Source organism: Delphinapterus leucas, chromosome 15 (genome assembly GCF_059928025.1).
Source record: "Delphinapterus leucas isolate spDelLeu-1000000601 "Yukka" chromosome 15, BTC_Dleu_Yukka2, whole genome shotgun sequence".
Taxonomy (NCBI): Eukaryota; Metazoa; Chordata; class Mammalia; order Artiodactyla; family Monodontidae; genus Delphinapterus; species Delphinapterus leucas.
The window spans coordinates 69,004,515-69,076,603 of NC_143143.1; positions in this window are offsets into that span (position 1 = coordinate 69,004,515).

Sequence of the window (72,089 nt, forward strand, 5' to 3'; positions counted from 1 at the left end):
CATTAGCTCATTCAATCCCAACAAGAAATCTGTGAGTCAGATATCCATATCTATAAATTACAGTTGACAAAAATTGACCAGAAGAGTTTTCTACTTGCTCCAAGTTACACAACTGGTAAAGTACAAATATGGGGTTTGAACTCCAAACACTAGGTTCTTTATTATATATTCTTAATACAAAGTATTGAATTATCCCTTAATCAATCTACGCCAAGAATCATCCCACACACAAACACACAAACTGAATTGCTAAACCCACAAACTAAGAGCAAGTAATGAAATGTTTATATAAGTCAAAAGAAATATTGAGCCAAGTAATCACTTATTTCATCAGAGAATGCATTAAAACATAAAATGATTGATGATGATGTAAAAGAAAGTGATCAGTGGACCTCGGGATCTTGACATTGTGTGATACATGAGCCAAACTTGTTATGGAAAGTCCTGAAATTGTTTAACCTGTGTGAGTGAGGGGTGGGAGGTCATGCTTTTCAGGTTGCTGACAAATTTTTCTATTTAAGAGAAAAAAACACTTCTATATATGTTGTACTCCCCTCTCCAACATAAGCTCAAGATTCACGAGGAGAGAAATACTTTCATAGCGTTCATTTAACCTCAATGAGAACGCATTCTGATCATAAGGTTTCTATATATGTTGTACTCCCCTCTCCAACATAAGCTCAAGATTCACGAGGAGAGAAATACTTTCATAGCGTTCATTTAACCTCAATGAGAACGCATTCTGATCATAAGGTTTCTGAACTTGAAATAGGCTTTATACAGAATGGCTCACATTTTAAACACCAGGAACAATGACTGCATCATGAGAAGCTGATCTCACAATTCGAGACACAATAGGTAAGAGAAGAAGTTTGAACAGAGATATCACTCAGTAGATGATAGTACTTAAAAAGAAATATTAAAAATACTCAGCCTTGATAGCCTTCAATGAGGAAACTAAACTAACAAAAGTGAAATTATTAATATACAGTGCAGATAAGGTGAAGCTTATATGCACCTATTTTATGTGAAAGAATATAAATCATATTCTTTATAAATATTGATATTAGGATGGAAACCTAGACTTCCTAGTCCCACACCACCTCCATCACAACATAATGCCTTTCTGAGACATTGAAAAACCTTCTTTTGTACCTGGACATAGCCAATAGTTTACCCTGTATTAATTTTAAAGAGTTTAACAAACTTGGGCTTGGTTCAGGCTGGTATGAACCAAGAGAGAACATCAAATATATGGAAGAGGAAAAATAACAAGTATCTAGGTAAATGCATATAATTGAAGTTAGCTGGGAAACAGCTCAGTAGACCTAGAGATGGATCCATGACACCAGGATCTCATTCTATGGCTTCACGCATAAACAAACCTGTGCAGATTCTCTAAGAAGGAGGTTGTAAAGAACCAGGGAGAGTGAGTCAGGGGATGATTAAGTGGGCCTTGCTTCTAGAAACTCAGAAGTGAAATGGAATGCTAACCAGCGAACACATGCAGAAGTCCAACTGCAGTGTTTGGGAGGTACGGGTGGGGAATGGAGTGTTGTAGAAAAGGGCTCAGATAAACCCATATATTGACTCCAAGACAGTTGCAGAAGGGCTCACTCTAAACCTCTATGTAGGGCACAGATAAGCACCCTGCTGATCTGAGGTTTTAGTAGGGGGGTCTCAGTTGTTCCAAATGAGAAACATGTTGTTGGACTAGTCTCAATTAAATTACCCTGGACATAGTCCCTTAACTTTATGTACCTTCTAGAATTTCAACCCTCTGCTTTTTTGTCCTCGGCTGATCTCTAGCGTGTTGGAGGAAGACCATACAATGCAAAAGCAGAATGGGCGATTGCCTATGCTATATATTTTGAGAGAGGAAAGGGAGACTCCTTTTGCCCTCAAATTCCTACCACTTGTATGCTAGTATGTGGAATTTCATTATCTCTTTGGGTTATTGCTACTTCTCAAAGATCTTCTTATCTATCTTTTATCTATCTACTATTCTGCCTATCTTTCTTCTTATCAGATCTATCTTAACTTGCCATAATGTCTGAGAAGGACGACTCCTTTAGCCAACATATATGATTTTCAGCTTCCACAGAAATAATGTACCTTATGCGAAAAAATTGGACATGTACATTTTTAAAATAGAAAAGGAGAGAATTTGAAAGCATGAAAATCTAGAATGAGAAGGAGGAGAGAGAGAGTGAGAGAGAGAGATGGCTATGTTATTTGGGTTATATGGAGGAGTTGTAGGAGTGTTAAAAAATAGTGCAGCCTCTGTCCTTTTTGGCATAGCTATTATGTGCCAGGCACTCTGCCAACTGCTTTATATGTAGCATTTCATGAACAACTCTTTCAAGTAGTTGTGCTTTTCTCCATTTTAAACATGAGGGACTTGAGGATCTGAGAGCCAAAAACTAGTTACTCAGTAAATGAAAAACAGTAAGGTTCTGAGTTCTGTTTTCACTGCTCCAAAACCCTTTCTCTTCCCTTTATGTTCCAAAGACATACCCTGCCTCATGGAATCACAAATGGCAGTTCTGAAAAGAATGTATGATCTCTACAGCCCAACCCTCTCCTTTTACAGATGGGAGGCCAAGGAAGTAGTATGAGTTGCACACTGAGCAAGGGCATAAGCTGGGCAAGAAACCAAGTCTACTCTCTTTACTTCCACTCAAGAGTCTTCATACTGGGTCTCAAGGGAGGAGTCAACACCATAACTGAGGGAGACCTGTAACTCATAACTGAGCTTTTCATATCATCCTCTTATTATGATATGCACAGATTAGACTGTTGACTTTAGAAACATTGCATCCAAACATTGTCTAAGTCATTTCTTTTTGCTATCTTCTTTAATACCTCACTTATTTGTAGAAAAATATAATTTTCTATTTTTTTTTACTTTTGTCATTATAAAATATTGGATAAATATTGAATTTACACAAAGCAAACAAATGAGTAATAACAATATCCAAAGAAATCATTTGGCTTACTTCTGCTGCTGTTGTCTCCCTCTTTTGAGTTTATGTTCTCTCCAACCTACCAGTATTTTTAACTAAAAAAAAATCGTTGTTTTTTTTTTCAACTTTAAAAGTTTGCTCATAAGTGCTCTGAATATGTTTACTAGGAAAAAAATTTAAATAAAAATCATTGTTCAGATGTCACTCATATCAATCATTTCTTTGCAACAGCTGTAGAGTAGAAATAATTGCAATCATGTGCCCTATACTTGAAGGAGGAGAAAAAAAATAGATTACTTTAACAAGAGTCTGGAAGTGTCTAGGATTTTCAGAGACCATCTTCTGTCCATCCATTTGTACAAAAATCCCAATGACTATTCCTCCAGCAATGTTTCCAATTATACAACACCCACATCCCTAGTAATTATCCCCTCCCATTGTCCCCATAAGCATACCCACTCATAGCTCATGCCTGATACCCATCCTGGCACAAGGATCAGGCTGAATCAACAGGGGCTGAAGCAGTGGCAAAATCAATCCAGTGCCAGATCTGAACTACAACAAGACCAATGGGTAATAGGGGGCTAACTTACCAGAACCACATGGAGTTTGAAAGTTTGTGCCTGGTAACTTCTCTCGACACAGACTTTCCTCGTACAAACTATAAGGTCCACAAGAAGCAATTAACAAATAGTAAAAAGAAAATAGCTAATAGGCAGATGGGTTTTATGGGACTCCAATCATAAATCTTTGCTCCAGGTTGAGAAAGCTGACATCTAGCCAACTCTAGCTGAATAAGCTCAAAACTTGTGTTAACTTTGGGACCCTATCACCTACTTGTGCTAACTTTGGGACCCTATCACCTACTATAGCACTCAGAGCTGTGAAAATGATCTTCACTGACTACAAAATCATTATCTTGGTAAGCATTTTGCCCACCTACGAAAGAAAAGCCCTCATCCTTCCTCTCTCTTCGTCATCGCCTCCATGTACCCAGGTACTTTAAGAGCACCAAGAAGCTCAAAACACTTACCCTTGTTTAGCTATACTTTTTCCCTGCAAGGAGAGAAGTGCTTTGTGGTATTTGAGTAGGAATTTGGGAAGGTTAATGTTAGACTTTGCATTGAGGCCCATATTTACATTTTATGACACTGGCTGCAAGGTGATTTCAATAATTTGAACCTATTGCTTCTCTAACAGGACCAAGTACCAAGCATAAAGTTTTCAAGTACAATTATAAAAACAATTTATACAATGCTCCATTTTCTGAATGAAGAAAGTGTCTCCAAGGCATACTAAGGCTTAAATAATTTATTTAATCATCTACATCTTTGATGCTTACTATGAACATGAAGGTGCTCCACCCAGACCCCTCTTTAAGGGAAGACTTGCTGTCTAGCTGCGGGAATGCAGTCAGCAGAGAACTTTCAGTTGTAGTCTTCTTCAGGGTCTGCCTCCACTGCAGGATGCTGCCTTGCCCTAGCTCCATCCCCTCTTCCCAGGAAAGCCTGAATCCTGTGACTGGACAAGGCTGGAAAATAAAGACTTGACTATTTCGGTCCAAAGTGTTACACGCTGATGGAAATACTCACTCCAGAGCTCTCTGTTGGGTTGGCCAAGTCTACATGGTAGTTTGACTTTTCCCTCTGCTCCATCCTGTGTCTTTCTTTTCTTTCACAGGTGTTACTCCCTAATAAATATCTTGCATCCCAATCTCTATCTTGATGTCTGCTTCTGAACGACCCAGTTGCTGACCCCTACACAACTATCTAACCTCCCTCTCTTTACCCAGATCCAGCCTAGACTCTATAACTCACCTTGACCTTGACAAGGAACATTCAAAGAGTACATAGGTGAATGATTATCACATCTAGCTGCAGGTGGTAGTACTCAAACTCCAGTGTCCCAGATTCCTGGGCACAGGCTTCTAACCCAGAAAGTGAATGCCAGGTCTCCAATGACTCTGCTCTACTGAATTCTCAGCTTCTAAACTCAGGCTTCCTCAGAACTGATTCCCCAATATCTAATCTAAGATGGTGTTTATGATGCCAGTTATCTTTTACCAGGGGTCTATTGAGCATTGTCCCATAAAATTATTAATTGAATCTGGTCAATGACATGACAATGATACTAAAGGTCTCGTTTTGCAATTATGCATAATATCTTCCTATTAGTGTTTCCTGACAAAACACTGTATGAGTGAAAACAAACACATCCCATGGACCATTGGGTTGCCTCTTGCTTTGATGTTTGCCAAATGGCTACTAATAAATAGCCTGAACCCTTAACTGAGTGGATATTCACACCTTTCCTAAAACCTCCTAGGTGAACTGGACTTCTGATGGCAGATGTTCTTTGAATATGCCTTACGTGCCTACTCATGGAATACCTAGCCCAGGACTCGCTCTCCTGTTCTGTGACAGGAAGACATCAAACCTGTAAGGGAAAGTTTTCTAGTGATTAAGAAGGAACCACCCAAGAGATGAAAACTGGTGAAAACTGGTTCAGATTATAACTCTGAATATAATATTTATACTTGCTGCATATTTGCTGATAACCCAAACTCAGGTCCCCTTTTCTTCTCAGCAATACTCTAATACTTCAGCAATAAACACATCCCATGTTGAGTCCTGTGCTGCTCTCTATAGCTCACTTTTATTTTTTTATTTTATTTTATTTTATTTATTTATTTTTTTTGTGGTACGCGGGCCTCTCACTGTTGTGGCCTCTCCCGTTGCGGAGCACAGGCTCCGGACGCGCAGGCTCAGCAGCCATGGCTCACGGACCTAGCCGCTCCGCGGCATTTGGGATCTTCCTGGACTGGGGCACGAACCCGTGTCCCCTGCATCGGCAGGCGGACCCTCAACCACTGCGCCACCAGGGAAGCCCTATAGCTCATTTTTTTTTCACAGATAGAAAAAAGCTGATAACCATTCACTGAGCAACAGTCTCTGTTTCAAAATCTTCCAATAACTATTGCTCAGTGATTCATTACTTCACCTACTTAACAAATATTAATTCATAATCAACTTATGTTCTCTAGTCGACTTCTCTTAACTAAGCTCTGTACTGCATGATTCCCATGCCACCTCTTCCCATGAAAATTTCACATAAGACATAATAAAGTTTGAACTTTCAAGTGTTCTTCCCCATGTCTTTTCCAATTCAGTTAGAAAGATCACATTCACTTAGTTGCTCAAGCCAGACACTCATGTCCTCATCCTTGATTTCTCCCTCTCTTTCATTATCCATGCCTGTCCATCCATTTATCCATCCCAAGATCTTTCAGTTATAACACTTAGATCTCTGTTAAGTGATGTTCTTTTCTCCAGCTCTGAAGTTATCACCTTAGACCAAGCCATCATCCCTCTCACTGTTGCAGTAAAATCTCTTCTGAAAGCCTTCCTCTCTTGTCCTCCTCAAATCCATTCTCCACTGAGTAAGTAGACAGGGTGATCAACTTAAAATCTAAATCGACTTCTATAACTTTGCTGTTTAATTCAGTTTAACAGCACCTAGTAGCACTGAGAGCAAAATCCAAAATTTGTGCCATGGTCTACACCGTCTAGAGTGATCTAATCCTTGCCTACCTCTCCCATCATTACCAGCCCCCTTCATTCAATCCTCTGAAGGCGCAGGGGCTTTCTTCTTGTTTCTCAAACCAGCCAAGCACTTTCCAGCTTCAGCGCCTTCATATTTGCTGTTCTCTCTACCGGGAATGTCCTCTCCCTGAATATTTCACATTCTTCAGATATTAACTTAAATGTCACCTCCTCAGAGATCTTTCTCCAACCACCTTATCTAAAATAGGCCACTTACTTCCACAACCTATTATCCTTTATTATAGTACCTGTTGTTTTCTTTCATGGAATTTCTTCCAATTTATGATTAATAAATGTGTTTGCTTATTCAATCTCTGTCTACTCCAGTAGACTGTGAGTTCCAGAGGGCAAGAAGCATTTTTCTTATTCAAAACATATCCCTAAGGCCTAGCACATTGTCTTGCCCATAACTTTTCGAATGAATGAAACTTCTTTCTCCTCGGCCCCCTTCTCCAGGCCCCCTATCAAGTTTCATGGTGTCACCATAATGTTTAATCTTCTCCCCAGTCAATACAACTCCAACAACTTAACACTGTTGCTTTCAGTCCCTTCTCTCCATACCCTATGCTACTACCATAATTTAGACACTTGTCATTCCACACCCAGACAACTACAATAGTCTGCAAGCAGGTCTCCCTAGGTCTGCTTTCTCCGTCTCTGTCCTCTGTACCCTGTCAGAGTGACCTTTCCAATATGCAAATCACTTTCAGGCTTAAACCCTTTAAATGGCTCCCTGTTGCCTACAGGATAAAGTTCAAACTTCTTAGCATAGCATGCAAGGTACTCGGAGATCTCACCCTGCCTTCCCCTCTGGCTTCATCTCTCAGTCTTCTCTGACTACCCCATCTCCACAAACTCTGAACATTCCGTCCCTGCCTCCCACCATGCTGTGCATTCTACCTTCTAAATACCCACTAATGCATTCATTTCTCTGTATCTCCACACTTACTAAGCTCACTGGCCTGGATGACCACACCTTTCTCCCTAATTATACAGTGCCCATACCAATCCATTTCTAAACAGCAGTGAGTGAGCTTTTACATAACCATTGTAACCATGGAAATATCTACCAACTCTCGTCCTTGCTTAAAATTCATCCATGAACAGAGGTTAACAGGTCCTGTGAGAATTAGCCTATGAGGACTCTTCTAACCCTTCCCTCATTCTCTGTATTCAGACTTACTGTCATGCTCCTTCCTGCCCCAGGACCCTTGTTCCTCCTTTCTTCATCTGCCTAAAATACTCAAGGACACTTTCTCCCTGTGGCTTGCTACCCTTTCATCCTATAGCTCAATATTTTCTCTAGGCTAGACCAAGATTCTCTGAGTATCCTCTCATAGCTCACTGCATTTTTTAAAAGTTCTTATCCACCCACAGAGCTTTGGGATATGGGAGAAAGAGCAGGTTCTCAGAAACAGAACAATGAATTTCAGACCATAAATTTGGGGGAAGAGTAGGAGGACTTGGGTCACTGGATGCAATTCTTTGTAGGCTGTTCTTTTGGCTGTGAGTGCTTTCTGTTCCCCAGGAAGTGCTACAGAGGTTTAAAAATCATTGTTATATATTTTTCCCCATAATTGTAGGGGTTTGATATAACAGAAGGAGGCTGCAGCATGCACTCAATTCAAAGTCTGGAAAGAATTAGAATCATGGGATTTTGTTTGTTTAGGTTTTGTTTTTTAACATTTTTAGTATATCTTACTTCACCTTCTTCTTTGGCCTATTAATCAAATTGATTTCCCATCAACTCCCCTAACCTATTCATTCAGTATTTATTCATTCATTCACTCAGCAAACACTCACTGGATGTTGTATCCTTTCCAGAGGAGACAATGGTCTTAGAATCCTTTGAATGTGGAGCATGGAGGAGAATAAACTACATTTGCAACCTAGAGACCAGCAAGCAAAAGAAGGTCAAATTTTTCAAGTCCAGGGCAATGATAACAAATAAGAGTCCCATCTGAGGGGGATAGTAAGGCAGGTACAGAAGAGGCAAAGCCAAGAGTCCTAGGGTCAGAACCATTCAGCTGGAGAGAGCCTCCTGCAGCTATTTCAGCCAAGTCAGTGGTTGGAAAAGCATCTCTTTGAGGGCTTGGCAGGTTCCTATAAACAAATGCATGAGATCACTAGGCAGTGTCATTTGGCTCCAGATGAATATTATATTCCCAGCAGAATTCAAGACAGTATCCAAGAATATTGGCCACTGTTATTATCCCAGGAATATTGGGACAATTGTTGAGAGAGAATATGGGCAAGGGCTGGTAAGGAGTTAGCATCCCTATGAAATTCTAACTATGATAAAAGCCTAGAGTACCAGACAGGGACACTGGGCAGGTCCCCAAGCCTAATGACTTAACCCTCAGGGCACTGTGTACCAGTAATGTCTAAGACTTATCTAAAACCTGGATCTATTATTGTCTATCAATTCTAAGTGCTAGATATAAGTCATCTGAGACTATGTATTACACACTCAGCTCTAAGCAACTCTAGCTCCAGCTGAGGCAAGGTGAGGCTACAGATGGAAGGGCAGGGGAACCGGGATTGACTCTGAACATCCCACTGCCCCCTCCCTCTCCTGTCTTCCTGCTGAACCCTGGGGTAGGTAGCGGTGGGGAGGGAGGGAATCATCTCTGTGAATCAGGGCCTACTGCTTCCATTTGTTAAGACCTTCCTTCTGTCCTTTTCAAATATCACTGTTAATACCCCTCGTGGCATTGTCTTGGTCCTTTACCCTTTCATCCAGATATTATTAAAAACTAGTGTCAAAAATGGAATTCTCCAAAGACCTTGTAAAAGTCAGCTGTGAGGCCAGGCTCTACAAGAGCCACTTCCTAAGTTGTGATTCTGCAGCTAACACTTTTACTCTTCAACCCCATGATGGAAATCCTAGAGCTGGCTTTCCTCACATTGCAACCTTCCTGGGCTTGAAACCATTCTTGGAATCCCACTATTTTTTTCCAACCCTCTATACATTTCAGACTCACTCCTATCTTTTTATACTTAATGTCCTCCCACTCTCACCCCACCCTCACCCTTACCCCACCCTGGCAAAACACACACAGTATTCTATTTCTACAGACATTTTTGGAACATCAGGATGTGCCCTGCCCTAGGACTCCAGTGATGGCCCCTGAGATATTTCGGTATACAGATCAGAGGTTTTTGAAGGAGCAGTTTTAACTCAGCAGTTCTGATGTGGAAACAAACTATGTAAATGGTGTTACATAGCCAGGTAGTGTGCTGTAGTGCCCTGAATTTAATCCACAGTAGCCAGACACAACAGATAATTACGCTTTTCCAAATTAAATTAAACCTAGCTCCAATATGCTGAAAAGAAACATCAATCTCTGTTACGTTTAGTGACACTTCCATCTCCTCAGGGTCATGAAGTGATAATAATATTATTATTTTATCATAATTAATGAAATATGATAAACATATAGCACTTGCTAAGTTTCAGGCACTACCCTAAGTGCTTTATCTCCATAAACTCACTTATCATCACAATCACCTTGTGAGGTAAGTACTATTACTTTTGTCCAGTTTATAGATATTGAGGCACAAGAGGTTTTCAGTCTAAGCCCACAGAGTAAACAGAGAAGTTGGCATTGAAACCAAGAGGCTTGTTCTAAAATTTGTGTTCTTAACATCCATGGAAAGCAGAAATTCTAGCACTTAGAGGTTATCTGGAGAAAAGGGAGCAGGGCCTTATCCTTAATCCAAGGTGCCTGCTACCGTTAGCCTTCATCTTCTGTTCCATGGGGTGACTGCTGCACCTGAATTCTCTGCCACCTTTGACTTCTAGCTCCTCGTGGGGTCCTCCCGCTGACCACAGGCCCAGCCACAGAATCTTGGTTAAAAAACTGTGGGTCTTGGTGTCCAGTTTTCTCTGTATCCCATTGAGGTCTCCAACCCAGGGCACTGTGTGCAATTAGAGCATAGGTTTCCAGCTCTCATGGATATCCCCAATGACCAGCTTTTCCCTAATTCACATACCAACCTTTTAATCTGAAATTATGGCTATCCTATCTTCAACTCAAAGCACCAGTCTCTAGCTCCTTCCCTCTGTGAAAATCCAAAACAGTCTCCCCAAGGGAGCCTGAAACACAAAGTCCATTTACTTCCTTCCTGCTAGTTGTGGATTTGGGAGTGGACGATGATTGGTCCCTCCTCCCTGGATTGGGATAAAGAAAACACCTGATTTACTCAACCACAGTGAATATACAGTATGTTTTCCTCGTCTTTAACACTGATAATTGTGGAATAGTCCTCTTGGAGCCATCACTGAGCGAGACTCTCTCACTTCCATTCTACTCCATCCCCATCATTACTGAGCCTCCTGTGACCCTCACTCCCACCTTGTTTCTCACTCTCACCTCCAGCCCAGCCTTCACATGCACCCCACACCCTAAGGAGAATTGCAAAAACAGCATCTGCATTTTGAAGGTGGTAAATAAAGGAAAAGAACCAAGCATTATTTATCCTTTTTTTTCCTATATGAACTGTTGTTTCAGGTAGAGGTTGGGCCATATCCCTTTAGAGCAGTATTACAGATAATAAATGAAGGTAGAAAGATAAAATATCACCACTTTGCAAGCCCTAGTGAAATAATACATCTAAACTGATCATGAATGGCTGCCAACATTGCCAAATATATATATATATATATATATATATTCCTTACATCCTAACACACACACACGCACACACACACGCACACACACAGAGCAAGCTTGAATCTGTCATATCTCTAAATGGGTGCTGTTCCGTCCAGCAGCCACTAGCCACAGGTCAAGACTGGGCCCCTGAAATGTGGCTAACTCTAATCAAGGTGTGTTATAAGTGTAAAACACGCAACAGATCTGTAAGATTTAGAACCAAAAACAACAAAAAAATAAAATATCTCAATCATTATATTGATTACATGTTGAAATGATACCATTTTGGATATATTGGGTTAAATAAATATATGATTAAAAGAAAAAAAAATGCATCTGTAAACCTCATTCTGCTGCTTTCCTTCTGTCTGATCCTAGAGCTTAATTCTGTTTTTAGAAGACTGGGTAAGGCTCAAAGTAAGACGGAAAGGTCAAAATTGGAGTCAAACTTGGCAACAGGTGAAGTTCAGAATGGGAGTCAGTTTTTTTTTTTTTAACTCTTAATAATGTTATCAGGTTCTATTAAAATTCCCCTGCTTCAAACTGAGAATACACAAATACCACATAATCAAGGGTAGTGTGATGAATAGGAGGAGGTGGAGACAAAGGGAAGAATCTTTGAGAAAGACCCCATGGCAGTAAGAAAAGGCCATTAGGAACAGCCTGGACCCTGAGGTTCTACTGACATCCAGGCTTCCTGTTGGCTCCCATGGGCTTTGGTCTTGAATTCCTTGTTGGAGTTTCATCTTCCCACTTCCCGGCTGAGTTCTGGGTCTCTGCCTTATCCACACCTCTACAACAGGGAATGTTGCTTGGGTATTTGTTCCAATATAATTGCAAAATTCAGAAAAACCAAAGAAAATGATTACTTGGCATGAACATCACATGAGCAGTGAAGCTTCGTGCTGGGGTGCAGATCTCTGCACCATTCTTAGAGGGGTAGCATATGACGGGTGTGCTGCCGACTCACACAACCTAACTCTGGATTTCTGCTCTGTCACTTACCAGATTTTCCAAATCAAGCCTCAGCTTTCATCAACTTGTGCAGAGGGTAAGTTAATACCTGCAGAGTGCCTTCCACCATCCCTGGCTTAGAGGTGACTGCTGTAATGCTCATGAAACTTAGGCTTTCAGGAACTTCATGTGCAGCAACTTCTTCCAAGGCCCTGGGAGGGGCCTCAGCAAGTTTTATTAACATTCATTTATCCTCTTTCTTAAAAGGCTTCAAATATTTGCTTAATCGCCAGTCCCATGAAACATGGATCAGCCCCTGCTCTGGCCCATTTTAGCTCTTAACAAATGTGTCAGTCTACCCTGTCCTCCCTCATATTCCCCTCTATCTCTCCCTATTTCCTTTCCTTTCACTTCTACAGGGTCAAACAGTACCTGCCCATCCCATTTTCCACTTTTCTTAGGCCCTGCTTATGTATGTGGTAGATAGAATAATGGTCTCTCAGAGATGTCCACATCCTAATCCCTGGAACCTATGAATATGTGAACTGATATAGCAAGGAGGCTTTGTAGATGTGCTTAAGGTTATGGACTTTGAGATGGAAGATGATCTTGGATTATTTAAGTGGATCCAATCAAATGACATGAGTCCCTAAAAGGAAAAAATCTTTCCTGGCTGAGATCAAAGAGAGATGCACCATTGTTGGCTTTGAGGATAAAGGAAGTGGCCACAAGCCAAGGAATACAGGCAAGCCACCAAAAGCTGGAAAGGCAAGAAGATGGATTTTCTTCGGAAGCCTCCAGAGGAACACAGTCCTGCCAACTCCTTAATTTTAGACCTCTGACCTCCAGAGCTATCAAATAGCAAACTTACGTTTTTCAAAGTAGCCAGGCTTGGGCTTCCCTGGTGGCGCAGTGGTTGAGAGTCTGCCTGCCGATGCAGGGGACACGGGTTCGTGCCCCGGTCTGGGAAGATCCCACGTGTCGCTGAGCGGCTGGGCCCGTGAGCCATGGCCGCTAAGCCTGCATGTCCGGAGCCTGTGCTCCGCATCGGGAGAGGCCACAACAGTGAGGGGCCTGCGTACCAAAAAAAAAGGAGCCAGGTTTGTGGTAATCTGTCATCAGGGCAGTGATAGAAAACAAGTACAATGTAAAGAAAACAGTTTGCTCTTTTGGTACCTTGTCTTTGGCTTATTTACCTGTGATGTCTCTTATTTTCCTCTCTTGCCTCCTAATAATTATCTCTTTTCTCTTTGAGTCATGCATGGTGGGAACGGGATTCCCCCCTCCTCGCACCTCCTTTCTTAAGATTTGTAAGAGTCCTCATCTGACATGGATTTGCTCAAATTCCAATTTAATTAGATTAAGCACCCCGATATATTAAAAATCCTTTACCATGAGGCAGCTGTTGAAGTCAACGAGAAGATCAAGGTTTCAGTCTTAAATTTTCCATTTTCTACCCATGGGACCTTTGGCAACTTCACCAACCTTTCTGAGGCTTATTTTTTCTCTCCCAGAACAGGAGACCCACAGGGCATCCCTTCCCATTCCCTCGATTGTGAGTTCTATGAAGATACCCATCCACCCAGTGAAAATGGACATTTTTACAAGAATTTAAAATCTATTTTATCTCTTTTATATCTTGCTTTATCACTCTATCTTATTTGTGCTTGTAAGGCTTGTGTAGATGCTAATGGTGAGCAATGGGGGTCGCTGCTTTTTTAGTAAAACATATTTTCCTAGAAGCTCTGAAAAGGATCTAATTAAAGTTTGACACCTCACAGTGGTGGTGACCTGAGGGTTAGATAATGATCCCTGTGTCACCAAGTTGTTGCAAAATGAAGTGGGATAACTCATGCAAATGACAGGACCTGCACATAGGAGGCTTCCTGTGATGGAATTCCAGCACAAGAAGTAAGCATATCACTCTTTCTTTTGTCAGAAATTTGAGTGTATTTGAATACTTATAAAATCACCTCCTGGCCTCTGCATTTGCAAACTGAATTATCTGAATACTCTTAGTGGATTCTCTAAATGAGCCTCTATATGCAAAAACTCTTTGGGAAGGTAGCAAATGTTAGATGGTACTGTAAATTCAATTTTCTAATTATATATTCATCTTTGTAAATCTTTTATTCCCAGAATAGAAGCACCCTGTTAGTAGGGTGTTGTATAAAATGACATGACCTGTTGGGAAGAAAATCAAAATTTTTATTTTTGTTGATAGGTTTCTTCCCCTACAATATCTGAACTTCACTCCTAGGAAAAGCTGAACTGAACTTGCTTCCATTTTTGTCTTCCTAGACACGTAGGAGATAACAATGAACTTTAGTTTTTCTTTTTTTCTTTCTTTCTTTTTTTTTTCTTTGATGCATCAGTCACTGTTGAAGAGTTAATGCTGGGCAGTTGTGGATTTTGACATCGGGCAGACCTGAGATCAAACCCCAGACCTCTCTCTTGAAAGATAATGGGAACATTCACTAACCACTTTAGAGTTAAACCTTCTTTAATATGAAGTGAAAATGATACTCATAGATTTTCAAAAGATGTTTTGAGAATGAAATGAAATAATTTCCTCAAAATAGGGTAGCATGGTGCCCACACAGGGTATTCTATAGGTATTACTTTTGTCTTTATTTGGACTTTTCTAGTCAGATTATACAAACCAGTAAATTATTTGCTAAGCATTATAGAGACAGAGGTGAGAGGAGAGAGCACAGTTCCTCCAAGCAGCATCATTATCAAGGTCAATGTTGCATGGGAAAACTAAATGAGAAAATAAACACTTATAATCTGGTTGCATAAATGCTTGATTCTTGTGATCAGAGAAACACCAAGCAGAGAGGGAACATGTGGGCAAGACATCTTGATCATATATGAGGGGTCAAGAGAAGGGAGGAAATAACATCTTAAGTAAGAGACCTGAATGATGTGTCTGAGTTACCCGGATAAGAGAAGGAGAGTTTGTGAAGGTACAGATCCCATGCAGAGGGATCATATGTGGATGTCAAGGGCCCAGACACATGAAGGCAAGGTGCTTACAGAAAACTTGAGATCTTTTTGTAAGACGGGGGCTGGAGAGAAAACCTTAGGATGTGGGGTGGGTAGGTGGATTGGGAAAAGTTCTGAAAAGTAAGGCAGCAGAGGTAGGGAGATCATGAATAACCTTGTAATTAGAATTAGACTTGTATTTATTCAAAGGGGAGGCATTGCACCATTGTATATATGAGAATGACATGATTAGATTTTCCCTCTAGAAGGTCACTTTGGCTGCCCTAGAAGGCCAAGACTAGAGGCATGGAGAGCAGTTAGGAGGCCACAGCACTAAGCCAGGTGAGAAGTGGTGGTGGTGGAATTAAGATAATGACAATGGCATTGGTAAGAAGTAGGTAGAGTTGTGTGATAACAAAGCTGAATCAATAGGATTTGATGATTAGATGTTACCTAGGTGGCAAAGAAGTTGTCAGTGGTGATACCTGGGTTTCTCAATTAGGCAACTGGGTGAAAGGTGATTCCTTTTGCTGAGATATTGAAAAATGACCAATAGAAAATGTCTGGTATATGAGGTTGGATCCCAGGAGACAGAGCTGAACAGGAGATTAATATAGCCAAACATTTACAAAGTGAAAGCTGGCTATGTATCTTTGAAATACACCAACATTTAAGGCACTATATGATTAGGGGAACATCCAGATGAGGCTGAGAAGGAATGGACAGAAGAATAGGAATAAAATCAGGAGTGTGAGGACTTGGAAGTTATATTAGTCAAGAATTCTACTTGCGGGCTTCCCTGGTGGCGCAGTGGTTGAGAGTCCGCCTGCCGATGCAGGGGACACGGGTTCATGCCCCGGTCCGGGAAGATCCCACATGCCGCAGAGCGGCTGGGCCCGTGAGCCATGGCTGCTGAGCCTGCGCATCCGGAGCCTGTGCTCCACAACGGGAGAGGCCACAACAGTGAGAGGCCCGCGTACCGCAAAACAAAACAAAACAAAACAAAACAAAAAAACCTGGGTGACATGGATAAGGGGGCAGTACAAGAAAAAATTTGGTCCATGAAGAAAACATAATAATCCAGTTAATAAGAAACAGTTATGGGCTTCCCTCGTGGCACAGTGGTTGAGAGTCCGCCTGCCGATGTGGGGGGCGCTGGTTCGTGCCCCGGTCCGGGAGGATCCCACATGTCATGGAGCGGCTGGACCCTTGAGCCATGGCTGCTGAGCCTGTGTGTCCGGAGCCTGTGCTCCGCAACGCGAGAGGCCACAACAGTGAGAGGCCCGCGTACCGCAAAAAAAAAAAAGAATTCTATTTGCAAGCAACAGAATCCAACTCTCGTTGATGTGAGAGAAAAAAGATGAACTTATTGAAAAACCACTGGATAACTCAGGGAATTACTGGGAAATCTTGAAAATTAACCTGAGAAACATATATGGGGTTCAAATGCTGGGGAACCCCCAAATCAATCAGTGTATATTTCAAAAGCCTAGAAACCAGACTGTTGTAAAGAGGGTCAACATTAACAAATATTTTTGAAAGATCAAGAAAAGAAAACTTGGCTTTAGCACAAGACTGTTGCTGGTAGATTTGGTGGAGACTGAAGCCAGATTTCAAATGGTTGAACCCTGGGAGTGTCATACATAGACAATAGATTCAATGTGCTTTAGTTAATTTCTGTGGAGTTTCCAAGCACTGCTCCTCACTTCTATTCCTTTCATCATTTGATTTGAGGCTCCATGTGTTATATTCCCTAGGAGATGATTTCCTAAGGAGAGGGAATGGGGGGATCAGTTGAGGAGGCCAGGGAATCTGATTCCTCTGCAACAAACTGTAATTAGGAATACCATCTCTACACTGATTTCTCTCTGATTGTAAAATCAGTTGAAGAAAAAAGAGGCAGTTATCTTCCTCAAAAGAGACACAATTCCCTGAATAATTTTTTATTCAATTTTGTCATGCATTTACTTCTCTTAAGGAGTTGTGTTACAGATTCACTTCCCTGGGTCCCAGTTCTAAAGATCTGATTCAGTAGTTTGAGGCAGTACCCTGGCACCTGTATTTCTAACACACTTCCCAGGTGGTACTGATGCATAAGAACGTTTGAGAGCCTCTCCCCCTTCTTACCTAATGCAGATGGATTAGTATTTTTCACAATGTATGCCAGTATCGAAATAAGAATCTTTGAGAAAGCATCCTTTACCTTTGTCAAGCGGGTAACTAAGGTTGCTTTTGCTGAGTAAACTTGTGTTCTGCTCTTGGCTATAAAGATTCTCCAACTTTGTTCATGATTCTCCAGATTCATAGAAGTTTCCCCAGCTGTGTTATAGTTTCTACAGGTATGTGGGATGTTACACAGGGATGTGTAAATTTCCCTGGTTGTATGAAAAGTCCTGCTTGTGTTTTTTACCAGATGTGGGTAAGTTTCCCCACCACCTGAACAGGTCCCAAGCAGGCCTAGCGCTTTCTCACTGGAAGTCTCTCACACTTGAATTCATGAAACTATGCACAAGGTTTCCCTTTTATCCTTGCATTATTGCCTACCCTGCATTTCCCTGCCTAGTGCATGCCCTCTCCTCCTGGAAACAGCTGTAGTTCACACTAATTTCCTCCAGAAAGTTAAAGCAAACCCACTGCCTTGCCCTGTCTTCATTGCAGACAAGTTCACTGCCGGATTTCCCTGAGGACACTGTTTTCAGGTTGGTGTGTGCAAAAACAGAAAGGGAAGCTCTGAAACAAAGAGAAATCTCTCCCCACCCCCATTTTTCTGTAGCTATTTGGGCTGGTCTCAATCCACAGCAAGTGGAAAATTAAAGTTCTGGCTGTGTCTGAGATACCTCTGTTCACTGGCTTGTGGAGAAAACGACTACCCATCCTGCCACTCAACGGCATTGATCAGGAAAACTTTCTGGCCATTAATCTGACAGTAGATTGGCAGCACTCTACCCACCCCACTGGCCCAGAGCACCAGAGCTTCCTTAAGAACCACATGGTTTACTAGTAACTGAAATGGATGGTCTTCTAACTGGAACAGGGGAGTATCTAGGATTAGGAAAAAAAAACCCTAAAAATAATAAATTAAAACCAGAATAAATGGACAAATCCTCAATAGATTGGGATCTGATGTTGGAGCATCAATTCCCTGGCCCTCCTGAGGACTCCTGGCTCTTTCAGTGAGGTAGGCAAGGTTGAACTCTCTCCAAGAAGTCTGAGAGATGGGGGAGACATGAGAACAGAAGAGGAAAGCAATTGCCGCCTTCAGGAGTGAACTACAAACAGTCACGAGATACAGACAGAGCAGACTTCTCTCAGCGTTGAGAATCCACAGGAGCAGTGAACAGTTTAAATCATGGATGCCGTTTGGTTTTTGCAGGCAGAGCCTTTAGCTTTCATCTCAGGATTTCAAAGCATCTCACAGCCATTAATTAGTTGTAAGCAATTCAGGCCTGTCAACTTTTCACACCTAATCAAGGGCTGATGTATGTCACCCCTAGGGATCTAATCAATAATTCCTGGGCACTCTCTCCCTCCCTTTACCCTTCTCCCAAGTCAGTTTTTATTTCAAGCCCACCCTCCTTTTTTCCCCTCTTACGTTATCTGATTCCCTTGCCCTTTTCTTCCCCTTCCCCTTCTCTCTTCTATTCCAAGGATTCCTTTCCTTCTCATTTCCCTGGATAGAGCTAGAGGAGAATTTGCAAACCAAGGAGTTTCAGGTCAGGGCACAGAAGTCCATGAGTCCCTGGTTTTCACAAGGAAAGGCCCAAATGAAAATGAGATCATGATTTTCCATTTCTCAAGGGAGATATTTACCTGGGAGTCGTTTGTTTGCGAATCCTGCTCACCAGTCAGATAAACACTGCCGATGTACAGGCAGGTTTCTGATGATAAAGGAAGGTAAAAATACAGCTCTGTGTCTTTAAATTGGTGCAAGCTCTTTTCATCCCTTCAATAAAGGCAAAGCTCTATTCCATGAGAATAAATCACTTAGACCAGGAATGATAAATCCACTGCACATGAATTGACTCTTACATCCACACTCATGCAGACATCAGTAATCGAGCAACAACTTTCCCCTAGAAACCAACCTCAGACCCAGAATTCTTCTCAAAAGGAAATATGAACCTTCCCTATAACTAATAGAAGAATTTTAGGATTCATAGTTCAGCCACTGCCCTCTCAACTTAAATACTGCTCTTGTCTGCTGTTTAAACCTTGCCCTTTAAAACACACAAATTAAACATCATTTTATGCATGTATGGAGCTAATCATTATTTATATTTACATGCATATTTATCACTTTATTTGTTCACTATTACATCTTACTTCAAAGACAGTCCACTGGAATTTTTTTTTTCCTTAAAACGCATTCTTTTTCAATTCCCTTAGTCTTGATCTATCAGTGGTAAACTTTCTCAGGTGTCTGTGAATGTGTGTGTGTGTGTGTGTGTGTGTGTGTTCTTGAAAGTGCCTTATTTCATATTCATCAGCAGTCTGAGGGAAATGCAAACACATGATCAAATTCTAAAGGCAAAAATCAAGGCAGAGCTTGAAATTTAAACAAGAGAATAAGGTACAATAAAAATAATGCAATTTTAAATAAGAAGACAGAGGTTAGGTTTAAGTTCTTCTTTTGGCCTTGGATAAATTATTCAGTAATATTCATTAATTTATGGGTGAAATAAACATGGTATATATCTGCTAATTGCTTGTCTCTGTCCTAGACATTCATGATTAAAAACAGAAAGCATCGTTTCTGGCTACAGTGAGCTCAGTCTATAACGGCATTCAATCCCATTAATCAGATAGATAAAAGATTATTTTGTATGTGGAGAAATAGAAATATCTATTTATAGTGTCTTATGAAAATATCCATGGGGACATCTATATGGCTTTGGGGTGGAGAGAATTGTTGAAAGTTTGGCTTCCTAGAAGCCATGTGAGGAGGGAGGGGTGTGAAAGGTATTCCTGGAAGAGGAGGAAAAGAGAGAAGAAAAAGAAAAAAAGAAGAGAGAAAAGGTACAGTGACAAAAATTAGAATGACATGGATAGTTAACTAGTAATCTGAAAGTGGGGCATAAGTTTGAGAAAGGACGCCATTGGAGACAAGGTTGGATGTTTAAGCATGGACCAGGTCATAAAGGGCCATCGTTGCTGTGCCAGAGTATTTAGACTTCATCTCATGGGTCGGGAAGGCTCATTACAGAAGTGAAATGTAGTGACAGGTCATATTTGTGTTTCAGATGGCTGACTCCAGCGAGTGTGAAGAGGCCAAATAGGGTCTGGGGAGGAAAGACTGGTGTCCCATCCGGCTCCGAAACCATTTTATAGTCCAGGCAAGAGCTGATAAAAACTTTAAATGAATCAGTGATATTATTGATGGACAAGAAAAATAAAGATTTAGAAAGTAATAATGAAGAAACAAACCCTGCAGACTGTACTGCTAAAAGCATGTGAGTGGTGAGCAAAGGGGAGAAGGAGTGAACAATAACCCACTGATTTCTAGCTCTGGTCTTGGGTAGATGGTGTAGCCACTAACTCACCAACTAAGAGAATTTAGAAAGAACCTCAGCTTTAAAACAAAGGAGTAGAGTTCAGTTTGGAACACCTTGGGTTTCAGATGCCAGTGGACATTCAAGTTGAAAACCTTAAATCTGAAATTCTAGTCTCCAAGACTTAGTTTTCTAACACCAGAAGCCAAAACATTAGCCAATCCCAGGACACAACTACAGCATATGATTATGAGAGAATATTGGGGTCATAACCACTCGGTAGAATATTCCCCATCACAGGCTCTCAGGTGGCAAAAACCAAGGCTTAGGCTCTCTGAGCTCTTAGAACAAACAGAACAAAGAGGGAGGTGTTTTGCCAGCCAACACAGATGTAATGTTTCTTCTCTCATAGTCTCTTGCCTCTGAGAATTGAAGCTCATTTGGCTTAGATGCCCCAGTTTAAGGTCACTTCCTTCGTATGCACTGGGGTCTAAAGTGGTGCATGTTTTATAAGGTGGTTGTACAGGCAGAAATTTCACCTGCAACAACTAATAATCACATTTCATGATTAGCCTTTACCTATCTGCTTGGGAATTGTGTATGGTCGATAGAATATAGGAGAAGGAATTGTTCCAAATACCTGCTTTGACATTCTCTGCAATGCCTACGGTCCTTTATCACCAGAACAACTCAAACCACTTTCTCTGAGATGTGGAATATACTCAGTTAATCAGTGAATACATCCTCACCCCTTATGCACACATTGGGAGTCACCCGGACCCCCTTTTTGTTATATTGTCTGTGTACTTATCAATCTTTACCTGAAATCTGTCCTCCATCCGTAATTTCTTCCCATTGAGTTATCCAAGACTTAGAAAAATGGAGCTCTCTCTTCCGTCGGTAGCAGGAATCCAAATGCATAGCCCTTGGATCTTCACTATTATTGAAACATTACCTCTGAGAAAATCTCTGTGTGTTACCCTTAACCTTTTAGAAACCAGAGCAATGCAGTAAGAATGGGAGTTTTGATGCCCCAACCGATGTTTAATCAGACCAGCCTCCAAGCAAGGATTTATCCACTTAAATATTGTGCTTTGATAAAAGTTCTGCTGAGAATCTGTGATTACTGGAGTTTTTTACAGGGTACTTCATAAGCCATTACATAAAACACTAATTATCCAATATTTCTACCAGCAGGGTCTCTTGTACTAATTAAATTAACACTGAAAACCGCTAACATCATTGATTAAGAGTCCAAAGTGCTGTATATCAGTAACAATTAGGACAACTTCATTTTGGGCAAAAATTAAATTCTGCTCTTCCCTTATCCCAGGAGATTAATTATCATCTTTTTCTAATGACCAAGGTTCTCACCTGGGAATAATGACTTTTGTGATTTGTCCCCATTTTGACTCCCATTATGGAGCCTAGTTTGGGGATAGCAGTCTTCAGTTTCAAATCTGGCTTCAGACTTGGTTGAACACATTCAGGCCCCAGCCCTGCCACTTAGCAGATGTGTAATCCTGAGCAAAGAAAGACCTTCTATTGGGCTCAGATTCCTTTTCTATAGTATGTTGATTAAAAGAGTCCCTATCTTAAGGGCTGTGATAATTACCAAAGGCCAAAAGTCCTGTAAAAATGTTAGTTCTGAGCCTGGCGCATGACAAGAGCTGCTAACCTTCTCTCCTGTTCATGATCGAAGACACTTCCCAAAACCTTAAATTTGGAAGGGAAGCCTTAGACGATTGCTTTAACTAATCTTTAACGTTTACTGAAAAGCCAAAGTGCTGACATTAATATGATCCAAGAGAGAATCGAGCAGTGGATCATTGTACCTGGCTACTTCCCTTTCTGGAATCCAGGGTCAAAAATTCCCAGAGCTGCTATGGAAAATGAGAAAACACAGGGAGGTCACTTACAGCCGAGACACTCTGGGACAATCCTCATGCTCCTTTAAGACTTTTGTTCACAGATACGGAGAGTCCTTGGAGGTGTTTTGGAGAAGTTGCTTTTGGGAATTATTCTCGTAACAACATCAATTGAAAAAAAAAAAAAGCTTAGTTTAATCAATCACCCTTTTTGTGCCAGTCATTGTACTAAGCATAACTGCGTTACCTCATTTCATCTCCACATGAAGAAGTTATAATTATCTCCAAGGAAGTGTAATTATACCCATTCTACAGATGAGTAAACAGACTCAAAGAGGGTAAGTGACTCCTCCAAGGTCAGCCAGCTAGCACATGATCAAGAGAGGACTTAAATCCATGCCTTCCTGACTCCAGATCACATCCCCTTCACCATGGGGCACACCACCTCCATGTGTAAAAGACTTGTTTCCTTCCTGTGGGCATCCCGGAAAAACCCCACATCCAGGAACTCCTGGATGTACCAGTTCCCTGGCCACCCTGATGCTCAGGATCTTTGAGGAGATTCAGCCACCCCTGGGTCAGTTTGGGACTTTTCACAAAATACCCAGCAGCCTCATTGCAAAACAATGCAAATGACAACATAAAACATAGTTCAAACTCTTCAGCCTAGCCCTGGCTTTCATTCCTCTTGGAATTTGCTTATGAGAAGACAGTCACTGCGTACAGGGATGCTTGCAAATTACCGAGCCTTCTTCTGGCCCTTTTCTATTCTTTCAAAAACCCTCCTTCCCTGGGCCCCATTATCAATCTTCAGCTGAAGCTTCCTTCCCAATTCTCTTTCTATCAGAAGCTCCAGAAATCTCCTTCTCATCCAGTGTTTTCCAAACTGACCACCCCTGCGAGCCTCAAATCCTCCCCTTCCCTCTACTTGTCCCCCCAGCTCCTTCCCAGGGTCCCCCTCCCCGGACTACCTTCCCCCATCACCCACATCCCTTTCTAAGCATCTCTGCCCACCCCTCCCACAAGCTCAGGCCCTAGAACTTAAGCACTCCATCTAATGGACCTTCTTACTCAGTCTCAATATTTGCTTTCCGATACATTGGATTTATGGAGTGTTTGCCTGAATTAAAATGAGAAATTTTAGAGCAAACTGAGGCTTTTCGGCTGCTAAGCTCCCTCATGTACTTTAAATAAAGAAAGGAGGGGAGCGAGTGTGAAGAGGTGCCTGATGCATCCACCTACCCCTGAATTACCATTTCATCCCAGGCTGCTCACCTTCAAACCCAGCTGGTGCCTACCTGGCACTGCTCGCCTCCCCCAGCTAAGTTAACAAAGCAGTTACAGCTCATCCGCAGAGCTCCTTCTAATCGACTCCCAGTGAAATAATATTTGCTTTCCATGCCTACTTTGAATCCCACTCACTTTGTTAAAAGATTGCCTCTGGCTGTCTCTGCTGGCTTAATCTAATAGTTTCTAGTTTGTACAAGCAAAGTGTTTTCAACCACCTGTATAAATAACCTAAGCAGAGGAGGACGCCGGTGCAGCCCCAGCGCAGGGCTATAGGACATGACAGATCCCCAAATGATGCCTCAGTCAAGCTGCTGGGGGATGCCCCCAGCTGAGTGGGAGCAATTACCATACTGTATCAGGCTGGAAGGATAGTCTGTGTTCCTGTAGAAAGGCTGATGGGAAAAGACATTGCTGTCTGGTTTCTCCAATGCAGGAGACCATCATAAGTGCCTCAGCCCCCTCTGTGCCCCTCGGTGCAGCCCCTCGGTGCTGCCAGCATCCATGTAGAGGGAGCCAGAGCAAAGGAAGGAGAGGGGAGAGGAGCCGGATAGTCAAGCTATTTTTTTTTTCTGTAAGATATTTAATGCAGTCAACTTGACTTTTTCAAAAATTGTTGTAAAATACATATACCATAAAATGTACTATCTTAACCATTTTAAGTGTATAGTTCAGTGTTGCTAAATACAATTCAGATTGTTATGCAAACAATTTCCAGAACTTTTTCACCTTGTAAAATTGAAACTCTCTCCATTAAATAACAACCTTCCCACCCTGCCTCCCCTCAACCCCTGGCAACCACCATTCTAATTTCTGTTTCTGTGAATTTTACTAATCTAGGTCCCTCATGTAAATGGAATCATACAGTATTTGTCTTTTTGTGACTGGCTTATTTCACTTAGCATGATTTTTAGATTTATCCATCTTGTAGCATATGTCAGGATTTCCTTCCATTTTGAGGATGATAATATTCCATTGTACGTATATACCATGTTTTGTTCATCCATTCACCCTTCAATGGACACTTGGGTTGCTTTCACTTTTTGGCTATTGCGAATAATGCTGCTATGAACATGGGCCTACAAACATCTCTTTGAGACCCTGCTTTCAATTCTTTTGGATGTATGCCCAGAAATAAAATTTCTGGGTCATGTGGTAATTCTACTTTTTTTTTTACTTTTTGAGGAAGTGTCATACTGTATTCCACAGTGGCTGAACCATTTTCCATTTCTACCAACAGTACACAAAGGTTCCAATTTCTCTACATCCTCACTAACACTTGTTAGTTTTTGTTTGTTTGTTTGTTTTGATAGTAGCCATGCTGAAGGGTGTGATCAAGCTATTTTTTTAAGTCTATTTTGTTTTGGGCTGAAATAAGAAAAATCAAAAGCAGGTCAGGTTATGGATAGGGTTTCTTATGGGAGTGAAGGGACATCTCTCCCTTTGGGTAGAGTCATCTTCTGAAACAAAGGTTAGCAAACTATAGTTACAGCAGCCTATATTGGTAAGTAATATTTTATGGGGAAACAGCCATGCTCATTTGTTTACCTGTTGGTTATGGCTCTGTCCACACTAGCAGGGCAGAGCAGAGAAGCTGAAACAGAGATTGTTATATGATGCACAAAGCCTAAAATACTGAATATCTGGTCCTTGGCAGGAAAAGTCTGCCAGCCCCTGTTCAGATAGAATCATGTGGTGAACACCTTGTTAGAACCCCCATAATTTCCTATAGCCAGAGGATTAATACTAAATTACAGCCTCAGCAGGATGAAGCCCTCAACATTCATAGGTGTGTGCAGGGAGTGGGATGGTGGGAGAGCATCACTGAATCCAGCTGAAAATTGGGGACATTGACTCAGAGATCTCAGGAAATACTAGGAAGGGGAAATCAGTTTTATATTGAAGGGGTAGTAAAGGTATCTTGGGGAGCTGGAGCAAAGGAGCTGGAGTTTGGGCTGAGCTGAGAGAAGTATCAGGATTGGGTGGGCAGAGAGAAGTGAGGTCGGCTCTTCAGGGCGGGGACGATGGCCTGGGTCAACGTGCAGAGTCAGTAGCACTCTGTACAGGAATGAAGACCTGTAGAGAGCTTGGAGAGGGTGTGTCTGGGACACGATGGGGAAGACCAACGAGCACACAGTGAAGCCAGGTCATGGGAGCAAATGATGTAGTATTAAGCATTTGACTTTGGCCTTGAGAATAAGAGGGTGTCCTGGAATCTTTCATGACCTATGAATTAGATGTGATCTTATTTTAGCTTTAGTCACCTCCCTTTTGAGAGGCACGAGAAAGCGGTTCAAACCTCCATCCAACCTTTGGTGGGAGGCTCGGTGTCCCTCCTAATCCCTCAGACACCCCCGGGTTGGGGGCTTGGGGGGTTTTGCCTTTTCCAAGCAGTTTGGATCCTCAGTTCCTGCTTCCACTGAATTAAAGTTGACCCTTGAACAACACGGGTTTGAACTGTGCAGGTCTACGTATATGTTTATTTTTTCAGTACTGAATACTACAGTCCTACATGATCCATAGTTGGTTGAATGGGAGGATCCAGAACTGTGGATACAGAGGAATCTCAGGTACAGAGGACTGATTGTAAGTTACAAACAGATTTTTGACGGTGGGTGTCCCTATACCCTACATTGTTCAAGAGTCAACTGCAGTGGACTTATATACACTACCAAATGTAAAATAGATAGCTAGTGAGAAGCAGCCGCATAGCACAGGGAGATCAGCTCGGTGCTTTGTGACCACCTAGAGGGGTGGGATAGGGAGGGTGGGAGGGAGACGCAAGAGGGAGGGGATATGGGGATATATGTATATGTATAGCTGATTCACTTTGCTATAAAGCAGAAACTAACACACCATTGTAAAGCAATTATACTCCAATAAAGATGTTATAAAAGAGTCAACTGCATTCAACTCCATATAATCTTACATCCTAGATGTTTAATCCATTGATTCACTGCAGCCATCCACTTTAGATATTGCCACTCCTTCAATTCATTCACACCCCCAAATACCATGTGTCCAACACAAGTCTGGATAATAATGACAATATAAAATAATTTAATAATAATAATAACAGTACATGCCAGGGGCTGTTCCAAGGGTTTTATATATTAACTCATGTTCAGTAAACATTTTCTGTGTGTGCATTTATCTAAATAGCACGGAAAAAATCACTTAAAATTGAATATTAGACAATTTGGTCACTTTTTCAAGAGAAACTTAGCATGCTGCATGCCTAGCATTTTTCCTAGATTATTTCTCTCCTCTTATATTTGTTCCTCTCTTTTTCCAGGCCTCAGAGATTCCCAAAATCCTGTTAATTTCTCATTGAGAGAATCTTAACCCTTTGCGTATAACACAGTCTCCACTCAACCTCTTGCCTGGGTCTTACTTTACACATCTAAACCCATACCTGTCCATCTGTCCTGGATCCTCCAATATCCCTTCAAAGGGAGACTCAGGGACCAGCTGAATGGTGACCAATGTTTCACTCTCCTCCTTACATATGAGAAGCAAGGCTTCAGAAGGATTCATTTTCCAGAGTATACAACATGAATTAGAGACTAAAAGCAGGGCTCCATGATTTCTGTGAAAACAGTGAGAAAGCAAGCACTGGGCTCCTGCCAAATGGAGAGAAGTCAGAGAGAATGAGAAGAATCCAACAGGTACTGATAACTCACTGTGTGTCCCAGGCACAGTGCTAAGCTCTGTAGCATCATTCTGTCTTCGGGAAAACCCCATGAGGTCACTACTAGTATCCGAATAGTACAAATGAGTAAATGGAGGGTCACAGGGGTTAAGCAACTTGCCCAAGGTCACACATTTAGTCAGCGAAAGACTAGGGGTTGAATCTTTGCTCTTTCTACTGTACCATGCAACTTCATCTAGGTCTATAGGAAAGAAGAGGTTGCTTAAAGGTGTAAGAGCAAGCCTTAATTTGCTGTGGCTGTCGCTTGTGAGCTTTCAATTGCAAACACCAAGATCTCTTATTCTCTGCGTCTGACTCGTATTTCTACTCAGTCTCACCAACACAGGAGTGAGTATATCAACTTTCCAATGGGATCATAGCAATAATTTGCAGCATATATTTTTAATTTCCCTTTGAAAAACCAATAAATGGTTAGTGATGCCATTAATAGAGTGAAAGCAGATTCCTCCCTACTATGAGAATTGATATTTGTAGCATGTATCACACATACACAAACACACAAGAAACCACAGAGTTTGTTAAACCCTAAATACTTGAGTTTAAATGCCTGCAACCAAAAGAAAAGGCAATGCAGTCAAGAGTCCTAGCACAGAGGTCAGAAAGCCCCAAATTCAAGTTCTAGTTGCACCTCTTCCCAAAGGACTATTTTGAAGATTAGATGAATTAGGTCGTTAAAAGCACAATGTCTGCTCCTGGTAAGTGGGAGATGCTATACCAGTTAGTCACAGATGCAGGTGAACTGAACCCCTTCTGTGACACTTCACTCCTTGGGTACCCAGGATGTCTCTCCCCTTCCACAGCCCACAACCTCTGGCCAGCAGTCAGCCCCAGCCCTTCCTCTCCCAGTCTGCCTGTTTCCCCCCACTTACTGTGTGACTTGAGAAATATCAGTTCCCTTCTCTCTACTTCAATATTCCTCCCTTTTCATTTTGTTATTTCATGGTCAGGTACATCCCATAAATGATCTCATAAATCCCTAAACATAACATCTGATCCTCCTGAAATAACTCCTGACTCAATATCAGAGGCTTGAATTCTAATCATGAGCAAAGAAACATCTTTGGGGATGACTTTTGTAGCCTGGTCCTAGGGAAATGCATGGCTTTTAATGGGACTTCAGAAAGATCAGGTCCATGACCAATGTCAGACGATTTTGGAGTGCCAAGCACTCCTTAATTATGGAAAGCCCAATCAGCCACACCTGGTGAAGGCTGCACAGATGTCCGAGTTGGATCAACTGGCCAGATCATTCTTGAAGGATCAGACCTAGGGGATCTTGGACAAGAAGAGCCCAGTGAGATCAGAAGCCACAGACCTTGAAGAATGTGCACCATCCTGCAGAAGAGAAGTAAATAAGACACCATGCTGGCCCCAGAGGAGAAAAAGGGGATGAGACAGCTTTTATATTTTCTTTCCCACTCTTCCTCAGAAATTTCCCTTCTCATACCCTGCAAAATGAGGACAAAGAACCCCAGGAAGCCTGGATGTCCAGAAGAGGACCCAGCTTGTGCTCTTCCACATAGCTCCAGCTCTAACATAGTTTATCTGCTTTATCTTATCATTACCTGAAAGTATACCATATGTTTTCTTTGCCTACATGTTTATTTGCCTGTCTCCTCCAGTCAATGTAAGGTCCACAGGAGAATACGAACCTGATTTCACTCATTTGCTCTGGAATCAGGTGCAAACTTTGTCTTCTGGGCCTAGGACAATGCCTGGCACCAAGAAGGTACTCAGTGAGCATGTGTTGAGTGAATAAGTGAATGAATAAATGAATTAACATAATCTATGCCATTATAAAGACTAACTCTGCTGAAACTAAACCATTAGTGTGGAAGGCTTCTCAGAGCAGAAGCATTTGATCAGGGAGACTGAGAGTTTTTCAGCTAAAGAGCATAGCAGGCAGAGGAGAGAGCATAAGGAAAATCATGCAGTTGTGACTCTGTCATATGAAACAACCCAGGATGGTCAACTTTGCTCCCAATCACCCTGACAGACACTGCTAAAACTCTATACTTGGCCTGGGAGTGCAGAGAGAAAAAGAAACACCCCAAATTTATGACTCCGTATCTTCTTTAGTCTTCCAGAAGCAGAGAACCAGCCCTCATTTACATATAAATGGTCATAATTTTTTAATCATAGATAAATGCCATTCTGTTTGCTTGTCCTTGTGCCTCCCTTGATGGAAAAACAAGAGTGACTTCTGATTCGTGCGTAACAGCAATTAAAACACATATACACTCAACACTTCCTTGCTTGTTGTATCTCTCTGTATCTTAACTTCTCTCTCCAACTCTCCTTCTCCCACCCTTGAGTGATGAGTGGCAGAGAGAATGCCGTCTTGGATGAGAGGAAGTGCTTATAAACAAGGGCTCTGGATTCAAATGGTTTGCTTTCAAATCTTAGGTCTTTCACGTACCTTATGTGCAGTTTTGGACAGGTCACTTCACCTCTGTGTACCAGCTTGATCATTTATAACATGGGAAAAATATAAAATCACATAGGTTTGTTGCAACAATTAAAAGAAGGGATGCGGGGTTCCCTGGTGGCGCAGTGGTTGAGAGTACGCCTGCCGATGCAGGGGACACGGGTTTGTGCCCCAGTCCGGGAGGATCCCACATGCCGCGGAGCGGCTGGGCCCGTGAGCCATGGCCGCTGAGCCTGCGTGTCCGGAACCTGTGCTCCGCAACGGGACAGGCCACAGCAGTGAGAGGCCCGCGTACCGCAAAAAAAAAAAAAAAAAAAAAAAAAAAGAAGGGATGCACCTAAAGTACAAATATAAAGCTAGTCCTCAAAGTGGAAATTATTATTATTTCATTAGTATTATTACTATATTGAATGGATATATATATATGATTCAATTCAAGTCAGAAAAAGAAATCAAAAGTCTTGCTCTCTTACCAGAAAAGAGAGAAATGAAGCCACATACTGGAAGGTTGCTATAGATTGGACCTTGATGATGCTCATATTGAGAAAGTCCATAATTCATCCCTGGAGGAACTTTTGTTTGGAAAACAGCCTGGCTCGAGCTCACGAACACTTGACTCCAAGAACTGGATCAACACTAGAGAAATCAACCATCAGTGGACAGACACCTCTTTAATGCCTTTTTTAAAGAAAACTATGTTTCTGTTTCAGTCCTTTGTTCTGAGACAATCTGTGGAAAAGAGGGGTGGAGTGTGGGTGGGACACTTACTGAGTCCCTCCTGCAGATGTCTTTCTTGCTTTATCTCATCTCTTTCTCGCACAGCCCTATGAGGCAAGAGGAGTTATTCTAATTTGCAGATGAGGGATATGAGGCTTAACAAGGTTAAGTAATTTGCTTACAGCTGATGCAGGAGAACCTCGATTTGAAGTCAGCCTGCCAGAGTACTTTCATTTGTAGCATGCTTCCTGTTTTTCACGGACATGGAAGGTGTGGGATTATTTGTTAGACCCAGTTTATGGAGATCTTTTTGCCAGAAATTATCTCCTAAGAATCTAAAAGCATTTCTCTGACTGCATACCAGCCTTCTGCTGATGCAAGGCCTACTAGCACCAAGAATTCCACACGTCCAAAACTCAGCCCAGCATCTCCCCAGTTCACCATTCCCACCCACCTTCTTGCCATAGACCTGTTCCTTTTATATTTTTTACAAATTGTCTGCTGCTATGAGTCACCCTAGAAACCTCCCTTCACTCAGCTCCCAACATCCCATAGGTCTTGTTCACTCCCCTTTTGAAGGTATGTAAAATTTGCCCCTGTTCCAGGTCCACCATCAAGTCTATTATCTCTCACCTGAAGCAGGTAGTTTCAGGCCCCTCTCTGGTGTACTTGCCCTGGGTATTTGCTCTCCAATACATCTTTTTTTGTCTGCCAGCGTTATTGTCTTAAAAACAAATGTAACCATGACATACTGCCCTGTCTACATGTTAAAGATCAAAACACCTTAGCAAGGCATCTATAAGTCAACATTACACTCTCATCTTCTCTCATCTCCTTGCCACCACAGAACTTTCTAACGATTTCTCTAAAATGCAATGCCTTTTCATTGTCCCATGTTCTTCCCGTTTAAGAAAATTCTGTCTCCACTATCTTGTCTTTTGACTCCAAGCCCGCATGAAATGTTATGTCTCTCTCATCCAACTTCCCAAGACAGATTCGACCCTCTACTCAGCACTTCAGACATACTACCGTCATTGCCCTCATACCATGATAACACTTCCACACACCTTTCTCCCTCAGTGTAACATGAGCCTGGAGCTTCTTCTAGATAAGCATCTTTTCTTATACTTCTTTGTCTCTTTAGCACCTTGCCTGAGAATTTTTAGACAGAATCATAATGCAGATCCCCCTTTTCATGTTCACATTAAACATTAAACATATTCCCACCCAGCTATGCAGTTTTCCTAATTAGCTTTTTAATTGCTGCATAATATTTCCTGCTCTTGATGTGCCATAATTACTGAAACATTCAATTCAAGTCATTAAGTTCAACAAACATTTGTCTAGTAACTAACATACATCAGGTACTGTGCTAGATGCTGGAAACTTCAAGAGGAGGGGATATGACCTATGTCCCCAAAGATGTCACGTTCTAATGTAGACAACATCAAGTGATGCTAATGCTCTAAGGCTGGTATGTCACCAATGGGCTAAGAACACCAGGTAAAGAAGAACTTTTTGCTTCCTGAAGAGGTTTGGGAAAGCAAATGACATAGGTGACAATTTGTCTGAGTTTTAAAAGTCAAATAGGAACCTAAGAGAAAAGTTTAAAAAAGAAAAAAAAAAAAGAAATTATTTAAATCCTCACACCTCATAAGGAGCAAGAATTTCACTTCACACAAATGATCTGATTCTAAGACCCCGCTGTCATCTTTTTTTGGTTTTTCTTTGGTGAACTCCTACTCACTTAACAAGGCTTGGCTTTAGCCAGCTCTGTGCTCTTTGTTCATCTCAGTTCTTTTTATTCAGCGTTTATGCATTTCACGGAGATGGATTGTGCTAGCAAATTCTCTTCAACCCACAATTTACTTAAATTTGATAACTGGGGCTTTGCAAAGTATGATTTTTTTTACGTTTTAAAAAATGAGTTCATCATCGTGATGCACTTTCATCCTTTGTTCCTGTTTTCTGTAAGAATTGCAATGTTACCAAAGAAATACGATTCTAGAACAAATTCCTGGTAGATATTAAGTTCTCAAAAGGTATTGAATGAATAAATGGTCAGCCAAAGGCCTGCATGAGTTGACTGTGTGGAAAGCAGAAAAGAATTAGTAGGAAGTGAAAGGCAGTGGCAGGTTACATTATTATATTTGCAGACGTTTGTAAAAAAAAAAGTATCCAAATTAATATGCTGGTACCATGTCAGATGCTTTACTGCTTATAGAATCAGCAGAACCAAGTTTATCAAGAGCTATGAAATCAACCCTACCCTTTGACTCACCCTTTCATCTAAGAAACTCATTCAAAAAGGAGAATACAACAGATATTGTATGCACCACTTTCTATATTAGTAAAAGCCTGGACACAATCTAAATGTCCACCAATAGGGAGTGGTTAAATAGATTACAATATGTGAACTGGAAGGAGTATTATGAAGTCATTAAAATGGTAATTAGAAAGATTATGTAGCCACATGGAAAAACATTTACTATATAATATTAAGTGGGGAAAAAAAAGAGCAGAACACAAAATTGAATCTAGACCATCACTGCAATTATGTAAAAATGTGAGCACATGAATCAAGACACCGGGAAAGAGGCATGCATGTGACTAGCTGATTTAACTGCTGTCTTTGTCTTTTAAAAATATCCTTCAATTTGATGTGTATATTCCCTTGTCCAGCCTGTTCTCTCCAACCTCTAGGGGGCGCCCAGGTCTTCCCCTACCGGGGCCTCCTCTATCCACAAGGGGAAGATAGAGGTCTCCAAGGAGAGCCGGCTCTCAATGAGGTGTGCAGGGCTGGGCTGCTGGTGAAAAACTGAAAGGGATTATGAATAGAACTGAACTGGAGCAAACCTTCCCTGAGCCTTTTTTCTCTTGGTCATCTCTGTTCGTAGCTCTTGGTTCCTCTTTTGGAATCATTTGCTCCCTTGACTTTTTCCTCTTCTGGGCATTTACATGTTTCTCTTGCTTCTCTCCTTTGGCCACTGTATTGAGAGGTATCTGGAGTGTCTTTTATCTGGGAAGCAAGTACTATCCACAGCCCCCTTTAAAATAAAAAGCAGAAATTATCCTACAGATATATTTTCACAAACAAGAAGTACATTGTGGTTCCATAATTTATAATTTTTATAAAAGGTATACATCTTTATACTTAAATACTAGGTAGTTATTTAAAAAATAAAACATGCCTGTGGGTTGATAAAATTCTCCAAAATATAATATTCAGTAGAAGGAAAAAAACAAAACACAGTAATGTCTGTGTGTGTGTGTGTGTGTGTGTGTTTATGGAAATTATCCAATTGATCATGAGAAACATTTGTCTATATATGTTGGAGTGAATAGCACTGAATATGTAAGAAACTGATAAATAGTCATGTTAATTTTTGATTTATATTTTTCAAATGGGATTAGGGTAAGACCTAAGGATAGCGAGGCTGGGGTGGATGATTTAGGATCAACAGATTCTATACTTATACTATATGCCTCTATACTAAGGAGCTTTCACATCTCCCAAATATATTCCAGTCCAGCTCACACTGCACTAAGACACTAGATAAGGGTTTGGGTCCAAATCTAGAAAACACAAACCCACCACCACTGCTACTGCTCTTACTATTACTATCACTAATACTATTACTAATAATGATAATAATAAATGTAATAGCAATAAATAAATTTAAGAAAATAAAAACATTTAATAATAATGCAGTAATAATAAATGGATGGAAGCAAAAGAACCAAAATAACATTAAATATTTAAAGTTTCAATATTTAAAGAAAACTGTATAAAATAGTTTAGTTTTTTAAAAAATTAGGATGGGAGAAGTTTCACAAACAATTCCATTTTAACCAAGTCACATTTTGACCAAGTCACATTTGAAATGGAAAGTCCATTTAAAATAGGACAGGGCTAGTCCCTGCTTGTGGTTTCACATTGGCTTCCTAATAAACTGTGACTAAATGGGCTTAAGCTGGCTTTGAGCTTCAAAATTTGCTTTTCTCAAATGTCCCTTTCTCCTTAGATTTTGAGCCCTCCCCCTTTTTTTTTTTTTTTTTTTTTTGCGGTACGCGGGCCTCTCACTGTTGTGGCTTCTCCCGTTGCGAAGCACAGGCTCCAGACGTGCAGGCTCAGCAGCCATGGCTCAAGGGCCCAGCCACTCCACGGCACATGGGGTCTTCCCTTACCGGGGCATGAACCCGTGTCCCCTGCAGCAGCAGGCGGACTGTCAACCACTGCACCACCAGGGAAGCCCTTGAGCCCGTTTTGTTTCTGCTACTCTCCATGAGGTTTTAAGTTCATCAGCTTTGCTATTTTAAAGGATTGCTTCTGGTAGGGGATGATAAAGAGTGAGGACTGACTACGGAAGCCAGAGGCCGAGGCACAAGTACAGATACATTATGGTCAAGACCAGAGTCCTGATGTGGCCTTGTCCCAGAGTGGTGCCTGGCCTCATCTCTTTTCCATGTGTAGCCTCATTAAAGAACTCTGGCTTCTCAGGCTTTCTGGTGCAGTAGGCACTCCACTGAGGGCCCAAACCCTATTCCTCCAGCAGAGTTCACTTATTAGAAGAGAACAGAAGTGCACAAAGCACCTAGCATGCCAACAGGGATGGTTTCTGAAGGCAATCACCACCAAAAGGAAGAGTCGCATCTTCACATCAGTTCCTCTCCTGACACATGTGTCCCAACAGTTGCTCTTCAATGCCACCCCTGGGGAAGAAGGTGGCTTGGAACCAAAGCTAACCTAGGGCTTTCGGTCCTTCATTGCCTATAGATTCCTTGCTCACCCAAGTTTGAGACACAGTGTGTATGGATGGAACTCAGATTAGAGTGTGCTGGCTCCCATGTCCTGGTATGCCACCACTGCTTGTTGGTTCCCAGAGCTCTCACCCAGATTAATTGGCAAATGGTTTGGTGTAGAGTGATTAATGTCTGATCTCCTCCACCATGGGGTTGGTATCTGAATCTAACTGGTTAAAAAAAAAAAAAGTTGCTTCTAGCCAGTACACAAGGAGTCTTTAATTTTCAATGTCTCTTTTTTGGAATTCAAAGTGTCTCTCCCCATAAAAGCACTATTACAAAGGGATGGTTAGGACTACAATATAACCCAGAAAAGCATTTTGAATTACCATATTATTAATATATAAATGCATAGCTATGCATAAACTGCAAGCCTGTGACCAAACATCCAGCTTTGATGGTCTAATAATCAGGGTGATCTGGAACAAAATATTGAATTTCAATGTTCTTTCCTGCAAGCATGGGGTGTGTAACATTGACTCTCTGAGGCACTGAGGAAATTAAATAAGCTAATGTGCATGACGGTGCCTGGGGCCAGTACTAGGTAGATGTGCTCAGGATATGTTTCCCCCGCTGCTGTATCTTCCAAGAATTACTAAGGCACTGGAATGTCAGAAAGAACCCTAATTCTAGCTACTTGAGAGCTTCTTAAATCATCAACAAAATGTCAACATTAAGAACCATTTTTTGTGTGTTTGAACCCATTTGCCATAAGTAATATCTTGCAAGCACCCAGTGCCAACTGACTTGTCACTGAGCTCGTCTCAGATGAGAGTTTGCAGATCTCAATTCAGAAAACGAATAACTTTCAGCTAACTTATTTTGGAAAGGAACTCCATTTGCCTTCAAATCAATGTTTTGTGAGTAATTGCTACATTTCTATTTCCATTATTTTGTAATTCTATAGCCAAGAGACAATATGCTAACTTGTTACCTATCTATTATATATGTTTGCTAGAACTGGATAGATTACTTGCTCCAGTCATTACTAGCTCGGTGATCTTGGGCAATTTATCTAACCTTTCTGAGCCTCAGTTTCCATATATGAGGAAGAAAGGTAATCATATTTTCTACAAAGGTTTGTTGAAAGATGAAATCACATGCCATCTTTATATATATATATATGTATATATATAATCACATGCCTGGCCCAGATGGTAATTATTATTATTGTTGTTGTTATTGGGTTTTTAGAAATCATCTGTTACCTTATGGGCATTGTTTTTGTATATTTTCAGCCTTTATGAAGGATGTGATTCCTACCTCTATTTGATCATTCTTCTTTGCCATTCATATCACAATTAATAGAATAATAAATTATAAACATTTAAGATAATCTTTAAAACGAACACAGTATCCAGCACAGAGAGTTGAATGTAGTAGACCTAATGCACGTTTGCTGGTAGTCTGAATAAATGATGAAGTCCAATCACCCAATCAGTGTTTTGCATGCTCTCTAGAATATCCCTGGCAAGTGGTTATCGGACCTGTGTTTGGACACCCCTGGTCTCCAGAAACTTAAAACTACCTTAGTTGCATCTATAGTAGGTTTAGCAGATAGATGACTTGTGAAACCACTTTCTAACCTTACACCCGCGGCAGGCTGCATACATCAATCAGGGCACTGACCCAGAATCCTTGCCTCCAGCTAGATTACCAACAAATCTTCCAATTTCCGAACTTTAGAGAAATCTGCTTTCCACTGAGATATCACCAATCTCAGTCTCTCCCCCCCCCCCACTCCTCTCTCTCTCTCTCTCCTTCTTATTTGTGGTCCTAATAGCCAGACATTAAAAGTCTGATTGTTTCCCTGTATGTGGTGGCTTCAGAGATCTGCAGGCAGCAATCAGTTTTTCAAATCCACCCTCAGTAGGAAATACTGTTGATCCTTGAACCACGTGGGTTTTAACTGACCAGGACACGTGATTTTTTTTCCAGTGGTAAACACCTCAGTACTACAGGATCAGCAGTTGGTTGAATCCATGGATGCAAAACCAGAGATGCAGAGGAACTTTGTAAAGTTATATTGGAATTTTTGACTGTGCAGGGGTCGGTGCCCCTATCCCTGGCATTGTTCAAGACTTGATCTCATAAAAGCACTATATAATAAATAGCTATATAATAGCTATTATCATATGAGCTACTATAAAATAAATATGATTGGCTAAAAGGCCAGAAAAGTTTGGGGACCCCCCAGGCAAATGGCATTTCCCCAGCTCCATATCATCACTCACTGGATATACTACTAGCGCTTTCTGTAGTGCTTCATAAAAATGTTTCAGGATCGAGTGACAGAGTTCAAACACGCATGTCACAGGTGCTCCCTCTGGATGGGTCTGGGGAAACACCTCCAACAAAATAGCAAAGGATGTTTCTTTCCTCCAGTTCCACCCAGGTTTGTCATTACTCTCTCTCTCTCTCTCTCTCTGGATGGGAACACAGGAAGGTTTTGTTGAATCTCAGAATCATGAAGCCACCATTTGAAATAGGCACGGTTCAGGGTGTAAGTGTCAAATCCAGAGGGTTTTACTTCAACTTGCTTTCGATTGAACACCTCCCCTGAGAGGTAAAAAATTCCAGAGGTCATTTTTTGTGGCTTTGCTTCAGGTTCAGTCAGGGTTTGTTGTCAAAGGTGACACAGAAGTGTGAGCTTGAAATTTTTCAGAAACTTGGGGTAGAAAGTGTCTCTGGACTTCTGAAAAACAAGCACTATTATAATCTGTAAAGTCATATTCCCAGAAAGAAGTTATATTTACCTGATTTTGCTGAAACACAAAAGGCCTTTTTATTAAGTGGGTGAAGAAAAAAATAAAAGGTGCTTAAATGTATGGTTTACATCAACCTGTTCATTCTGCTCTAGAAGTTTCAGCCTTCTTGCCTACTAAAGAGAAATGATCCGTTACAATCATTGCTCCATCAGCCACTTTTGAGCTCTTTAAGGAGATAGACAGCCCATGGTTAGAACCACTTTCCTGAGCTACTCAGAGCACTTCCTGCCCTGCAGCCAGGACAGGGCTGTACAAAGATGCAGTATTCGTTTTCTATTCATCCTGTAACAAATTAGTGAAAGCTTAGTGGCTTAAAGCAACTAAAATTTAACATCTTACAGTTCCGGAGGACACAAGTCTGAAATGGGTCTCACAGTGTTAAAATCAAGGTGTTCTGGAGGCTCTAGGGGAAGATCCATTTCCTTGCCTTTTCCAGCTTCTGGAGGCCGCCTGTATTCCTTTGCTGGTGGCCCCTTTCTTCATCTTCAAGGTCAACAGCATAGCATCTTCAAATCTCTCTGTGTAACCTTCTTCTTCCACTTATAAAAACCCTCACGTAAGTGCATTGAGCCCACCCGGATAATCCAGGGTGAACTTCCATTTAAAGATCCTTACTTTAATCACATTTGCAAATTATCTCTTGCCATGTTACCTAATATACTCACAGGCTTCAGAGACTAAGACATCATTGAGGGGCCATTATTCTTTCTACCACAGATGCAAAGGCAAAGTTATGATCTGGATCTAGATCTAGGAAATGAGGATGGCAATGAAGCAGACGGCCCTTGACATTGATGGAGAGCTTGCTTTTTGCCAGGCCTATTATGTTGTCATCATAGAATCTAGGGGAAAACAGGGAGAGGTGTCCCATTTTCAAGATATGGAGACTGAGACTCAGAGAGTTTGCATGGTATTTCTAAAACACACAGTTATTCCAAAGAGATAAAATCCAAGATCTTTCCACAGCACCATGCCACTGGCATCAAATGGCAGTTGTGTTTAGTAAGGTTTTATGATTCAAAGTCGGGGCTGTGCACTAGTATTAACTTGCAGTTGGTAAAATCTCAAAGCTAAAGGTTGACATTTTTGATGTTATTCCTCAAAGGTGAGACTGACTTCGTGAAATCGTTTTTCTCTTTAGTGGGAAGTAAGTGAAAACATTCCTGTATTTTTGGCTGAGCCAAAAGAAATTCTGTTTTCAAAGAGTAAGTAGTTTTCACCTGTGAATACTGTATTACATTTCAGGGCTTTAGAGGAGGTTTTAAGGAATATCCAAAAAAATCAAAAGGTAAAACATTTCTATATGGAAAATTATTTTTAAGTCTAAAATAAAAGGTTAGTCAGGGGTGAGAGAAGCAGTGTAGAATTAAATACCTGGTATCCTGTTCCCCCTGCCTTGTATTTCTGAGCCAAATTGTATTGAATTTTTGAAGAAAGAGACTTGGCATTTCCACAAAATTTGGAAGAGAGGGAAAAATATATCATGGAAATGCTGCAAGAATAAATCATGCTTTGGGACTCCTGGCCAGAGAGACCAGACCTTTCTATCCACCCCAAATTAGCCTAAGAGCTTCTCTTTGAAATAAAATGGACCTTTGAAATTCTGAATTATTAGAGTAACTCAAATTACATATTTAGAATTCTGAGAAAGGCCAACAATAGTTTCAGTTTTTTCCCCCATTTTTCTACCATATGATATCATCTTCTACATGGTTCTGGGAAGAGGCACAATGGACAACATTTTATAAAGACTTATTTTGGTTTAAAAGCTTTACACTTCGTTTCAATGCCAGATGTAGGTTTGAGCATGTGAGAAAGGCATCTCACTTCTGAAAGTTATTGCTGTTGTTACAAATAAGTCAGTAATTCACTGATTTCAATAATAAGGCTGAAAGCTTAATTGCCACCTGGCCCATTTGCTACCTTAACCAGAATATTCACCATATCCAAGGGCCAAATACAAATCTTAGAAATAAAGTAGGATACTTTACTTTTAGATATTTTATTTTAGGTGAAATAGTATAGTTTAGAATAAACATAATAGGGCATCTGAAAGATTAAGCCTGAGGGGATTATGAGCTCAACCTATAATGTGAAGGACAGGGGAGAAATTGACAATTTTTAAAGTATCTTCTAATTGCCCTTTTATCATTTATGTGATCCTCATAATCATGCTTTGAGGCAGGTATAGTAACCCTGTTAACAAATAAAGAAACTGAGGTTCAGAAAGCTTAAGTAGCTTTTTCAAGGACATCTTATTAGAGATAGTCAACTAGGCCTTTGAGACACAACAGATGTTTTCACTGCCGCCAATGTGAATATATTTACCGCAGTCTAATAAAAGAGATGTAAGGTTAAAATTCATGAAAGTACACAGAGCATTTGCCAAGCTTGTTTACTTGCTACACTGAAATATTCCATTTGGATCAGAAGCATTTCCAGGCTGGGCATGAAGACAACGATCCTGATACCTGATGAGGTACAGGTCACATTTACAAGAACAAAGTGTTCAGCCGAGAGCTGAATTGTTCTAACTCTCAAATCTCACGTATAGAGTATATGTATAATACTATATATATATTATAAAACACATATACGTATTATTGCTTAGCTATGTAAGCCACTTAGCAGTTAGCCTATATAAAGGTTAATTATACATATATACATAGCATATACATATGATAACTAACCTTTATGTGAGCTAGCTAGCATAATGCCCTCCCATAAGACTTACTCTTTGACACTAAATCTGCCGCCTGGTAGTTTTATGTACTTAAAATATTCCATGAGATGTGACTAATAATACCTGTTTCATAGAGTTGTTGTGAAGATTAAAAAAAACATGATGTATTTCAATTAAGATTTGCTTGATTATTCCTAATGCTTTTTTATGATTCAGGTCACATGTCACCTCTTCCAGGAGCTTCTCCTGGCTCCTGCCCACTCCTTGGCCCTGCCAAACTGGGCGAGGAGCTCTTTGGGTGTCTCTTCACTGCATACACTACATCACTCCTTAATTATCACATTAGACTGTGAGCTCTTTGAAAGCAGGAGTAACGTGTCATTAATCTCCAGACCTTCAGCAACCATTCCAGTCTCTAATACACAGTCTGTGTTGAATGAATAAATGCAAAATGCCTTGCATGGTACCTAGAACATAATATTAATGCCATCTTATTTTATGTTCGGAAAGCACTAAAAGTGCAATGCACATTAACTACTAAAAAGAAATGTTTTGGTTATAAGTCAAGTTATGGAAGGTTTTAAAATGACTAAAACAGTGAATGTGAAGAATCTTATGTTTCACTTTTATAATGACTTGTTATTTTTGAAATTTACAGCTTGGATAGTGAAAGAAGTGAGAGAGTTTGAGTTCCAGTACTTTCCATGCTCTACCATAACACTGCAGAATGCAGAATTCATTTCAGACAATTCTTTTTTTCAAGAGTTTTTATGACATAAAAATAAATGTGTAAAGTTATTTTTCCTATTGTCACTACTTACTTACTAGTCTTAGGGAAACATTAAACATTATTTTTGGAAATCCGAATGGGAAGTTTTGGCCCATGAAGTCAATGTCCACTGTCCAGAAGGACTGACTCCAGGTGAGGCCCATGTCTGTATTGAAATCAACAGTCAAAGCCCTGGCATATTCTCAGCAAAGGGCAAATGTGGGCACACCCTCATAACAATCCTTGTCTTTTCATTGAAAAATCAGTCTCATACCTACCGACTTATTCTTTTCCCATGAAGAGGTCCAAATCTTCCAAAGGACTCTGATGGTCCCAAGGACTATATTCCCACCTGACTTTCCAGAAAGTTCCATAGATTCGCTCTTAATAGACGTACCCCAGGCAGATCAGGTAACTGAAAGGCACAGGGTGAAGTTAGCATTTTTCCATTTGCAAGTCTAGGGGCCCATGTTCATGGAAACATTTCTTCAATTTGACAATAAGGAAACACACCTGCTACAATCACTGTGGAATTCTACAGCCTTAAAGGGCTAAAGGGAGTGATTCTCAATCTTGGCTTAACATCAATATTGATATCATCTAGGAAGGTCTGGAAAATATTGATGCCATCCTGGAGAGGAGATTCCTGTGTAATTGGTCTAACAGCCTGGGCATCTGGACTTTGAAAAAGTTCTCCAGGTGTTTCTAATGTGCAACTAAGGTTGAGAACTGTTGCTTTGAGGTCTATAGTTGTGGTTCTCATCCCTGAGTGCACTTTGGAATCCGGGAAAATGAAAACATCCCAGTCTTCACCACCTCCCTCTAAATCAATGATTCTTAAAGTTTAGCATAAGTCAGAATCACCTGGAGGGTTTCTTAAAACACAGATTGCTGGTTTCACCCCCAGAGTTGCTGACTTAGTTCTGATTTGGGGTCTGTGCATTTGCACAAGTTTCTAACAAGTTCCCCTACGGTGCTGTTGTTGCTGGTTCTAGGACCCACTATGAGAACCACTGCCATAGATATTATCATTTCTTTGGCTCAGAGTACTTTATATTTCTAAACTGAAAAATATTTGAAATCCACACCAAAGAGCTATCTTCCTGTCATTTCCAGTTAATCAAGCCTGCATTGTAATGGAGATTCTCCACAACTCCAGCTCCAGTAATTTCTTGTAATCCCTCCCCCATGGCTTTTCAGGGAAGAATGACAGAATGAAGGTAGCACAAGACAAATCTGTTTTCAACTCCTGGCTATGCTACTTAGTAGCGGGTGACCACAAGCACATCATTAGCCTTTGAGTGATCAACTCATCCGTGTTTTCCAAGGACTTTACTACTCTGAGCACTGAAAGTTCCATATCCCAGGATATCCCTTTTTCCAGGGAAAATCAGAATGGTTGGTCACACTGACTACACCACCTCTGTTTTTTAACCGATGGGAAGGAAAACCAAGCTGACCTCGAAGAGACCCTTCAAGCATTTGAGATAGTACGTGTGAAGTGCCTTGCATGTGCACTTGCTTCATAAAGTGCAGTCATTATTATGTCCATGAAATCTTTTAAGATAGATTGTGTCAGAGAGGGGAGCATCATGCTTAATCACCATTAATATTATTTATAGTGAAGATAATGTGAGGCCCTTGGTTTGGCCAATCTTATAGAGCAATGGACCTCAACCTTGGCTGCACAGTAAAATTACCTGGGGGGTAGATTTTTAACCACCCCCTCCCCTATACCCTAATCAAACCTCAGGTGATTAAATCATAATCTCTAATGTTGGTACTCAGACATCAGTATTTTTGAAAGCTCCCCAGGTGTCACTGTGCAGCCAAGGTTGAGAACCAGTTTTCCATGCAGCGCTGCTCAGTGTGCTTTCCTGACTGGCAGTACCAATATGACCCAGGAACTTGCTAAGCATGCAGGGGGCATTTCACATTGACTGGCAGTACCAATATGACCCAGGAACTTGCTAAGCAAGCAGGGGGCACATTTCACATTGCAGATGTCAGATGTTTACATTTGTACCCCACACACCCCTTAGGCATTGTTTTCTAATGTTTGACATTTTAAATAATGCTTCAATTAATATTCTTAGCTATCCAGGTGTACATACATGATTGTTGTCTTGGAAGAAATGTTTGAAATCAAACGTTATTGGGCTAATGAATATGAAACATATTGCTAAGTTACTCTGTTGAAATAACTGTATTTTAGCTATGTTTCTTTTAAACAGCAAATAATAGTAGTTTTATATGGACCCAAGTTGAAAAGCTTTTTAAAAAAGGAGTAATTTGCTTTGTATAAATATAGTGTTCTAACTAGAACTGTTCAGTTTTATTGCTGTTATTGTTTTCTAGTTTTGTTTGTTTTCCTTTTTGTCTAGTTTGCATTTTATTTCCTTTTTTTGGTGGTTCTCTATCATTTGCTAATTAAACACTAAGCCCTTTTATTCTCTAGTAATTCAGAAGATATATTCAATATTTATACACTTAATTGATCTTTAGTTTTCTGATTTCTAGGTATAGTAAACAAATAAGTAACTCTCAATTTTCCCTGTAAGATAAAGAAATTAATCTTCCCTCACTGTCCTTGGCCTTTCTCCCAACTAATTTCCAGGATGTTCCTGGAAATTATGGAATTTTCGACCAGATAATTATGCTATATTTTTCTTTACATTATTTACTTATCTTTTTGCTTATCTATGATTGTGTTTGTGAAAAGTCCTTCATTTAACTGATCTCTATGATTGCCAGGATACTCTCTAAAGAACTGGTACATGAATGGTTTATTTTTTGGAGGTTATATACTGGCATGTGTCTTTCAGCCACTGCTGAAAATGAATGAGAGTCAAAGAAACATTTGATCTGGGTCCTCAATCACAATCCTTTCTCTTCAAAACTGTTGACATTTCTCTTGTGTTTCTCACGGATAATACTTTGGAGAACTTTGAATTCTGTGAAATGTTTTACAGGCTACTTTTTTGATGTTTTCTGTAAGAAATCATACAGAAATAGATTTTTATCCTTCACATAGTAAGGTTTCCTTCCTTCCTTTCTTTCTTCCTTGCTTCCTCCTCCCTCCCTCCCTCTTTCCTTCCTTCTTTCTTTTTACCAGGTTTTATTTAGAAACTGGACTTTACTTATTAGTCGCTCCTGGTACTTTTAATCCACAGCCTCAGCCATTTCATTATGTGTCTTTAGGAATACTACAGATCATTATATTTCCTTCACATTTGTCACATTTGGTTTACTGCAGTAGATTATAAACAGGCTCAGCTTCTCAACTAGGCTCAGAGGTATGTAAGAACCTGTGACCGTATCCCATCTCTTAAGGTTGGTATCATGGAAGATAATCTGAACCTTTAAAGTGAGACCCTTTGGGACTTTATTAATAATATAATACGGGAGTGACTAGATCATGAGTGAGGTTCAACAAGCCCTCCATCCTTAAGAAAATTCTCCAGCACCCTTAACTCCTCCCTGCTCCCCACAAGGATGGTGCTAACCTGTGTCACTTCTTCAGCTCCCAGTACATAGTAAGAGCAAGAGGGCTGCTGCCCCAATTCTCGAAGTGCAGTCATGATCCACTTGCACCAGAATCATTTTAGGGTGATTTTCATTTAAACTCAATCATCAAACCAGATGAATCAGACATCTGCATTTTTATAAGTAACCCAAATAAATCTTGGACACATGGAGATTTGAGAATCTCTGATTTAGATTCTTTTTTTCCTGGAAGGATATAGAAGATTGCATGGAGGAATGAAAGATAAATCTCCCTCTAGTAGTGCAGGCAGCAGAGTCAGTGGTTGCATTGTGCTTTGATTACTTATCTGAATTCAAATTAGACAGATATTTGGGGGATGGCTAAATGGAAACTCTGAGCACTCTGTTTCTTTAGTGGCTTTTAAAGATATTCTGTGTCTTCTTAATGAACCTCTATGAATGACCTCAGTCCTGAGGAGAATTAGGCTGCTTCAAACCCACCACTTTCCTTACTTATCCTGAAGACTAAGTAACTATTAGAGCAGACATTAAACCCTAACCACCACTAGCTATACCAGATGACTCAACTCAGGTTATAATTAGGGGAAGAAAAAGCCAGAGGGAGACTGGTGGGGATTAGGGCAGGGCAGCTAGCTGGAAGGAAGAATGTTCCAGATCTTCCCCCTGAGGGGCAACTGGCTCTCCTCAGGGGTCAGCCCTGGTCAGTCTCCATAGTCATCCCCTGATATCCTTCTTAAGCTCATTGGACCCTTAAGCATCCAGAAATGCCTGAGACTTAGAAGGCGAAAAAGAAATAGATTCAGATATTATAATATAGTTTAAGGCTGGACGCTCCAGAACTGTTCTGTGGATAGCATTCGAAGAAGGAGTGGTAGATCCAGGGTATCTAGGGTTTAAGGAGATTCAGGAAGGACAAATTATTTTTGGAGTTAAGAGTAGCCCTAGGCTAAGAAGCCCCCATATATAGCAGGAAGAATTGTGGAGCCAGGAAATGGGCAGAGTGTAATTCCTAAGACAGTTCACCTTAAATAATATTAACTCCTCAGAGATGGGAAGGTTGGGAGGAGGAAGAGAATTACAAAGGAGAAGTCTCAGAAAGTCCTTAGCAAAGCTACAGGCTTTCTGCCATCTGAACCCTGAATCCTGCTCACTTCTCTGGCCCCAACTTCCTATTGACTTTTTGCTATAGCCATGCTTCCTGAAAGGCCCTGACCACCCCATGCTCCCTCCAGCACGGGACTCTTTGTAAGTACTGTTCACTCAGCAGGAATTAGTTTGTCCTCTGTCCCTTCCCACTGAACATGCACCACTTTCCTAGGGAAGCTGGACCTGACTCCAAGCCTGATCAAGTCCTCCTGTTCCAGTGTCTTCCATTGCACTGGTTACAGTTTTTCTCCATGGCACTAAATATAGACAAACTTTGCTTTTGTGTCTGTGATAACTCAATTAAGAGCTAACTCCCCTACCAGAATGCAGGCGTGGTTAATGCAGAACCTGAGCCCTCAGGTTTTATTTACCATTGTCTCTACCTCCTTAGAACAACACTATTATTTATGAAATATATGAAGAGAAGCTGCCATCCCATTTGTTGAATGCCAGACTCACCAACATAAAAAGACACATCTCATTTTTTAACTGAATCACTTTGCTGTACACTTGAAACTAACACAACATTGTAAATTAACTATACTTCAATTAAAAAATAAAATTTTAAAAATACATACATTAAAAAAAATTCATTTCGTTTATGTGTGCGAGACCCAACAAAGATTTTGGGGGCTTCCCTGGTGGTGCAGTGGTTGGGAGTCCGCCTGCTGATTCAGGGGACGCGGGTTCGTGCCCCGGTCCGGGAAGATCCCACATGCCGCAGAGTGGCTGGGCCCGTGAGCCATGGCCGCTGAGCCTGCGCGTCCAGAGCCTGTGCTCTGCAACGGGAGAGGCCACAACAGTGAGAGGCCCGCGTACCGCAAAAAAAAAAAAAAAAGATTTTGGTTTGTGTCAGAGAGTAAATTTCAGTTCTTACTTTAGCCAGAGAGGTTTCCTTTTCCTCAAATACTATTCTAGTTGTAAATAAATTCCATCACTCTCAGGAGAGTGCAGTGAGAACCATTCAGTCCCCACATGAGCAATCCTGGACTGTCATTGTGAAGGGGCCTGTGCTTTGAGAGCCACATCTTCAGGAAGGAGCCAAAGTACGATAGACAGCAGTGAACACACCACCAAAGCACAAGGCCTTCTTTTGTAAGCTTGTCCCTACGCACTTGTGTCAACTGCTCCCTGATCTAGAATCACCCAGTTAAACAAACCAGGGATTACCCATAAACTCACACAAAACCAAACCTCCCAGGCCCTTTATAATCCTTGAGACAGTCTCTACCTGTTCACATTCATTTAGGCTCTGATAAAATGGCAGGGAAAGAGCTTCCTTTCCAAGATTCTTAGGATGCAGAGGTTAGCTCAGTTTTCCCTTCAAAATGACATTTTCCAAACCATACAAGCAAAGTTTCCTTTGCAGCGGCCCACTGAATTGCAAACGAAACCAACCAATGGTCCATGTCACTTATAAGCTATTCTAACCTCAAATACTCGCCCCAGAAATCATGGCTGGACAAATTTGAAATACCCAAACCTGGATTAAGCCTGTAAGCTTCAATCGACTTCACCTCAAGCCCAGCTCCCTAGTTTATCATGTATGACATTACATCACTTCATTGCAATGAAACATATAATCAAAAAGCCAGACTCCACTTTCCTCTGGGGTTTTGGAAGAGCAATTCCTTTTTAGGGGTAAAACTATGAGCTGTGAACTTGTTCTCTACATTGTCGGTCAAGAATCAACCCAAACATTCATCCTTTTAAAGAGGGGTTGCCGTGCAATCAAGCCACTCCCTGGCCTGTTGATTTGTCCCCCACCACCCAAATAACTATGTGTGCAGGTCACTTTGTGGGAAATATCTCAGCAAACAACTCCACTCTTCTCTCATTTGACCTTATTGGAAAGTTCAGGCAAGAAAAGACAGACTTTGGGAGATCAGGTTTCACTGACTATGACGAGTCAAGGGTTAGGAATATAAGAACCCTGCTGCCCAGGCACTGGGCTTGGGGTTTAAGATATTATCTCCAGGGCACCTAACTTAAGAAGAGAGAATGAAGTTCAGATTAGAAGATGGACATAGGGAAACTTGAGAGCACAGCACAGAACTGAAGTTGGAGGTAACAGAGTGAGACAATAATTGTGGTAAAGCCAACTGGTCTCAGGAAAGAGGTGAACCATAGCCGACCAGAGAGATCCACAGCTCTTGAGATTGTGAGTGAGACAACTCCTTCCAAACTCCCAGCTCAGGGCCAGATCAGGGATGTGTGCCTGAGCAGGTCTGAGGCCACAGGTCCGAGCATGCAGACCCATGGGCATGGAAGAAAGGACTCCAGGGCAAGAAACCAGGCTCCCAACACAAGCTCAGGCAGTAGCCACTCCCTAACCTCCAGAGGAGCATCGTAAAGCCAGGCGAAAGCCTGTCATCCCGGTAATCCTTCATGATTCCCAAGGAGAGAAGGTGTGTTAAAGATGGAATATGAAGAGAATGTTTTGAAATATGCAAATCATTCCACTCACAAACAGTTAATAATTTATAATAATCTTTGTTTGCTAAAACTTTGAATATTATGAACTGTGGCACGTCAGAAAGCATACTGATACCGTAAGCGCTGCAGGTGTACTCATCTTGAAGCTTTATTCTATTTTACTTCTCAGAAAATGAGCAACCTGTTAAAGGATGATAAAACAGGCTGCTAGGGCTCATACTTCCGCACTGCGACAGGAGTGAGTCTAGTTTAGTCAAGGTCAATAACTAGAGACAGATCTAATTTCTGCCAGGTCCTATGGGGCCACTAGGACCACAGGGATGAAACCGACCCAGTTCACCAGGTGGCTCCGGTAAACCATAGCCCACTGGCTTGGGCAAGCCATTGCTGAACATCCGTGGTCTCCCTTTGAGACAAGCAGCATCTTTTCTCATACTGAGGCAGGGGCACATTGAGGAAGGGGCAGAGCTAATATTATTGAGTATTTACCACATACAGGCTCTGTGTTAAGTGTTTTACATCTATTGCTCCACTTAAATCTCATCTCTGGCAGGTAGTATTTTACTTATCCCGATTTAACACGTGAGGAAACTGAATGCAGAGAACTTAAATGGCTTTCCCATGAACACTAGTGAGTGGGTGTATTAATTTCCTCTTGCTGCTATAACAAATTACCACAAACTTAGTGGCTTAAAATGACACAAATTTATTGTTTTACAGTTCTGTAGGTCAGAAGTACTGTATGACACAGGTTTCACTGGGCTGAAACCAAGGTTTCAACGTGGCTGTGTTTCTTTCTGGAGGCGCAGAGGGAGAATCCATTTGCTTGCTTTTTTCAGCTGCTAGAGGCCACATTCCTTGGCTCGTATCTTCCTTTCTCCATCTTCAAAACCATCAACATAACATCTCTCTGACCTGCTTCCATCATCACATTTCTTTCTCTGACTCTGATCGCCTCTGCTTCCTTCTTCAACTTTTAAGAATCCCCGTGATTACATTGGATCTACCCGGATAATCCAGGGTCATTTCCACGTCTGAAGATCAGCTGTTTAGCAAACTTAATTCCATCTGCAACCTTAATTCCCCTTTGCCATGAACACTAAGATATTGATAGGTTCCAGGAATTAGAATGTGGGCATCTTTGCAGGGCCATTATTCTTCCTAACACAGGGGGACAGGTAGGATCTGAACCCAAGGAATCTGGCTCCAGAATCCATGATCTTAATCAGGAGACAATGGCAACTGCTTGGAACATGTGACCATTTACACAGCATCCACAGCCACCCATGCAGTTTGTACAAGGTACATTTAAATGAAAAGTTACTATCTGAGCAGAGATATTTACCCTACTGGCTTTTCCCAGTGTATTTCTTTTCAGTTCCATTTAGGTAACCTTGTCAAACTAACCAATGCTATTTAGACTGAAAGCTATTTTAGACTCTGATGCCCCCTCCCCATTCCTACCCTAATGACTCTGCCTCTATGTCTCTCTCTATTTCACTCCCAACTCTCTCTCTCTCTCACACACACACACACACACACACACACACACACACATCAGTCACTCATATGTATACATACATAGTTTCATCTCCAGTCTTTCCCCACCTTTCAGGTAATAAGACACCCACCCACCCAGTTTCTCACTATAGATGACTTAGGAGCCCTCCTCAATTTTTCCCCTCTCTTGATTATCCACACATCTAATCCTTTAACAGATAACACCAGCCTTACTTCCAAAACAGATCTCTGCCCACTTCTCTCCTCCTCCACTGCCCTATTGTGATACAGCCAACATCATCTCTCACTGGGACACCCCCATCTCATCTTGCTTCCAACACTCACCCTTCTGCAATCCATTCCCCACATAGCACAAATCGTCATTTTTATTTAACACCAGTAGGATTGATTACCCATTACTGCTTGAAACACTTCACTGGCTCCCCAAGCTTTTCAGCACAAAGACCACTGTTTGTAATGTGTCTAGTAAGCCTGAAGGATCTGCCCCCTGCCGACTCCTCCACCTTCAGCCTGAATTTTGCTCCCTTTTGCTCACTCTTCTCACACCTTCCTGGCTTTTTTCAGTCCTTGACCACCACAAACATGTCCACGTCCAGGCCCACTCGCATGCTGTCCTCTCTACCTGGAACATTCTTATGTAAACTCATCACCTGCCTAACTCAGCTCTCCATATACCTCAAGTCTCTGTTTAAATACCTTGTCCGTAGATAAGCCTCTCCTGGCACCACACACACACACACACACACACACGCACTCATCTCTGATAGCAACCTTTGTTTAATTGCGTTTATGAAGAAAATATGGTTTCATTATATAATTATATATACATATCATTAACTATGTGACTATTCTTTTAATGCCATTCTCCCTCCACTATAAGGCCTTTAAGGACAAGGGCTATGCCTTCTTTTCCTCACTATTGTATTCCTGTCACCTGGAACCCAGCACACAGGTGCTCAACAAATGCATGTTCTAAAAATGCTTCAGAGATGGTGACCCATTCCATCTGTCAGCACGTTGTCATCATCGTCACAACCACCACCATTGTCATCACCATCCTTGCATCTCGTGTTTTTGTGTCTTACAGATGACAAAAGAAAAATTCATGTTTGCATCCCATCATAACACTTTGAGATGGGTAGAATAACTATTATTCCACGGCTGTGTAAATTGAAGCTCAAAGAGAAGTGTGATCTCCCCAGGGAATACCGCGAGGAGGTCTACGGCCGGTTCAAACCTGCTGTGCCTCTAGACCCTCCAGTCCGGGATGAGGGTCCCCTATGGTTATAGCCAGGAGAGAGCAAGAAGGGACACCGAGGAAGGGCAGTGGGGCTCCTGAGGCCCAAGACTCCAGAGGGAATCACCAAAAACCAATTTGGTTTTCTCTAAGATTTGATTTTCCTCTCACTCTTCATGATGAGGGGGCAAGAGAAGGGCCTGCCCCACTCAACTGCTCTCAGCGCTAATATGCAGCTGTGGTAGAGTGATTATGAATGTTTCCTTTCTGTGAGCTTCTGAGAGGAGGGCTATACTCGTGGTCAGCTGTCTTCTGCAGAGGGCTGGCTACATGGAGGTAGACGGGAAAGGAAAGGCATGAACAGTTATCAGTGACTTTCTGTGTCACTAAAGATAAAAACAAGACCCTGGATAGAGCCCACAAGATCCTCCATGTTCTATCGTATTTCCTTTTTCTCTTTTCTTTCTATCCGCACAAGTCTTTTGGATCTCAATCTGTGTGAACATCCTTAGTTATACACCCATCGGGGACCAGGTTTCTTTCGTTTATTAGTATGATTGCTTTGTTGCCTTCTGTCTGTCCTGCTAGACTAGGGGTTGGCAAACTATGGCCCACAGACCAATTCTAGAGTCCCTCACCTATTTTGTAAACAAAGTTTTATTGGCACACAGCCACATTCATTTATTTACATATTGTCTATGGTCACTTTGACACCACAACAACAGAGCTGAGCAGTCATGACCAACACTATCTTCGCTATCTATTCCTCTGCAGGAAAAGTTTGCCAACCTCTATACTAGAATACAATAAAAGAATCATGTCTGTGTCTGCTTTTACCCACCATTTTTGCCACTGGTGCCTAATAGAAGGCCTGACCTACAGAAGAGTCAAGAACTATTTTTGGAATAATGAATGAAAGAGTAAAATTGTAGCCTGCCCAGGTTATTCCTGTGTAAAAATCTCATTCAGTCTCCCTCTTAACACTGGAAAGCTCAAGTACTGTTATCTCTATTCAGAAATTCAAGTTGAGAGAAGTTGAAAATCTCAACCAAAACCATGTATATTCTGGGCAGTATGAACAGGAATCCAAGTCAGCTCTCTCATGACACCTGGTAGAGAAGGCAGCCTACGTAGAGGCCTTGAGATGAACAAAACTGTGATTCCACTTATATGCTCTCTCAATCCAAAGGCAGGCTCACTCCACTAACTTCTACCTTTTGGACACTCTTCTAGGAACTTTATATACATTGAGAGAAGCTAGTAGTTTTGCCTTCCATTTATATATCAGGGATCTAATGGGGCCTATCTTTCCTCTTTCCTTGATTCCAACAAAACTCGTTATTCCAGATGCTTAATACAACGTTGAAGAGCTTCTTTCTAAAACATTGGGAGAATACATCGAGAAGGCACCCAGTCCTGAGCCCATCCAATGTGTGGAAGAGGAGGCATACCTACAGCAGAGTAGCATAAGAAAGCATAATTACTATATGCAGGACACCAAAAATAATAACTTGCAGTGTGCAGACCGATCAGAGAAATGAAGAGGTACTTGGGGGTATCACCAGCCACTAATTAGGAATGCAACGTTTGGGGCTAACCTTTGATGAGGTAAGATCAAGGGAACATAAAGCATATGATTGCAGCCATGTTCTATGGAATGTGGGAATTATATTTTACCCTGGATCCAAAGCACACACATAAATCAACCACAGGGCTTTCTTGAACAAGGTAGAACCCACAACCTCTCTAGGCTCCTCTTATCTGCCAGTCAGTGGGTTCCAAGAGCTAAATTTAAGTAATATGAGTGGCCGATAGTCTAGTTTCCTGGAGACAAAACCTGAAATATATGGTTTATATGACTTTTATGGATATTTAGGGAATCTCTGACTCAAACAGTTTAATCAAGTGTCTCAACTCCCACGGAAATTCATATTTGTAATCCTTACACCTGGTCAAGAGAGTGACTCAGCAATGTGTTTGGCTTAATTAATGAATTTAAACTATAATGTAATTTACTTTTTATTTTAGCAACTATTACATACCAGGCTCTATTCTAGACGTTTTATGTATTTTGGAAGGGGAGGGGATAATGGGTTTGGCTTCCTTATAAGTTGATTTTGAAATACATGTGAATTTCCAGATAAAGATTCATTTGCTCTTTTAACAAATGTTAACTGAGTACCTAATATAAGCCAGGCCCTAACCCCAGGCACTGGGGAAACAGAGGTGAAAAAGATATGGTCCCTGTACTGTAAAAGCATGCACTTTAGCAGGAGAGAGAGGCACGGAAATAACTATAATAACACATAGTAAGCTACTCTATGATCAGCACTTACTCTAAGATAGACATCTTAAATAAATGACCTCATTAAATATTATTAACCCTGTAAGGTATTTATTCATGGCCCCAATTTATAGATGGGGAAACTGAGGCTTAACTAGGATAAACTACTTGACAAAGAGCTTAAAACTAGTCTACTTAGGTCCATCTGACCCCACAGCTTCTTATCGCCATCCTATACTACCCACCTCCCATTAAATTTTCAGAGATTTGTGTGCAGTGCAATGAGAGTACAGAGGACCCGGGAGCTAGAAGGGGAAGAATGGAAAGTCTTCATAGGAGGATGAGATTTGAGTCAGGCCTTAAAAAAAAAAAAATTAAAAAAAAAGAAGCTGACATTTGCTAAGCTGTGAAAGATGAGTGCTGAGTAGCAATGAAAGCTTGAAGTCAAGAAAGTTTCTGCCTTTTTAAGGAACAGAGAGATTAGCACAGCTGGAAGATAGGGTGCATTGAAAGAAATATGGAAAGATGTGACCAGAGAGATACACTGGAACCAGATCTACATAGTCCCTGAGGACCAGCCATGTTAAAGGTCTGTGACTCTTTCATAAGGAAGATCCATTGACCCTTTCTAGGCAATGGAATAGCAAATGTCCATAACATTTAGAGTATGGAGTCATACCCTCACCATGTCTAGTGCCTACTATAGTGCCTGGTGCAATGTAAGTGCTCAGTATTTGTTGGATAGACTAATACATAGTCTTAAAATAACTCCCTGGACAGTGATGTGGAGGATACATTGGAGAAGGAAAAGACTAGTGGCAAAATATAAGGCAAGAGCTTGTTGGAAAAATATAGAAGAAAGATCATAGATAGTAAAGAATTTGATGCGAGAGAGGCATTTGAAGTAGAACTGACAGATCTTAGTGACCAAACGACCATGTGGGCTCAGACAGAGAACGTAGTTGGAATAACTTCCAGAATTCCTACGTGCATCTGTAGTCTCAATACGGAATACAGAAACCGGGGGGTAGAGTTCAGAATTTTGAGTTTGAGGTGCCTTTGGAACGTGACTACACAGATCGGGGACCTGATATGAGTGACAGAGAAGACTCATTCAAAATGGCTGCCAGCAGGTCTCTCTCTTTCCTCAGGCCTCAGAGGGTCCTGGGGGCAGTGAGGGCCACCCCCCTGGCTCATTGGTCACACAGTGTGAACAATCGTGATGAGAAGACAGAAAAAAACTCTGTATCAGAGATCCTGAAGGCGAGAGGAACTAAAACGCAGCAACCTGACCATTCCAAGCCTGTAGTTACCCTCAGTAGGAACTTGAGGCAAAGCCAGGGCAGATTCTGTAGCCTCTTCCTGTGGAAAGTTTATGAAGCCCAGATTGGAGAAAATGTTCTGATAGTTTTAAGTCTGGCATTTTAAGTTGGAATGCTGTCCCGAAGTAGCACAGAACGGCACAATTCAATAACTCTGACCATTGTGGAAAAATGCCATGTGCCAACAGCAATTTTCCATAATTTTGTTCAGAAAATCTGAAAGAAATGCAGAAAATGGATTTGCAGCCCTGGCAGCAGGCAGAGAAACAGTAGCAGAGGGCTGCAGGCCAGTAATTGATGTTTCAAATATCACTGACTGCTTTGCCTGTAATTTTAGGGGAGAATGATAATAATTAAAAGCACAAACTTACAAGTCATTTCTGAGGAGGGAAAATGCTGAATGCACTTAAAGTGAAGGGGGTTTGTTGAAATGTTTAACTTTTTCCAGATAGCTTTCAGATAGGCAATGATTAATTTTGTGTTCACAGAGTGACTTTCTCCCCAAATATTCCAAAGAGCCACAAATGGAAGATTACTAATCCACGGGATTATCTGGGAGCCAATAATAAAGCTATGCCCACATGACATTCCCAAACATTCAGACCTTACCTGATGGTATTGGTTTTTGTCACAAACAACACACTCTTTGAAAGGAAAATTAAGCCTTCCTCCCATTATGGAATCAGTTGTTATAATCATTCATGGAAAATTAGATTTCAGACTTTGCTAGGAGGCAGATTTGAACTTGAGTCTACAGTCACCCTTATTAGCTCTGTAATCTTAGGCACATCACTCAACTTCTCTGAGCCTCCGTTTCTTCTTCTGGAAAATGGGTATAACAATAGCTCTTACTTCCCATAGGGTAAATATTGAGGATTACCTAAAATAAGTAAAACAATTGGCACAGTTTCCCGTTTAGGATAGGTGCTCAAGAAAGATTAGCTACTATTAATATAACTATTGTGGCTAAAATGACAAAGGCACACTCTTTTTGTATATGTATTTATTTTTGCTGATGGAATGTAATTTCCTCAACTACAATTTGGCTAAATCTTCTTGACATTGCAAACAAACAATCAAACAAACGAAAACAGCCAAAGACTAAACTGAGCTTCATACCCCTATCCAGAAAGGAATCCCCTTCAGTTACCAAATTCAAGGACCCAGTTTTCCATATCTCTAACCCCATTTCCTATCACAGGTCTGGACATACAGTGAGAACTCTATAAGTGTGTGTGCAGCATACAAATTTCTAGATCGACATAGTTTTATCCCTCCAATGTGATAAAGGACAGGGGACCCTGGTACCTTTTCAGCTTCTTTTTAAAAATATTTTATTGGAGTACAGTTGATTTACAATGTTGAGTTCGTTTCTGCTGTACAGCAAAGTAAATCAGTTATATGTATATAACTTTGAAGAGTTTATATATATATATATATATATGAACTCATATTTTAGATTCATTCCCAAAATATGTCATTACAGAGTATTGAATAGAGTTCCCTGTGGTATACACTAGGTCCTTATTAGTTATCCATTTTATATATAGTCATGTGTGTACGTCAATCCCAATCTCCCAATTTATCCCTCACCCCCCTTACCCCCTGACCTTATCAGCTTCTGATGACTAACCTTGTGCTTCCACCAACACCACTAACCGTGACATCTGGGTTTATTCGTGTGCAAACTCTCTCTTCCTTCCAACACTGACCGGGGGTGACCTTCTGTAGCTTGGCTTGACAGAGGAGATAACAAGTTATGTCCAAAAAGACAAAGCTATTGGTTGACTGGGATACTGTGATTAACAAGTGAAGTGAACACACTAAGCAAACGCTGTAATTGTAGTGGCCTGCTATTAGCAGTGCAGTAAACATAGTCATTTTGCCTTATTCTTTCACACCATCAACCTCTTTCTGGCCTATCAGAGTGAATTTTCTACTCCAGACTATGTTTACTCACTTCTTTAGTTTTGACATACATGACCCTACTTGTCGCTTCATGATTCTGAATATGGACTAGAAACCAGCAGGAGATGAGAGGCAGGGCTTTTACTTTTTTTGTCCCAGCTTAAAACAGGACCTCTGATGCCCCGGGAAATAACTTACAGCAGGTAGACACACTGCATAGAGGTGGATAAGTGTATGTCAGGCTGGTGGCTTGTATCAGCCTGAGAAGTGATTCTGTCCTGACTAGCATAGCTTGCAGGAAAAACAGGAAGCCATCATGAAAAATCATACACTTTCTCAGCGCCTCCCTAAATAATATGTTGGCAATCTAATCCAGCTGTATTTTTGTGCAAGAAACACCTTTATTCAAATGCAAGACTAAATGCTCTAAAAGTATCTATACCATTTTGCTAACCCAAAAAATCTAGATACTGAGTTGGGGGAAAAGGGCTGTGTTTTCTCCCTGGAAATTGTGTGCCATGAAAAACTGAGATTCCAGGGGGTAAATATCAAACTCAAAGAATTTAAGGACCAGCCAAGCAGCAGTGAGACAAGGTAAGAAGGGGATACCAGACCATCTTGTTGATTTCATTTTGCAGAGAATAGCAAATAGAATTAATTCAAAATGGATCTTCCAAGCCAAACTCTGTTGGATTGTAATCATAATTTAGTGTCAAGATGAAGGTGACTGAACACCTATGAGGAGTTAAGAATGACAGTGTAAGTAGTTTAAAAAAATAAATAAATAAAATATGGAGCAGAGCTGCAAGGGAACTCTCAGCAGGGAGGGATTCACCTGTCATTCTATGCTGATGACTTGGGATGCCCCAGGAACACCCAGATTGGACTCACATCCCTGGACCTGGGTAGGTGTTTCCCTGGGTAGGTGTTTCCATTGAAGACTCAGAATTATTGTTATTTTCCACACCTCTCTTTTTTTTTTCTTTTTTTTCTTGCGGTACGCGGGCCTCTCACTGTTGTGGCCTCTCCCGTTGTGAAGCACAGGCTCTGGACGGGCAGGCTCACGGTCCTAGCCGCTCCGCGGCATGTGGGATCTTCCAGGACCGGGGCACGAACCCGTGTCCCCTGCATCGGCAGGCGGACTCTCAACCACTGCGCCACCAGGGAAACCCCCAGGCCTCTCCTTTAAATGGAGATGGACTCATTCCAATCCCCATGTACTTAAGTTGGGGGGTTTAAACAACTCCAGACTAAAAGGCAGATACTGAGGGAATGAAAGGGATAGCATGCCATTTAAACAGAGGTCCCCAAGCCTGGATGGGTACCAGAATCACCTGCTGGCGTTGTTAAATAGATTATGAGGTCCTACTCAAAACTAACTAGATACAAACCTTTCTCCACTGAACTGACTTTGAATCTTAGTGAAAAGTAGTTGCCCACATATGTGTGGGTCTACTTCTGGGCTCTCTAGTCTGTATTATTGTTTCATCCATCTATATATACACACTGCCACACTGTCTTAAGTATTGTAGCCTTATGTCTTGAAATCACATAGTGTTAGTCCTCCAACTTTGTTCCTGTTTTTGTTCCTTGTATGTTGTCATTTTTCCCTTGTTGCTTTCAATATTTTTTCTTGGTCTTTAATTTTTGTCAATTTGATTACTATGTGTCTAGGCACGTTTCTCCTTGGGTTTATCATGCCTGGGACTCTCTGCACTTCCTGGACGTGGGTGGCTATTTCCTTTCCCATGTTAGGGAAGCTTTTGACTATAATCTCTTCAAATATTTTCTCTGGTCCTTTCTCCCTCTCTTCTCCTTCTGCGACCCCTATAATGCGAATGTTGGTGCATTTAACATTGTCCCAGATGTCTCTTAGGCTGTCTTCATTTCTCTTCATTCTTTTTTCTTTATTCTGTTCCACGGCAGTGAATTCCACCATTCTGTCTTCCAGGTCACTTATCTGTTTTTCTGCCTCAGTTATTCTGCTATTGATTCCTTCTAGTGTATTTTTCATTTCAGTTATTGTATTGTTCACCTCTGTTTGTTTTTTCTTTAATTCTTCTAGGTGTTTTTTCTTTAATTCTTCTAGGTCTTTGTTAAACATTTCTTGCATCTTCTTGATCTTTGCCTCCATTCTTTTTCTGAGGTCCTGGATCATCTTCACTATCATTATTCTGAATTCATTTTCTGGAAGGTTGCCTATCTCCACTTCATTTAGTTGTTTTTCTGAGGCTTTATCTTGTTCCTTCATCTTGGTAAAAAGTCCTCTGCCTTTTTATTTTGTCTATCTTTCTGTGAATGTAGCCTTCCTTCCACGGGTTGCAGAATTGTAGTTCTTCTTGCTTCTGCTGTCTACCCTCTGGTAAAATGTCTTTCTGTTTGGAATTTTCATATTTATGTTCATGAGGGCTATTGGGCTGTAGTTTTCATTTATTATAACGTAATTTTCTAATATCAAGGTAATGCTGGCTAATAAAAAGTTGGGAAGTATTTCCTCCTTTAAATTTTTGGGGTGTTTTTATTTTTGTTTGTTTTTTGGTTTTATTGTGTCTCTGCTTTTTTTGGGGGGGGTATAGTTGTTTTACAATGTTGTGTTAGTTTCCTCCTTCATATTTTATGGAAGAGTTTGTGTAGAATTGGTATTATTTCTTCTTTAAATATTTGGGAAAAAATCACCAGTAAACTGTCTCGGCCTGAAGTTTCTTTTTGAGAAGGGTTTTTACTACAAATTCAATAAATTTACTATATAGAGAGATATTCAGATTGTCTATGTCTTCATGAATAAGCTTTGGTAATATGTGTCTTCCAAAGAACTTGTACAATTCACCTAAGTTGTCTGTTTTACTGGCATAGAATTGTTCATAATATTGCCTTATCATCATTTTACTATCAGAAGAATCTTTAGTGATGTCACCTCTCTAAATTTTTTATATTGCTTTCTAGGGGTCATTGATATATTTTTCTCATTAAACTGGCTATTTATCAGTTTTTTTATCTTATTTAAGAACTAAGGTTTGGTTTCACTGATTTCTCTCTATTGCTTTTCTATATTCTACTGTGTTTACTTCTGCTATAATCTTTATTTCCTTTCTTCTACTTATTTTAAGTTCAATTTACTCTTTTTATTTTTTTATATCATTTTCTTAAGTTGGACACTGAGGTATTGATTTGAGATCTTTCTTATTTTCTAATTATGCATTTAATCCTATAAATTTCCCCCTCAGTGTTGCCAAAGTGGCACTACAAAAATATTATGTTGTATTTTTATTTTCAGTCTGTTTGAAATACATTCAATTTCCTTTTTGATTTCTTCTTTCATCCAAGGATTTTTTAGAAATATTCAATTTACAAATATTTGGGAATTCTCAAAAGATCTTTATGTTATCAAATTTTAATTTAATTCCATTTTGCTATTTTGTATGACCTAAATATTTAAAATCATTAAGACTGTTTTTGGCCCAGGATATGTTTTATCTTGGTAAATATTCTGAGTGTACTGTACTTAAATATAATGTGTATCCTTCTGCTGTTGAGTAGAGTGTTCTATAAGTCTTAATTAGGTCAGTGTGCTTGATAGTGTTATTTAAATCTTCTATTTACTTACAGATTTTCTATCTATTTTGTTCTGTCAATTTCTGAGAGAGAAGTATTGACATCCTCAGCTATACTTGAGGACTTCCGTGTTTCTCCCTGATGTTCTTGATTAGTTTTTGCTCCATGTGTTCTGAAGCTGTATTAAGTGCATAAACATTTAGAATTGTTATATCCTATTGATGAATTGGCCATTATACCATTATAAAGTGAAAACCTTTATCCCTGCTAATATTCTTAACTCTGAAATCTACTTTGTGTGATATTAAGATAGCCATACCAGATTTCCTTTGATGGCTGTTAACATGTTAACATACTTCTACCCTTCTGTTTTTAGCTTATTCATAACTTTACATTTGAAGTATGTTTTTTGTAGGCAGGATAGAGTGGGATCTTTCTTTTTTCCTAATCTGACAATGCCTGCCTGTTAATTAAAGTATTTAAACCATTGACATTTAATTGTATTATTGATATGATTCGATTTAAAAGTATCATCTTATATTATATTTGTCCCTTATGGTTTTTCTTCACTTTGTCTTCTTTTTTTTTTCTTTGAATTAACTGTTTTAAAACTATTCTATTTTCTCTCCTTCTTTGGATTGCTATTAACTATAAGTCTTTGTTTTGTTGTTTAGTAGTTGCCTTAGGGTTTATGGTACACATTATTAACTTTCCACAGTCTATCTTCAAGTGATTTCATACCACTGTATGTATAGACTAAGAGTCTTATAGGAGGGTACTTAAATTTATCATCTCTCATTCTTTGGAATATTCTTATACATTTTACTTTTATATATATAATAAATACTACATTACATTGTTATTATTTTTGCTTAAAGAGTCAATGATCTTTCAAGACATTTAGGTTATAAGAAAAAATCTTACCTATTTACCCATATAAATATTTACCCTTTCTAAAGCCCTTAATTCTTTCGTATAGATCCATATTTCCATCTGTATCATTTTCCTTTGGCCTGAAGACTTCCTTTAATTTTTCTTGCAGTGAAGGTCTGCTGGCAATGAATTATTTTAGCTTTTGTTTGTCTGAAAAAGATGATTTTGTCATAATTTTTGAAAGATATTTTCAGTGGGTATAAAATTTTAGGTTGACTTTTTCTCTTTCAGTACTCTAAAGACATTGCTTTACTGTCTTTTTGTTTTTATTGTATTTTATGAGAAATCTACTGTCACCACCATGTTTGTTTCTCTGGATAAAACAAATAATTTTTCCCTCTGACTGCTCTTCAGATTTTCTTGTTATCACTGGTGTTCAGTAAATTAATTATGATGTACCTTGGTGTTGTTTTCTTCATGTTTCTTGTTTCTGGGAGTTCATAATTCCATCAAATTTGGAAAAATTTTGGCCATTATATCTTCAAATATTTTTCCTGCCATTTTTCCGCCACTTTGGGAACTCCAATTGCACATATATTAAGCCACCTAAAGCTCATTGAGTCTCTTTTTATTTTCTGTCTGTGGTTTTTGGTTTTAGGTGTTTTTGTTTTGTTTTGTTTTGATAGTTTCTATTGCTGTGTCTTCAAGTCCAATAATATTTTCCGCTGCAAATCCTCTGCCATTAATCTCATCTAGTATATTTTTCTCCTTACACATTGTTGTTTTCATATGGTTCTTTTCAGATTTTTTTTTTTATATCTTCCATGTATCCTCTTAACTTTTTGAATATCTGGAATAGAGTTATAATAACTGTTTTGCTGTCATTTATCTGTTAATACCAGCATATGTGTCAGTTCTGGGTCATTTTTATATTATAAATGCATTTCTTCATTATCTTTCTTGCTTCATGTATGCTTAGTAGGTTTAAATGAATGCTAGACATTGTGAATTTTATATTGTTGAGTGCTAATTATTTTTGCATTCCTATAAATGTTCTTGAGTTTTGCTCTGGGATGCTATAAGTTATTGATAAACAGTTTAATCTTTGGAGGTCTGTCTTTTAATATATATTCAATGGAACCAGAACAGTGTTCAGCCTAGGGATAATTACTCTCCATTATTGAGTCAAGACCTTTCTATTAACTCTACCCAATGCTTCATGACTCTTGAGGTTTTCCAGTTTGTCTTGTAGGAAGAGTCAACCTTCCTGGCTCTCTAATCCTTTCGGATTTTGCCTTACCTCTGGTGATTTATACAGACACATGTATGTGCACATTCATCAGTACTCAGTTTAATACTTGAGGGGCCCATCTGTATATCTTTGGATGTCTTATTCTCTTTATAGCTTTCCTTTCTCTGGTATACTAGCTCCCTTGGTCTTCCTGGACTCTCAGCTCCATTTTCTCAACTCAAGGAACCCACTAGGCTCTGTCTGGATTCCCCCTTCCGGCATTGTGGCCTTTAATCTCTCTCACAGCAGTAAGCTGGAGCAGTTTGAGAGGTCTCAACCCTCAGGGGACACTGCCCTTCATTTTCTGATGCCTAGTGTCTTACAAATCATTCCTTGATATATTCTGTTCAGTTTTTTTTTTTTTTTTTTTTTTGCGGTATGCGGGCCTCTCACTGTTGCGGCCTCTCCCGTTGCGGAGCACAGGCTCCGGACGTGCAGGCTCAGCGGCCATGGCTCACGGGCCCAGCCGCTCCGCGGCACGTGGGATCTTCCCGGACCGGGGCACGAACCAGTGTCCCCTGCATCGGCAGGTGGACTCTCAACCACTGCGCCACCAGGGAAGCCCTCTGTTCAGTTTTTTAAAATTGTTATAGGCTGCTTTCGGTAGAAGGATAAATCCAGTTTCTCTTCCTCTAACTTTCTTGAATGTGGAAATATAAAGGATTATTTTTATCCCCATTTTACAGGTAGGTTAAAGGCCCATAAGGATTGATTTCCCCAAGGTCAAACATTGCTAATGAATGACAAAGCTAGTGTTAGAAGTACTTTAGGATGAAGGAAGGAAGTTGTAGGGTGCATATTATGAACAAATAAGTCAATCACAGGAGCATACTACCATGTGCCCACACTAGTCTGGTACACTTTTGGAGCACAAGTGTGACTCTTAAACATTAGCTACAAGTTCCCCTTATATTTCTACGTTTGAGGGATCCAAATGCAGACAGACTGGATTTGAATCCTGGCTATATCACTTACTAGTTCTTCAACCTTGAGTACATTAATTTACATTTCTAATCTTCAGTTTACCCATCTGTAAATTGGAGATGACAAAAGTATCTGCCAAATACGGTTGTTGTGAATACCAAATGAGATAATCTTTGCAAAGCCCTTGGCACAATGGTAAATGTCATTGTTCCATGTATGAGCTACCCTAGATGTTAAGTCTAACACGGGCTCAATAAAATTGAGTTCTAACCCCAATCAAAATGAAATTCTTTGTTTCTCTTTGCCTTTCCTGAAATTAAGAAGTTGGCTTTTTTCCCCCTCTAGATTCCTGAGACTTTGCACTGGAAACGTGAATTAGGTAGCTCTTTCAAAAACTAACTTGTCTATCTTGTCTCCATTTAGAAACTTGATATGGAGTATTTCTCTTTTTGCTAGTCAACTTTCTAGAACTACCTCTCTTAAAATATTTGTTTACTGGTCACTTCTCACAATGTCCACCCAACTTGTTCCTCTAAATGCAATCCCTAAATTTTTATTATGTCTATCCTCCCTCAATAACTTTATATTTGTTCAAACCCATCGTTTTACTTACCCATCCCCCTGGACCCACATAAAGGGCATTTGCTAGCAGACTTTCATGTGAGTCACCTCCCAGTTGCTCACTACCAATGTTAACATATGAAAACCAGAGTGGTATTTTCCTTTTCCTTATTCTGGCCACATAGAATTACAGTCACATTCACATAAAATTTTGTTTCTATGTTTTCATTGCATCTGTCCCTGGCCTTGACCTTAGAAGAAAAAATAATTATTCTTGATTCCCCATGTATGTTTGATTCATGCTGTGGCTTCTTTAAAAAAATTTGGAAGACTGTGAAGAGTAGAGATGAAATAAAGGACATCTATCCATCTACCATTCATGTTAAGGAAAGCAAGACCCATGTATTAGGGGTTAAAGATTTCTACAGTGCACAAAGGCACCTTTGGTAAATGATCTCATTTAGCAACAGTCACTGGGAAATCACACCCTGAGTTCATACATCTCTCTCACCATTCACTGGGACACTGGGCTGTTGCATATTGATTAAGTCTCCAGAGAGCAAAGACTTGCATATAAAACTGCAAACAACTCAGCAAAGTTGCTAAAAATAATTATATTTCAGTAGATGATTCTAAGCAGAAAGGAAGAAAAAAATGTATTTATCAAAACCAGAAATATCCAACAGACAGTGGAGTGGAACTGAGCAAAATCATATATAAAAATAGTATTTGAGTCCCACCTGATTTTATCGATAAGGACTGTAACAATATGATACAAATGTACCTTGTGTAGCATTTGTCATCTAACCCTGGCTCTCAGACACTTCATAGCATTAGATAATGCTGTTACAGAGAGATCTAATAGCAGAGGGACAGGAAAAAATTAAAAGACCAAAGTCAGGTAGGCACAGTGGTATGCTAAATGAGATTTACAAGTGAATTAGTAGACTGACAGGGCCCACATGATTCCAAAAGGCCAGTTAGAGAATATTTTAGAATGACAAAGATTAAGGCCAAGAGCCTCCGAAAGGAACAAGAAGAAAAACTGTGATCCCATACAGATGTGTGGAGCATCCACCTTTGCTCTAATCCCTTCCATACACTCTATTGCATTTTATCTTCACAGATCTCTCTGATATAAACATCAGCACTTTAACCTTACACGGGAAAAGGAACTAATCCTTGGAGAGAGTAAGGGTCAGGTCCCAGAGTCAGGTAACAAGGGCCAGAAGCAGGATTCAAGCCAAATCTTCTAGCTCCTGGTTCTTAGACTTTAATGCTTATGTGGGCATACACACATGCATACACATGCACATATCACCTGGGGGAGCTCATAAAACTGTACATTTCCAGCCACCACCACCCATATATTTTGACTCAGTCAGTCTGTAGTAAGAGTGTGTAGAGGGTTCGAGGATTTAGAGTTGATTAAAGAAAAAGCTAAGACCATGAGAGGCACTAACTACAACAAGTTTCATTGGACAGTACTTGGACAGGGTTGATGCAAGGAGAAATCTGTCACAGCATGAGACCATCGAGGGGCTTCCAGGGGCCACCACGCAGAAGAGGAAGAGAGCAAGAGAACTCCCTGAGGAGGAAGACCTGACCTTCTCTCAGCAGCACGGTAGGGAGTCCCTGGGTCCCAGCACCCCAACGGACAGCAGTGGCTGAGGGCCTTATAAATACAGGGTCCTATCTTATCAATGGAGAATAGCCGTCAGGTGAGGATTTTAGGGATATGCAAAGAAGATGGGTTGTATGTGGCTAAAAATCTGCTTGTTTGGGTTTTTTTTTTTTTTAAACAATTGGCTCTGTAAAACTTTGGGTTTGGCACTGGTAGACTTTTGAGCTAACAGGTCTCAGCCTGCAGTGAAGAACAATCAAAAGAGCGACAGACAGACAGACAGAGGCCATCTTTGGCTCATCTCTTTAACAGAATGGGACCCCCATTTGAAATAACTCTGTTGCAGTATATTACATACCACATTCTGAGGAAGGAAAATGCTTCAAACTCCATGGTTTGGGCTCTCTTCTCTGCACTGCAGCCTACTAACACAATGGATGAACAAATCCATGGATGATTTCCCAGGAAAAGATGGTTTCCTGGGAAGACGGTCAGCACTGAGAATCAGTGTCAGCACCAGCTCATGCTGGTTGGTCCTCAGGGCCTGGCTTAGGATGGTCAACATGCCCTCATTGTCTTATTGAGGACAAATTCTCCCCACACAAACTCAGTGTTTGCAATCCTTCTTTATAACCAATGTGAGAACAGTGAAGCATTGGACAATGAAATCTCCCACTCAGTTAGGAGTGAACAGTGAAATACACACCATATTTGAATCATTTCATGATTCATCCCAAAATATATATGAAACTATAACTGTAAGCTCACTGATGGCAGGGACTGGATTTGTTTGAGGCACAATCATACACCCAGCATCTAAGGCAATGTCTTTCCAGGGAGGTAGTTACAAAATGTGTATTAACTGAAAGAACAATATAGAAATTTCTAAGTTAGTGGGCCCTTCATATTCAAATTGGTGACCTGAGAAATTCACCTTCGTGAGCCATGTAACTCCAAGCAATTCTCCCATCCTTGGTGCCAAATGGGGACTTCAGATTCTGTCCTCAAGGGGTGGACACATCAAGGGATGCATCATAAACTGAGGCTGCCACTGCGGATGAGGCATTTAAGACTACGCTCACTAAGCTTATAATGGTTTTTCTTTTTGGTGGTGGGGGGAAACTCTCAGGAGGAGGCAGGATTCGGAGGAGGAATAGAGAGAGAAACACTGACTAGAAAAAGGCTTGAGGGACCTCGTCCTCCCTTCACTTAGGGGTAGGGGTGAAAAAAGAGATTCAGCCCTTCCTTTAAAATTTTGCCTCACTTCCTTGCTCCCACCTCATTCTTTGTGACTCCAGAACGTCCCCTTTTTTATTTTTTATTTATTTATTTTTAAATTTTTTAATCGTCCCCTTTTTTAAAATCTGTTCTCCAATGCCCAGGAACCACCTGATGGGAGGCTAGTTTTTGGTCTTGACACTTAATGTGCCATCACAACCTCAAGTTTCTCAACAAGCAGCTCCCTCCAAGCACACTCAGATTTCAACTCACATAGAAATGTTCCAAGTCCCAGCATTATGTTCAGATAGTGTGGAGACATCATGGTTCTACTCACCTCTACCACGCCCCCAATGAAAGAAGAAATACAATAATTCTAAATTGTGGTTACCAATATTGTGTTTCACAAAAAAATAAATATACCTAATTTCTTTTTAAAATGTGATCTGTAAATTTTGCTTCATTTTTCCTGAATTTACCATTGTGTAAAGAACGTGGTTCATCTTTGCCCAAATTACCCCTCATTGCTAGGGATAGGCCATGTGTTTATAACACGTGCATAGGTAATTTTAAGGTAATGTGGGTGCTTGCAGTTTCTTACGTTGCCCATGGTCTTTCTTACACAGGTAACATTGTAAATGCCCTTTCCTCTACCAGAAAGCCCTTTTTGCCCTGGATAATTCCTGGTCATCCTTTAGGCATCACCTTCTAGACCCTTGCTTTTCAAAGTGTAGCCCATGCGCCAGCAGCACCAGCAGCACCTGGGAATAGGTTAGAAACACAGAATCTCAGGCCTCACTCCATCCTCCTGAATCAGAGTCTCTATTTTAAATAAATCTCTGATTGCTTAACGTTCATGTCAGAGTTTGAGAAGTACAGTCCTGGAGGCTGTCTTCCTGGTAATGCTAGCAACTCACCTCTGGCTTCCATCTGCTTTTACATACTTCTTATTCTATTATAGTGACTTTAGGAAACCCTCTCTTATTCTAAGAGTGGTCTTTTTAAAATTGCCTGCAAGTAATTATTTGGACTAATTGTAACTCATAACTGGAGTGTGGAATCAATTTAGTGGGTCATAACTATATTTTTTTCATGAAATAAAATAGGTTAATCCACTCTAGAATAGAATGGAAAATGTCACTCAGGTAAGTGTTGTTTCATAAAACTTTTGAAACAGTACTTTTCTATGTGTGTGTTTATATATATTGGATTATTTATATATATTTACTGTGGGTCATGGTTATAAAAGCTTGAATCCCACTCCTCTAGAGCCTAAGCTCCTTGAATTCAAGGACACTTTGATCCATTCATTGTATCCATAACACCTAACTCAGGGGTGGTACAGAGTAGATGGCCCCAAAAAGTAGAATGTTACGTGGTATGCAACTTGACTTGGAATGTCATCAATTATTAGTAAAAAAAGCAACCAATGAGAGGATGACAGAAGGCAGAGGAATAGAAAAGGTCTGGCATAGCGCAGGATGCAGGAGAGCAGGAAGGAAGTTGCCAACAGACATGAGTCCTTTTTTTGAGACAAGCCTGAGTCCAGAACCTGCATGCAGTTCTTGTTAACCAGATCATGTGGCTTTTAAGGGAGCCCAGGCTTCATCTGACCATGGAGGTATCTCTGAATATGCATATAAGGCATGACAGACCACAGCCATTGGCCTGAGCAATGCTAACCGGAAGTAGAAGTTTGAAAAGAGAGAGGAAAATGAAAAGCTGTGTGCGGAAGATTGAGATATGGCCCCAGGCAGAATCTTACATTGTAAGATAGCAAAACCAAGATAAATGATGGGCTTTCTGGAGACCAGAATCAGATATCCACGCATTCACTCCATAGTTACCTGCTAAATGCAGACATTATTCTGGATGCTGGAGATACAGAAGTGAACAAACTGGAGAAAATGTCACTGTTCTCATGAGCTGGCATTCTAGTAAAGGAGGAAGAAGTAAATAAATAAAAACCACTTATTTGTATTTATCTTTATATTGTGTTTTTATAACACTATCCAAAATTCCGCATTTTGTTTATATGTTACATAATGTGATGATTGCAGGTGGTAATACTGGAAGAACTGATGGAAAATGAGAGACAGTAGCCCACAGACCTCCCCTCTAAGCCCCCTCACCTGTGAGCTAGAAAAGATCAGGATAAGGTGAGAGCTACCCTAAAAGTATAAGGTCAAAGATTGATTCAGACTTTTTATGTGATTTATTTAAAAGTTTCACTTCTTTTGGTTTAACTCTAATAATCTGAGGTTAAAGAAGGTAGTATAAAAAGCTTTAGAATGGTCAAGTCCAGCGGTGTTGACCCTCTGTTCTGGACAGCCCTAGGACATCAGCACCTGGCAAGCGGCTGGTTAAGAGGATAAGCCAACAGAACCCTGACTGCCTCACCACTCTTCTCGTTCAACTGGGACATGGCCACTTAACCTCTACTGTATTTATGGGGGTACATGGAAAGCTGTGTTTGGCACAGTTGTCTTGATTCTGAATAACTTTGACAACAGTCTACAATACTCTCAGCTTTTCTGTAGAGAAACTGAGATTTAGCAATATTAGCTAATTTATCAATATGCCATGTTGAAGAAAAGTTGGGGATATAATTATGAATTATGCTTGGTTTTCCAGATCTTGGTCAATTACAAAATAACAGACTTTTGAGAACGTCTTACTACGGATAGAAGTTTTCCAGGTTATGTTTCTCTTAGTAGATAGAAGAGCCTGAGCCAGGCCAAGGATCACCTGCCCTATTTGACTTTGGCACTGCCATTCCTTGTCTGGCAATGGAACCTACACATACCTCACCAGACACTTTTTATCAAGAGATAACCAATGGAGACTTAACTCTTGGGAAATGTCATTGTTCACATATATCCTACCTTAATCATACCCTCTGCTTCTCTGCTCTCAACCTTGGTCTATTAAAATAGGGTGGATATTATTATCTTGTTTGGTTGCTTCTCAAAGCGTTTTCAAACCTTTGAAAGCAAACTGTCCATTCAAGTGTACCTCTTTGAACTCCTTCTTTACCCTGGTGCAGACACCAAGATGACTTTTATTACCTTTTTATTCTGCCAGCTCCAGGAAGGATTTTCTCTTCTTTATACCCAAAGCTGTCCAGATGCCAGTACTTTCTAACAAGTTTTCTTAGGCTCAACCCCATTTCTCATAAACAGAAAACCAACTGTGCCCGCATTTCAGAGTACCAGCCATTGGAGGTCTCCCATAGTCAAGAGAAGGTCCTCATGGTACACATCCATTGACTCTACCCCTGTTGTTTTCCTCTCCCTCTTATAGCAGTTTTTCCTAATTTCTGTGGGTTCTTTGTTCACTGATCTGTATGTCTTTTTTACCAACTTGAATTGAGATGATCTATTTCCTCAAGGGTCTGATTTTTGTGTTTGTTCTTCTTTTTTCCCCTCCATCTAAGCATTTTAAATTCATATGAACAGATGGAACTGTTTTTTAAACACAGTTGCAGAGTTTTTCCTCACAGACACATATCCACAGATTCTGGTAAACTAGCTGGGTGACCTGGGTAACCAGTCAAAAGGATTTGACAGCCATTTTCCAACCCATCCAGAGCTAAGATGGTTACAGTATGGGCTGTCTCGTGGGTACATAGTTTTCTTTCTTTTCCTAACAGAGCATCCTGGCTGAAGCCATTCTGCTGGCTTCTCTGATGCCAGCCCACAGGAAAGTTTCTCCGAACCACTCTCTATAAACTCTATGTGACCACACTGGGGATGGCTACTGACTATTTCACAGCCGCTTAGGCTAAACTTCTCTTTAATTCTTGTCTCCACATATTGTCTTTAGTCCTTCTGGAGTTGGAACTAGAAATATCACACATCCCCAGTGCAGCGACAACATCTGTGTTTACTTTATAATATACATTTTGATAAGCACCCAAATGCTTTAGGTGAAACTGAAGGGCATTTGTGTGAGGTAGCAGATTGTGAGGAAGTTTTATGTTTCAGCATACTCTGGGGAAAGGAAAAGAAAATGGCTTTCTTTCCTGGAAGAGTAGGAAAGAGAAAGAGAGAGAGAGAGAAGAGAAAATAAATACTAAGATGGAGAGCAAGCCACAGAAAGACAAGCTGAGGGAATCCCAACAGCATAGACTTCTCTGGAAAACAATGGCACTTTTTAATCCCCCACAAAGAGCCCAGACTCCAGGAAAACTGTGCTGATGATGTTGGAAACGATGCTTGTTTTGTGATTGAGAACGAACTGCCCCTTTTTTCTGTAGGAGGCTGAACCCAAGAAGTGTAAATGTAGAAAGTCTCTGCTTTTCTGAGTGGAGCAAGCTCCCTAAAAAAGAGTGTGAAGAGAATAGGAACAGCTGAAAATTCCAGCCCACAGCTTCAAGTTTTCCAAAGCCTGTTTGCTTTGGCCCACCTCTGCCATTCCTTTCTCTTTTTTCAGAAGCGTGAAAGGGCTTGGTTGCTGGTATCTGTTCTGTGGTCTCTGCTAACTCTCGCATCTGTATAAACTCAGCTCTGCCAACCAAGCAGTTTAGCAGCACTTTCTCTTCAGCTGGTTCGAAGGTCCTATTAAGTGGTACTTTGAAAGCTTGCAAAGGTGTGATGCTGGCCCTGTGATGGCGGGTGTGAGGCTTAACTGTGCTGCCCTCCCTGGGGCCAGCCCTTCCTCTAGGACTAGTAGCTGAATAGGATGAGGACAAAATGAATCTAAGTCTGGCTTTGACTGTGCCTCCCCAGAAGCAGGGAAGTGGTCACGGTGCCAATGATGTGTTCACAAACGAGAGCCACTGAAGATGGGACATTGTACCTAGAGGTGTCTTCCTTCCCCTAGTGATAATGTTTGTTTGAGGGTGAAGAGAGCTGTTGGAGAATCTATATTTCCATTTCTTCCCACATGCCGTTTATATTTAATTGTATCTGGGTCAACCAGCTACTATCCTTCCAAAAGCAAAAGGTTAGCGGCGTGCCAATATTTTTATCCCTGTTCCCACTATGACAAC